At 38.7% G+C, this 72,089-nt stretch overlaps 6 protein-coding genes across 6 annotated transcripts in view; 2 read left to right on the top strand and 4 right to left on the bottom strand.

Moving 5' to 3' along the window:
- The window catches only part of LOC130721028 (uncharacterized), a 2,290-nt gene extending 858 nt beyond the window's left edge, over positions 1-1,432 (bottom strand). Inside the window, exons 1-2 of the mRNA XM_057571750.1 lie at positions 1,186-1,432; positions 717-828 (exon numbers count right to left, since the gene is read on the bottom strand). Coding sequence (XP_057427733.1) covers positions 717-828; positions 1,186-1,313 — 240 coding nt within the window. The 5' untranslated portion in view covers positions 1,314-1,432. The remainder of the gene's footprint in view (positions 1-716; positions 829-1,185) is intronic.
- A 16,196-nt stretch (positions 1,433-17,628) lies between these two features.
- Positions 17,629-18,612, bottom strand: LOC130719088 (uncharacterized mitochondrial protein AtMg00810-like). Its single transcript, XM_057569731.1, has one exon. The coding sequence runs from the start codon at positions 18,610-18,612 to the stop codon at positions 17,629-17,631; it is 984 nt and encodes a 327-aa protein (XP_057425714.1).
- A 6,681-nt stretch (positions 18,613-25,293) lies between these two features.
- LOC130719087 (uncharacterized) lies at positions 25,294-36,852 on the bottom strand. Its single transcript, XM_057569730.1, has 4 exons — positions 36,451-36,852; positions 34,488-34,583; positions 26,327-27,738; positions 25,294-26,002 (listed from the first exon to the last, which is right to left on the bottom strand). The coding sequence occupies exons 1-4, from the start codon at positions 36,850-36,852 to the stop codon at positions 25,294-25,296; spliced, it is 2,619 nt and encodes an 872-aa protein (XP_057425713.1).
- A 1,031-nt stretch (positions 36,853-37,883) lies between these two features.
- LOC130721176 (protein S40-4-like) lies at positions 37,884-38,862 on the bottom strand. Its single transcript, XM_057571922.1, has one exon. The coding sequence runs from the start codon at positions 38,762-38,764 to the stop codon at positions 38,261-38,263; it is 504 nt and encodes a 167-aa protein (XP_057427905.1). The 5' UTR covers positions 38,765-38,862; the 3' UTR covers positions 37,884-38,260.
- Positions 38,863-43,650: 4,788 nt separating this feature from the next.
- Positions 43,651-50,520, top strand: LOC130717071 (60S ribosomal protein L12). The gene has a single exon (XM_057567178.1). It carries the CDS (start codon positions 43,719-43,721, stop codon positions 44,217-44,219), a length of 501 nt encoding a protein of 166 aa, XP_057423161.1. The 5' UTR covers positions 43,651-43,718; the 3' UTR covers positions 44,220-50,520.
- Positions 50,521-54,697: 4,177 nt separating this feature from the next.
- On the top strand, positions 54,698-57,244 carry LOC130720434 (V-type proton ATPase subunit G-like). The gene is made up of 4 exons (XM_057571079.1): positions 54,698-54,857; positions 56,209-56,297; positions 56,647-56,747; positions 56,860-57,244. Exons 2-4 carry the CDS (start codon positions 56,210-56,212, stop codon positions 57,001-57,003), a joined length of 333 nt encoding a protein of 110 aa, XP_057427062.1. The 5' UTR covers positions 54,698-54,857; position 56,209; the 3' UTR covers positions 57,004-57,244.
- Positions 57,245-72,089: the final 14,845 nt, after the last annotated feature.

Here is a 72,089-nt window from a genome sequence, read left to right as displayed (position 1 = left end):
TCTGGACAAAACTATTGATGTTTGGTAGTTATTTTGGAGAATTTATTTCATATCCAAAATCAATTTTAGTAGAAGAGTAGCTTCTGAGTTGAACATAATCAATTGTGAAACATGACAACTGAATTTCACAACATCATCCAGCAAAAATAACTTTTTCATAAATGTCTCAGAACATAAGTCATTTCACTTTTAACTCAGTTTTACCATAATCAGTTTTACCAAAATCAATTGCGATAAGGGAAGTGTTGCCAAATAGCAGATATCGCGACGCTATAGCGTAGCTGAGTGCTCACCTTCACTATTTTCCGCTATAAGGGCTTGACATAGCGAATTTTTTGCTTTCTGTTATTTTCCATGATCCACGGTTAATAACACTGGATAAACACTAATCCAAACACACACTAATCCAAACACGCACTAAGTCACAACTTTATATATTGATGCATATGTATCATAACCCATTCCTACCAACCAAATTAACAGTGTTTAGATGTATGGTGAACACACTGCAAACACGCTACCTAAGCTGCATATTGTTACCTAAGCTACATCTCGTAACTTATGAATGAACCTAAATCTGAGGTCTAAATGCTGGTTGTGTAAGTGCAACCAAACACAGGCCAAGGTGTGAGTAATAGCACAAACTTCAAACTGAATCTTTCTTATCATTCAATTCGGAAGATAGAAAGTGAAAATTCAAAGAAAACAATACATACCGCTCGAAGTTCCTTTAAGCACTTGTTTGCCCTATTTACCTCCTCATCATACTTTAGCCTCCACTCAGCAGATTCATCCATTGCCTCCCTGTTGGCAAGATCAAACTGTCGCCTACAAACGATCAAGCAGACCAAACACCACTCAAATTTCAGATGGAACAAAATAAAGCTACAAGGCTTCCAATGCAATATGATGGTGAAATACAAATTTGAATGAGCACCCTAACAGTCACAGAACAGAACAAAAAAATCTTCTAACAGTGTCAATTCAAACCAGGAAATCATAAATGGAAAGTGAAAAACCCTAATTGTCACCAATGTAGGAGCTTTGCTTTCCTGAATTGGGTTTTATCAATATTCAGAGAAAAGTATAATCATTATGCAACTTATGACAGCTATAAATTGAAATCAGCAAAGCCAAATTGAAACATGGTGTAGAACAATAAGAAGAAGAAGAAGGAAAGATTACCTTATGAGCTCAGTGTCATCAGAAGACATGTTGTAGTCAATGGCCCAAAGCCTGAAATAGACGGCAATACCCATAAACATTAGGAAAGCGAGAGTGAGTAAGATTGAACTTCTCTTAACTCCCACCATTCCTTTCTTGATCTGATTCTTCTTTCTCCTGTTTTCCTTTCCTAATAACAACGTTGTTACTTGTTGGGTCCCAAGTTCCAACTACCAACGTTGTCTGTCTCTCACCTGGATTGAACCACGCTTCTGCATTCCACCCAACCTCTTTTTTTTTTTTTTTGCAATTTCATTTTGCGCATCACTATTTTGGAATTAAAAATAAATAAATTTATTGGTATTAATAATTATAAATTTTTTCTAAAAGATAATTGGTATTTAAAAATTATTATTTATTGATACCAATTGCCTTTTATACTTTCACAGTTTTACTTTTTCGTTTTAAGTTTCTTTTCTTTTTTTTTTTTGAAAAGAAGTTTCTTTTCTTTTGACAGCCTTTTTAAGTTTTTCTATTTTTTTTCCATAAAAAAAGTTTTGTTTTTTTTTGTGTGGAAGGAGTAAACTCATTCAAAAATCAAAACTTGCCTTTGTTTCTTTGTTTTTTTGCTCTTTGTACCAAAAAAGCCAAAAAACTCATTCAAACTGTAAACCAAAAAATATTAAGTAAACCAAAAACACTCATTCAAACCTTTCAAAAAACCTCATTCAAATTAAAACCTGGATGGGCCAGGATCTTAAAACAAACGGCTTTATGGTAGAGGAGGTTTTTAGGAACCCATCAACACAACTCATCCGATTTTTAAGACTCAGTACACATTTATGGTTTAGGATTTAAAACCAAATAGATTAGAAAGCATATTGCTTCCAGATTCTTAATCCCAAAAGTTATTTTTAAAAAAATGTTCCAAGAACATAAGTTTTCGAAATAGTAATACAATGTTTTTTGTCTCTTAAAAACCTGGTAGTTCATGTCTCCTTCTACGTGTAACTCGCATTTGTCTGTCCGGCATGAGTGGTGTGCATGTAACAGCCTGATAAGAATAGGAAATCACATGCATGTGCTCGAACTGGCTGAACACCCTCTCCGGCAGATGAGGTCATATGATGCGTGCGCAACATATGTACCTCGGGTACAATGAGAGGGGCTACAATGGTCAGTGTTGCCTATGTGCAACATATGGCTGCCAAGTGACAACGTATGGGCATCCATGTCGTTCAATTGTAGCCATCTATGATACATTGGAAGATAACTCCTCTTCATGCAACTCAACTGAGTCGCTTTGGACTTGTTGTTGGGAAATCTGCAGGTGTACGAATCTACCCAGTTTTAATTATCGAACCACAAGAATTGTGAGTGAATAAATCCAGCCTAAGTCTTGAGTATGAATGTTTGTTTTATAGAGATAAAGAAACGTCGAAGTAGCAAAGATAAATATAAGAAAACAGAGATTGAAATGCTTTGGATTCTTGTTCAACTAGTCAATTTAAGCACATCATTCTATGCACATGAACTCATGAATCTCTCCTTGATATTATAGCCTAAGCAACTACCTATTGATGCCTCGCATAGATAATTCTTTCAAACCAAAAGATAAGTCCAATTCCTTGTGTACTTAAACATCTGTTTGAAGCATAAAGATTATAAAGTTCAGGCCAGCAAACCCCAACCATTCCTCTATTCCTAGTAGTCAAGATAAAATGGGTAATCCCAAGTCGGTTCCCTAATCTATAACAAACTTCTGTTCTGATTATAGAAAAGCATAAAGCAAGCAAGCATACAAGCTTAGATTGAAATTCAGAAAATGGGATTCAAGGAAAGAAGAAGAACATGTGGGAAAGAACTTAAGATTATAACCCAAATATAAAAATTCTTACAAAGAAAACCAAAGCAAAATAAGAGAGATTGGCCAAGCATGACAAGAGCTAAGAACCTGGATTACAAGCTTGAAGCCCTCTCACACTCTCCTAGATGCTCCTCTACCTCTGAGTTTATGTAAAAATGAAATTGATATGAAAAGATACAAAATAAAACAACTAAACACATATTTATAGAGTATTCTAACGTTCCAGGGCGCTTGAGCGCTAGGAATTGGCGCTCAAGCGCCATTGCTCCAGAAAGCAATTTTCAGCATTAAAGTGCTGGGCGCTCAAGCTCTGGTGCTGAGCGCCCAGGCGCCAATTCCCTGTAGAAGCATCTGTGTAACACCCCGATTTCGGTGGTGTCACTTTAGTAACCAAAAAGAAATACTTAAGCGGAAAAACGTGAATTATTTTTTTTTCGATTATATAATTAAAGACAGAAACATTAAATTTCTCAACGAAAGATAAAAGAAACTAATATACAACTATATATGTATACATGCCCAGCTAATACCAACCACGTCGCGAGTAACCTCCATCGACGGGTGACAGAAAGAAAGTAACGCCCGAAGGCAATATGTACAAACCAAGGTAAAACCTGTGTCCGCAACACCCTACCTCAAAAACTGAGAACAAATTGGCCCAGCGGCCTAAGGAAAGATCTCCTAAGTCCAACCAGCTCTCTATGATCTCCATAAGAAAACCACACAAAAAGCTACCGGCAGGAAACTACCCTGTCCCAAAACTGAAAGCATGACGGTCAGAGCAACGACACTACTCCTACACTAATCCCAACTCGAGGAGCCCACACTAGCACTCGATCCTACACGCTAGCGCGGTCATCGTCCGAATCTACATCCAGGACGACTAAGTCGACATACACAACACTACTCTCTCTATCCACCCTGATGCGCTCCTGCACTGGTCTCTCGGGCTCGGGGCCCGGACCAGGATCCTCGATGACAGCAGCAGTAAACGAACTGGACTCCGTCGAAGTCCCACCCACTGGCACCTCCTCAGAGGGGTCCTCATCATCCGAAGATAATGGTGGTGGTGGTGGTCCTCCCAGGCCGGGTCCACAATGCACGTCGGGCGACAAGTTGAAGCTCACTATATGCCTCCTCATCACTCCCTCCGTCAAGCGTCCGAATCGGTCAACACGGTCCTCCATGATCCGACCGGTGTAGGTCGCACGATGGCCTATGGGGTCGACCACCCATGCACCTGGGTCGTCCTGGTCAAGCATCTCGAACCTGGTCCCCCCCGAGGGGCTGACCATCGTAAACCAATCCGCCATACTCATCTGACAATGGCGTAGTCCGCCCAAACACACACAGAAGACGCGAGGGTCAACTCCAAAGAATTTTATAAATAATAAAACCAGATATATATAGGATAATAATTATTAGCCTTTCAGGCCTAGAAGTTTAGGGATAACATCCTAGGGTTGCATGTATCACAATGAATATAAAAGATCATAATAACAATTAGCATGCCTCAAATAGGATAAACAAGTATCAATCACACTCAGCAACTAAGTCAGAATGTATGTTGCATGAAATGCAATGCTGGTTGACAAGATGCATTCCGGAAGAAAGGATGGACATCAACGAGACGGCCCTAACACCAGCCACGGTGGGTACCTTCCTGCCCGCGTGTCTCTTACACCACACAAAAGTAGTCAGATCAGCAGTGAACCCGTAGGTCTGCCATTCCGTCTGCTACTAAGGACCACCGCAGTGTCCTAAATATGGAAATCCGGGTCTTATGACCATTTTGGAATCCACCGAGGTCCGGCATCCCACCGTGTATTAACCTCAAAATGAGTGCATGAATGCAAGTGATTAGCCAAACAACGTCTCCGACCTCACTCGACACGTCGCCACGTGTTCTAAATAACTTAAAGTCTCTAAAAGAATAACCTAAGGTAAATGTCGATTCTGCGACAAAATGAATTAATCAAAAGAAGAAAGAATGTACTTTGGAACTCATAGTTCCCGGCTAAACTTTAGATAGCCAATCAATAAACTGCTCATCGAGCGAAAAGGTATCGAAGTACTTGGAAACTTATAGTCTCCGGCTAAACTTTAGATAGCCAAACATTAAACTGCTCATCGAGCGAAAGAGTACGATTGTACTTGGGCTAAACTTTAGATAGCCAAACAATAACCTGCTCATCGAGCAAAAGAGTATCAACGTACTCAGAAACTTGTAAGTTCCCTCGAAACTTGGACTCGACGACACTTCTCATATCTTCAAAACTAATATTCAAGCTCTAAGCTCTTATCTAAGGTTGTTATCATTGTTCAAGGGTTTTTAGAGATTAATTAACGTCTTATGAATTTTCCTTGAGAAAATAGATTTTCTTTTAGTCTTATAATACTTCCTATGAGTTTCAGAGATCCCATAATCCCAAATAATTCCCTGAGAAGGTCTCGATCCATTAAAACATAACAAGGTCCGAACTTCGTTCGTCCTTTCAAACTCTCTCAAAATCTCATAAAAAAAAATTCGGCTTGACTTGCCCGTAATCCTCACTTTCCAGAAACATAGGCACGAGTGGAATAGCATAAAATGAAACAGCTCAATCAATAAGCATAAAAAGCATATTCCAACACATCCTAAATTAACCATGTAGCACATAGCATGTGAATCATTTAGCACACAATATCATGGCATCAAGTACTCAACAAGTTCGGCCGAAGCCTCAGAAATCATTTCAGACATTTAGCAATTAGGTGCATAACACATAAATCAAGTCGAATTTCATCGACACCTAGAGCATTATCTAGTAATTCAGAGAGTAGCCCTCACCGGTGGGTCCTCCAGCTTCCTCCTCGCAAGTTCCTTCACGCTCCTCTCCTTGATTTCCAGGAAACTCCTCAAAAGAACCTTAAGCAAAAATCACAGAAATTAACACAATGAATCAGAACCTCAACAAACAATAAGTCCTAGGGTCACACGGAACACTACAAACTCCATTGTACGACAAACTAACGCGTTAAGACAAGTTTTCAAAAAAGTCGGATTTTCCTCCCCCCTTGACATAACTCTCGGCCACTTTCCTTAATTGGGAGGGTCGATTTTTCTTCGATCAAACTTGGTTCCTAGGTTAACATAAGCCGTAACTAAGACGGTTCTAAGCTCGGAAAAATTTTCGGATCGAAAACTGATATAGGGGTAGTTTGGTCATTATTTTCAGCTCAGAATTTCAAAACTGGATTTTTGAAAAACAAATTGGATGGGGACGTCAACAACGACGTTTATGACGACTAATCCTACTAGCACTAAGCCAAGTCGATAGTTTTCAGCTTAAAGGTTGCGACTTTGCCTAAAAATGGGTATTTGATGCAAAAATTGATCCCGGCGGCATTTCGTCGACATCTGACAAAATCTAATCCGCAGAACACGCTCAGGAGCATGCAGGGAATAAGTTTAGACACTGAAATCAGCTTATTTGAACAGTTTTACAAAAAGCTCAAAACTTTGAGCACAGAAAGACATAGAAAAAGTCGACAGAAACGACAATCAGAAGAGAGATATAGTTTACCTACCTCAAGGTCTTCGATTAGCAACGATCGGTGAAGCAAACGGGCAAGAAACGACGAAGATCCGGATCCTCTCTCTCTCTCTTGGGCTCGCGGGTTTGGGGAGGGAAATGGGTAGTTTTTTGCAAAAAAATTTAATTTTCGAGCTATTTATAGGTTTTGGAAAATGCGGAAAAATGATTTTTTCGCGATTCCGATTTTTCCTGCGCGTTCCTCTGCGAATTCTAAGATAGGTTCTGGCGACAGAATTCCAGAACTCAAAGCAGGATTCTTGGAATTAAACCAAATGATCCAAAGTCGGCATGAGTCGGTGTAAGTTGGTTTATCCCGAAAAACTACTTTTTGCAGTGATCGTCGGGTGAGAAAACTTCCTTCTGAAGAAAGATTAGAAATAACAATAGAAATAGGAAGACGCGGGCGGAATCTTCATTTGAAGCTCCGAATAGAAAAAGTCTTCATCGTCTGTCGATCTTAGGTTTCTCGAACTATCAAGAATTCCGTTTCGGCAATCTTCCGAGAATTGGAATTTGACGTTCGTACATTTCAGGGTTTCGCATCGAAATAATTGTTTATAGACGAAAAAGAGAAGTTCTAACATTTCTCTGAAGATTTTTGGAATTAGTTTCCACCGTGTCCCAATGTGTAAATTAACTATTAACTAAAACCTTTGACCTAGGATTAGGCGTATGTTAGTCGTGCTATAACTCTTATCGGTTTTTCGATAAACTTCTTGGACTTTTCCTGAACCTTATCCTTAACAAATTTATTTTAATCAAATAAACCCTTATATTTTATTCACTTATCCAAAGCCTGAAACTTGGGCCTTACATTACTACCCTCCAAAAAGAAAGTTTCGACCTCGAAACTTAAGGTTCAGTAAAAAGTTCTGGATACTGTTCCTTGATCTTTTCCTTCAGCTCCCACGTCGCATCACCGGTGTTTTTGTCCCAAATGACCTTCACTAACTCGATCTCTTTCCCCCTCAACTACTTTATCCTTGCGTCACCAATGCTGATTGGCGGTGTCTCGAAAGACAAGTTATCCTTCAACTCAATGTCATCCAGCTCGATAACATGTGTCGGATCAGCAACATACTTCCTCAGTTGTGACACATGGAATACATCGTGAATGTTTGATAGAAAAGGCGGTAGTGCGATCTGATAAGCTACCGGTCCTACACGACGAGTAATCTGATAAGGTCCAATGAACTTTGGCGTAAGTTTTCTTGACTTGATTGCTCGACCAACTCCTGTAGTCTGGGTAATTCGCAGAAACGCATGATCTCCTTCTTCGAATTCCTGGGTTCTGCGCCTTTGATCTGCATAGCTCTTCTGTCTACTCTGAGAAACCTTCATCTTCTCTCTGATCTGTTTGATCTTCTCAGTCGTCTGTTGGAGAAGTTCTGGTCCTACTAACAAATTTTCTCCATCTTGATACAAACACAAAGGTGTTCTACACTTGCGGCCATACAAAGCCTCATACGGTGCCATGCCTATGGTCGTATGAAAACTGTTGTTGTATGTGAACTCAATCAGTGGCAATAGGGTATCCCAACTGCCCTTGTTGTCTAACACGCAAGCTCGTAGCAAATCCTCCAATGATTGGATAGTTCTCTCAGTCTGTCCATCTGTCTGTGGATGATAAGCAGAACTTAATCTCAGCCTCGTTCCCAAAGCCTCATGAAGAGCTCCCCACAAATGTGAAGTAAACTTCGGGTCTCTATCGGAAACGATACTTGTTGGCACTCCATGAAGTCGCACAATCTCAGTTATATATATCTCTGATAGCTTCTCCACGTTGTACGTGGTTCTCACAGGTATGAAATGAGCCGACTTAGTCAATCGATCCACGATTACCCAAATCGAATCATATCCTTTCTGAGTCCTTGGCAACGCCACGACAAAATCCATCGATATGCTATCCCATTTCCATATTGGTACATCCAAGCTCTGTAGCATACCTGAAGATTTCTGATGTTCCACCTTCGCCTTCTGGCAGGTTAAACATGCAGCTACATACTCCGCTACTTGTCTCTTCATTCCTGGCCACCAAAAATTCACCTTCAAATCCTGATACAACTTCTTCATCCCAGGGTGAATGCTCAACTTGCTTTTGTGACCTTCGTCCATAATCAACCTCCTTAAGTCAGGGTTGTTAGGTACGCAAACTCTATCCTTACACCGTAGGATATTGTCACTTCCTACCTTGAATTCCGGGTCCTTACCCTGGATTACCAAATTCCTTTTCCCGAGTAAAAATTCATCTTGTAACTGTTGGTCTCGGATTTCTTCCATCAACCCATTGGTAATCCTGATCATTCCAAACTTCAGTTCTCCCTCGGATACTCTCACATCTAAACTCAAATCCCGAAATTGTTCCAGCAGTTGCAGCTCCTTAACCATCATTGACGAGATATGCATCTTCCTGCTCAATGCATCAGCAACAACATTAGCCTTTCCAGGATGGTATTGTAAGGTGAAATCGTAATCCTTGAGAAATTCCATCCAGCGTCGTTGTCTCATGTTCAACTCCTTCTGGTCGAACAAGTACTTTAAGCTCTTGTGGTCACTGAATATGGTGAAATTGCATCCATACAAGTGATGTCTCCAGATTTTTAAAGAAAATACAATGGCAGCGAGTTCTAAGTCATGAGTCGAGTAGTTCTTCTCATGAGTCTTCAGTTGCCGTGAAGCATAAGCCACCACCTTCGGATGTTGCATCAGCACACATCCCAAACCTTGATGCGAAGCATCACAGTACACTTCATACGGTTCCTCTGGTTGCGGTAAGACGAGTACAGGTGACGTCGTCAAACGTTCCTTCATCGTTTGAAAGCTAGTTTCGCACGCTTCAGTCCATGCAAAAGGTTGATCCTTCCTCGTAAGTTGAGTCAAAGGTCCAACAACCTTGGCGAAATTTTCGATGAAGCGACGATAATATCCCGCCAAACCGACAAAACTCCTGATCTCAGTCACAGTCCTTGGCCGTTCCCATGACAACACAGTCTCTACCTTTGCTGGGTCCACAGCTATACCTTCTTTAGAGATCACATGGCCCAAGAATTTTACCTCTTCGAGCCAGAATTCGCACTTAGAAGGGTTGACATACAACTTTGTCTCTCCCAACACTTGTAAAACCTGACGCAAGTGCCCTTCATGATCTTCAGCATTCTTTGAGTAGATCAGAATGTCGTCGATGAACACCATGACGAATCGATCTAAGAACGGATGGAAGGTCCTATTCATGTAATCCATGAAAATGGCAGATGCGTTTGTCACCCCAAATGGCATCACTAGATACTTATAGTGTCCATAACGAGTCCTGAATGCCGTCTTTTGGATATCCTCAGTCTTTACTCTGATCTGATGGTAACCCGACTTCACGTCTATCTTTGAGAATATCGCAGCTCCTCGTAGTTGATCCATCAAATCATCAATTCTAGGTAGCGGATACCTATTCTTGACGGTCACTTTGTTCAGTTGTCCGTAGTCGACACAAAGTCTAGATTTCCCATCCTTCTTCTTTACCAATAGGACAGGTGCTCCCCAAGGTGAAACGCTTGGTCGGATAAATCCCTTCGACAGAAGATCCTCTAGTTGAGACTTCAACTCCACTAATTCTGCAGGTGCCATCCGATATGGTGCAATCGAAATCAGTCCTGTTCCCGGTACGTTGTCGATAGCAAACTCAATATCGCGTACAGGCGACAATCCCGGTACATCTCCAGGAAAAACATCCGCGAAGTCACTCACAACTGGAATATTGCTCACTTCAGGATTCCCTTTACTCTCCAAGCTTAGCAATACGGAATACTCTTGAGATCCTTCATTCAAAGAGACGCTAATGTGATTGGCGGATAGACACTCGGAAAGATCCGAGTCAGGAAATACCACTCTCTTTCGGTTGCAGTCCAGAAGACAATGGTAGTGGGACAACTAGTCCATCCCTAGGATAACATCTAGGTTTTTGAGAGTTAGGCACACTAGGTTAGCATGGTAAACTCGATCTCTATAGGTTACTGGGCAATACATGCATGCAGTATTAGCAAGCAGGGTTTTGGCAGGTGTGGTAACTATAAGATTGAAGCTCAACGCAGTAATAGGAAGTTTTAATCTAGTAGCACAATCCCTAGAGATAAAAGAGTGCGTTGCTCCGGAATCAAAAAGTACAGTTAGGAGATTACCGTCAATCTCGCAGTCTCCCCTGATCAGACCATCAACTCCTTCAGCTTCTTCACCATCCATGGTGTAGACTCTTGCCTTGGCAGCAGGACGCTTCCCACGAGCAGTGTTGACAGCTGGTTCTGTTTTGGGTGCTCTGCATTGACCGGCAGTATGCCCCAACTTGTTACAGTTAAAGCATTTGAGCCTCATATCAGTACAGGCATTGACGTAGTGCCCAGGCTGCCCACATCTGTAACAGGTCATCTCCCTGTTCACAGTCTGACCTCCAGAACCACCAGCAGTACCCACCATGGGCCTATACGATCCTGAAGCAATCCCTCTACCAGCAGGACGTTGATACGACCTCCTGCTCTGAAATCTCCCTCTGCCTTGAAAATTTTGAGAGCCCGACCTCATCGGCCCTCCTGTTCCAACACGGTTCAGTCTCCTGTTCTTCATTATCTCCACTTCCGTGGCTTTCTCCACCAAAGTCTGGAAACGAGTGATTCCCAACGGTTTCACCGAGTCTTCAATATCGGGCCTCAGCCCATTCACAAAGCGCTTGCACATGTAGGGTTCATCAACCCCGTTGCGGAAGAATCGGAAGTGCTTGGCCAACGATTCCAGCTTCGCAGCATATTCTGGAATGGTCATGCTACCCTGACGAAGAGTCAAAAATTGTGACTCACGTTCGTCACGAGCACTATCTGGAAAATACTTTTCCAGAAAAGCAGCACGGAACGAAACCCAGTTCACTTCCAAATTGTTTGCTTCCATCATTCCTCTGGCGCCTCTCCACCAGTACTCAGCATCACCCAACAGTAGAAAGGTTGTCATTCCCACCTTGGCTCCCTCAGCAGTTTGTAATACACCGAAGATCTTCTCAATCTCCTGGATCCAGAGGTCCGCTTTGTCCGGGTCAGTACCCCCCGAGAACTTAGGTGGATCCTGTCTCCTGAAGTCATTTAGGCCTTTGTTCTGGTCCAGTGTCACTTCCCTCTGGCGTTGATGCTGATCACGTGCCTCCTCAGCAGCACGCCTCAAAGCATTATCGTTTGTCTGTGCAGTCACAGCTTGGGCCATAGTGGCCATCATCTCAGCTAATTGGTTAGCGTTCACCATGTTCTGCTAAGTCAAACAAACAGTTAGTACTCATCATAAGATAGCATCTAATATAACTATACAATATGATTAAGCAATAACTTCAAGCAATTCTAAGCGAACAATCGCTTGGCAGACAATCAATTTTCACTCTTTGCAGAGTCACACAACCTAGCACAGAAGACCTATTCCCCACAGACTCCCGAAAGACTCGACTAAGCTCTGATACCACAATGTAACACCCCGATTTCGGTGGTGTCACTTTAGTAACCAAAAAGAAATACTTAAGCGGAAAAACGTGAATTATTTTTTTTTCGATTATATAATTAAAGACAGAAACATTAAATTTCTCAACGAAAGATAAAAGAAACTAATATACAACTATATATGTATACATGCCCAGCTAATACCAACCACGTCGCGAGTAACCTCCAGCGACGGGTGACAGAAAGAAAGTAACGCCCGAAGGCAATATGTACAAACCAAGGTAAAACCTATGTCCGCAACACCCTACCTCAAAAACTGAGAACAAATTGGCCCAGCAGCCTAAGGAAAGATCTCCTAAGTCCAACTAGCTCTTTGTGATCTCCATAAGAAAACCACACAAAAAGCTACCGGCAGGAAACTACCCTTTCCCAAAACTGAAAGCATGACGGTCAGAGCAACGACACTACTCCTACACTAATCCCAACTCGAGGAGCCCACACTAGCACTCGATCCTACACGCTAGCGCGGTCGTCGTCCGAATCTACATCCAGGACGACTAAGTCGACATACACAACATTACCCTCTCTATCCACCCTGATGCGCTCCTGCACTGGTCTCTCGGGCTCGGGGCCCGGACCAGGATCCTCGATGACAGCAGCAGTAAACGAACTGGACTCCGTCGAAGTCCCACCCACTGGCACCTCCTCAGAGGGGTCCTCATCATCCGAAGATAATGGTGGTGGTGGTGGTCCTCCCAGGCCGGGTCCACAATGCACGTCGGGCGGCAAGTTGAAGCTCACTATATGCCTCCTCATCACTCCCTCCGTCAAGCATCCGAATCGGTCAACACAGTCCTCCATGATCCGACCGGTGTAGGTTGCACGGTGGCCTATGGGGTCGACCACCCATGCACCTGGGTCGTCCTGGTAAAGCATCTCGAACCTGGTCCCCCTCGAGGGGCTGACCATCGTAAACCAATCCGCCATACTCATCTGACAATGGCGTAGTCCGCCCAAACACACACAGAAGACGCGAGGGTCAACTCCAAAGAATTTTATAAATAATAAAACTAGATATATATAGGATAATAATTATTAGCCTTTCAGGCCTAGAAGTTTAGGGATAACATCCTAGGGTTGCATGTATCACAATGAATATAAAAGATCATAATAACAGTTAGCATGCCTCAAATAGGATAAACAAGTACCAATCACACTCAGCAACTAAGTCAGAATGTATGTTGCATGAAATGCAATGCTGGTTGACAAGATGCATTCCGGAAGAAAGGATGGACATCAACGAGACGGCCCTAACATCAGCCACGGTGGGTACCTTCCTGCCCGCGTGTCTCTTACACCACACAAAAGTAGTCAGATCAGCAGCGAACCCGTAGGTCTGCCATTCCGTCTGCTACTAAGGACCACCGCAGTGTCCTAAATATGGAAATCCGGGTCTTATGACCATTTTGGAATCCACCGAGGTCCGGCATCCCACCGTGTATTAACCTCAAAATGAGTGCATGAATGCAAGTGATTAGCCAAACAACGTCTTCGACCTCACTCGACACGTCGCCACGTGTTCTAAATAACTTAAAGTCTCTAAAAGAATACCCTAAGGTAAATGTCGATTCTGCGACAAAATGAATTAATCAAAAGAAGAAAGAATGTACTTTGGAACTCATAGTTCCCGGCTAAACTTTAGATAGCCAATCAATAAACTGCTCATCGAGCGAAAAGGTACCGAAGTACTTGGAAACTTATAGTCTCCGGCTAAACTTTAGATAGCCAAACATTAAACTGCTCATCGAGCGAAAGAGTACGATTGTACTTGGGCTAAACTTTAGATAGCCAAACAATAACCTGCTCATCGAGCAAAAGAGTATCAACGTACTCAGAAACTTGTAAGTTCCCTCGAAACTTGGACTCGACGACACTTCTCATATCTTCAAAACTAATATTCAAGCTCTAAGCTCTTATCTAAGGTTGTTATCATTGTTCAAGGGTTTTTAGAGATTAATTAACGTCTTATGAATTTTCCTTGAGAAAATAGATTTTCTTTTAGTCTTATAATACTTCCTATGAGTTTCAGAGATCCCATAATCCCAAATAATTCCCTAAGAAGGTCTCGATCCATTAAAACATAACAAGGTCCGAACTTCGTTCGTCCTTTCAAACTCTCTCAAAATCTCATAAAAAAAAATTCGGCTTGACTTGCCCGTAATCCTCACTTTCCAGAAACATAGGCACGAGTGGAATAGCATAAAATGAAACAGCTCAATCAATAAGCATAAACAGCATATTCCAACACATCCTAAATTAACCATGTAGCACATAGCATGTGAATCATTTGGCACACAATATCATGGCATCAAGTACTCAACAAGTTCGGCCGAAGCCTCAGAAATCATTTCAGACATTTAGCAATTAGGTGCATAACACATAAATCAAGTCGAATTTCATCGACACCTAGAGCATTATCTAGTAATTCAGAGAGTAGCCCTCACCGGTGGGTCCTCCAGCTTCCTCCTCGCAAGTTCCTTCACGCTCCTCTCCTTGATTTCCAGGAAACTCCTCAAAAGAACCTTAAGCAAAAATCACAGAAATTAACACAATGAATCAGAACCTCAACAAACAATAAGTCATAGGGTCACACGGAACACTACAAACTCCATTGTACGACAAACTAACGCGTTAAGACAAGTTTTTCGAAAAAGTCGGATTTTCCTCCCCCCTTGACATAGCTCTCGGCCACTTTCCTTAATTGGGAGGGTCGATTTTTCTTCGATCAAACTTGGTTCCTAGGTTAACATAAGCCGTAACTAAGACGGTTCTAAGCTCGGAAAAATTTTCGGATCGAAAACTGATATAGGGGTAGTTTGGTCATTATTTTCAGCTCAGAATTTCAAAACTGGATTTTTGAAAAAAAAATTGGATGGGGACGTCAACAACGACGTTTATGACGACTAATCCTACTAGCACTAAGCCAAGTCGATAGTTTTCAGCTTAAAGGTTGCGACTTTGCCTAAAAATGGGTATTTGATGCAAAAATTGATCCCGGCGGCATTTCGTCGACATCTGACAAAATCTAATCCGCAGAACACGCTCAGGAGCATGCAGGGAATAAGTTTAGACACTGAAATCAGCTTATTTGAACAGTTTTACAAAAAGCTCAAAACTTTGAGCACAGAAAGACATAGAAAAAGTCGACAGAAACGACAATCAGAAGAGAGATATAGTTTACCTACCTCAAGGTCTTCGATTAGCAACGATCGGTGAAGCAAACGGGCAAGAAACGACGAAGATCCGGATCCTCTCTCTCTCTCTTGGGCTCGCGGGTTTGGGGAGGGAAATGGGTAGTTTTTTGCAAAAAAAAATCTAATTTTCGAGCTATTTATAGGTTTTGGAAAATGCGGAAAAATGATTTTTTCGCGATTCCGATTTTTCCTGCGCGTTCCTCTGCGAATTCTAAGATAGGTTCTGGCGACAGAATTCCAGAACTCAAAGCAGGATTCTTGGAATTAAACCAAATGATCCAAAGTCGGCATGAGTCGGTGTCAGTCGGTTTATCCCGAAAAACTACTTTTTGCAGTGATCGTCGGATGAGAAAACTTCCTTCTGAAGAAAGATTAGAAATAACAATAGAAATAGGAGAACGCGGGCGGAATCTTCATTTGAAGCTCCGAATAGAAAAAGTCTTCATCGTCTGTCGATCTTAGGTTTCTCGAACTATTAGGGATTCCGTTTCGGCAATCTTCCGAGAATTGGAATTTGACGTTCGTACATTCCAGGGTTTCGCATCGAAATAATTGTTTATAGACGAAAAAGAGAAGTTCTAACATTTCTCTGAAGATTTTTGGAATTAGTTTCCACCGTGTCCCAATGTGTAAATTAACTATTAACTAAAACCTTTGACCTAGGATTAGGCGTATGTTAGTCGTGCTATAACTCTTATCGGTTTTTCGATAAACTTCTTGGACTTTTCCTGAACCTTATCCTTAACAAATTTATTTTAATCAAATAAACCCTTATATTTTATTCACTTATCCAAAGCCTGAAACTTGGGCCTTACAATCTGTGTGCTGAGCGCTCGAGCGCCAATTGCTCGCCCAAAAACCTTCAGAATTCCAACTTAACTCCCCTTCAATGCAAACTTCAAACCTCCAAACCTCTTAGCCTTTCTTCTTCTTCTTCTTCAGTTTCACCTGATTATTCTCATCAAGGCTCAAGGAAAATATCAAGAATAGCAAAAGTTTATTTGCACAAGGGACCCAAAACTAATGACAATTAACAAAAGACTCAAAACTATACTAAAATGCAACTAAAGTCCCTATCAACCACAAAATTACTAAACTAATGCAAATGCACAAATAAAAGTAAAAATGCATGAAAAAGTATGAAACACTACATGAGACAAAGAAAAAGACTAAAAAGAAGCAAGAAAAAACCCTAAAAACTATGACAAAAACCCGGTCATCACTTGTCCTCTGAGTAACCAGTTTTGGCTCGTATAATTAAAGAAATCTCCATGGGAAAACGCTCATAAATTCATGCTTATAATATGAACATGCAAATATATAAGACAAAATACACATGTGAAAAATAGTGTATAAGTTAAATTTTAGACTAGGAATCAAATCTAGAGGAAGGTCGTGTAACCGGCAATATGCCTAGCTCGTCACTCTCAAGTTGGAATCCCTAAGATGGTCATACAAATATGCAAGTGTTACTACGCCCCCCCATACATATGTCCTTACATGATCCAACTCCTTGAACATGAATAGTGAGAGCTACACAATATGCCTCGTCACTCTAAAATTTGGCTCTTGTTGGCAAAAAAGTGCAGTCAACAAGGTGTAGCAGGTAGTACCCAAAAGCGAGGTCCCTGCACTCATCTATAAGAATGTGACGTTGAAATGAGAATCAAACTTGCAATGGCTTTAAAGTACCATTGAAGGGGGCATGCATACCGCATGTGCATCCCCTAGGTGTCGCTCATGTCCTATAAGAACTGGATTCAAGTCATAAATATTGAAGAGATAAGGGCCCTATGAAAGAATGAGACTTGGATGATTGTTATGATACCATAAGACAAGAAAGTAGTGGGTTGGAGGTGGATATACACTGTGAAATAGATCTGATGACACACTAGATCAGTCTAAGGGAAGGTTAGTTGTAAAGGGATATTGACATGCCTATGAGATTGACTATAAGAAGATATTTACTCTGGTGGCAAAAAGGAATACTGTAAGAATTATTATTTGCCTAACTGCTCACTTTAGCTTGGATCTAGTTACACAATTTGATGTAAAAAAATTCGTTATTGCATGGAGACTTAGCGAAAAGAAATTATATGAAGATTCCACTAGCATGTGTCTTTCCTATATTATGATTTTTTTATAGGCAAATGTTAGTTGTTAGTGTGAGAAATTGATTGGGTACCTTTCTCATTGATTTGTGAATAATATATATACATGAGTTATAACGTATGGTCAACTAACTAATTATGACACAACGTAATTACAGGAGAATAATCAGAAATTATTACAACGAATATTTTATTCTATCACACCCCTGCAGTCGAAGCGGGAGGGTCACGGACGATTAGACTGGTCCGAAAATCATCGAAAAGAACACGGGGAAGACCTTTGGTGAAGATATCTGCAATCTGGTATCGGGAAGGAACATGAAGAACTCGTACCTGACCACGTGCTACCTTTTCCCGAACAAAATGAATATCCATCTCAATATGTTTTGTACGTTGATGCTGCACAGGATTACCAGAGAGATAGATGGCACTAACATTGTCACAATACAGCAAAGTGGCCCGTGGAAGCGGAAAGTGAAGCTCCAGGAGAAGATTACGAAGCCAACAAGATTCAGAAACAACATTAGCTACACCTCGGTACTCAGCCTCAGCATTGGAACGGGAGAGAGTAGGCTGCCGTTTAGAAGACCAGGAGATGAGGTTGTCACCAAGGAATACACAATAGCCAGACGTGGAACGTCGAGTGTCAGGACATCCACCCCAATCAGCATCAGTGTAAGAAATGAGCTTCTGAATGGGAGATGGGGTCAAAGACAAGCCAAAATGAATAGTACCCTGAACATAACGCAGGATGCATTTGAGAGCAAGCATGTGATCCGTGCAAGGAGCATGCATGTGAAGGAAAACCTGCTGAACATCATAAAAGATATCAGGGCGAGTAAAAGTGAGATACTGTAATGCACCTGCAAGACTCCGATATAGAGTGGGATTCTCATAAGGAGTGCCGGAGGAGGTGCTGAGCTTCTGTTTTGTGTCAACAGGAGCGGCAGACGGTTTGCAGGACGCCATGCCAGCACGCTCAATAATCTCTGAGGCATAAGTACTCTGACTCAGAAAGAGGCCATGAGGATGGCGATGAACGGCAATGCCCAGAAAATAGCTCAGAGGGCCTAGATCCTTCATCGCAAATTCAGAGGCCAAGAGAGACATGATCTGACGTCGAAGATCCTGAGTGGAAGTGATGAGGATGATGTCATCAACATAAAGTAGGATGTATGCCATGTCAGAACCCTGTTTGTAGATGAAGAGAGAGTGATTTGAAGTGCTATGGCGAAAACCAATGGTGGCTACATAATCAGAAAAACGTTGGTACCACGCCCTGGGAGCTTGCTTGAGGCCATAGAGGGACTTTTTCAAGCGACAGACATGATCAGGATGATGTGGGTCACGAAACGTCGAGTTGGTGAATGGGCCAAGACTTGGAGAGAGCTATGGTGAGAACAGTGCGAATTGTAGCATGCTTCACCACTGGGCTAAAAGTCTCATCACAATCAACACCTGCAACCTGTGACCTGCCATCACCTACAAGACGAGCTTTGTAACGCTCAAAAGAGCCATCAGATTTTTTCTTATGCCGAAAAATCCACATACAACGAATAATATTAGCATCACAAGGTCGAGGGACTAAATCCCACGTCTTATTTCTAATAAGAGCATCAAATTCAGATTGCATTGCAGATTGCCAATTCGGGTCAGAAAAAGCAAGTTTGGGGTTCGTTGGTAGAGGAGATATAGCAGGATCATATATAGAGGCCGAGAGGGTGAATAGCTTTCAGGGTTTAGCAATACCTGTCATGCTATGAGTGGTGACGGTCCTAGCAGGTGGATTAGGTCGAGTCGGTGGTTGCGGTGGTGTCGGTGCTGAGGTCGGGGGCTGGGGGTGTTGAAAGATTTTTACTTAACCACTTTCAAATCCTTCAAGATTCAATCGTAGTATAGCAAAGGGTTTGTATCGTCCTCAGGGAATTGGAAATACAACGTCGTTCTTTAGTAAAACCACTTAAGCAATGAGTTCAACAAAGTTTTTGATTGATTGTTTCGAAATACGTCGTAAATACAAAGGAAAGCGATGATAACAACGGGTTTAAACAGATTGAGAAAAGTGTTGGGATTGGGTTTCGCACCTTAACCGTTATGAATCCATTAATTCAACACATATGAATCATTCTATTCTTGATTCCATCACACCAGTTCTTATCTAACTCATTAATTCCTTACATGAGAAGATTAACGGTCTGCTATCCTAATTACTGATGTCTCGCATAACTAACAAAGTGAAGCGTGATTGATTCGGGTGTTTAACGACTAACAAACCTAACTCTATGTCTAGCAATTAGGATTATTAGATGATATAACCTAAATCCAATTCAAATATGTAGTTTTCACTAACACATCAAATCTCTAATCAAGTTCTAATTGATCAAGTTAAAACAAGCTCTAAGAACAAGATTATACCATTGAAATCAAGAGATAGATAGATTCATATGCATAAGAACTAAGTTAGATACATAGAGTCAAGGTACTACACCAAATCCCAACAAAGAAAAGCTTAGCTATCCATAGACATGGAAGCTAGACAAGCTTACAAGAGAAATAGGATGGAAGTGATGATCCGTGCCGACTTCGGCGTAGCTCCAGCTCGATGGAAGCTTACCCAAGCTCTAAGTTCCTTCCTTTTATGTTCTCTGTCGAATTCTCTCTCCAAAAACCCAGTTATCCCCTGTTTTGATCTGAAAAGAGCCTTTTATAATGTGCTGTCACGGGCCTGGCCGCTGAGCGCCCTTTTTTTGCCGCTGAGCGGCCAGTTACTTCAGAGGAGGGTAATTTCCACCGCCTTGGGCGCCGAGCGGCCTCTGCATACCGCTGGGTGCCCTGGGCATCTTCAAATTCCTATTTTCTTGCCAAAATTTGTCTTCTTCATTGAATCTTCATTCCTTAAACACAAATCAAGATCATAATCAAGTTTAAGCACATTCTATTCTAAAGTACATCTAACAACAAGTTCTAAACAAAAGAAATTAGATTTGGTCAAGGTTTCTCATGAATTTACAAGGATAAGTGTCTATATTTCTCATTGAAATTAGGTAAAATTGACACTTATCAACTCCTCCTGACTTGGAACTTTGTTTGCCCTCAAACAAAAGGTATTAGCTTTCAAACACATATATACACATGTTCTTGAAAAAGCATGAGTTCTGAATAACCATTTTCAAAAGCTCCTCAAAATGCATGAATTTCTTTTGTAAAACATTTCCTCTAGGAAGATCATGTGAAGCCCACAACAATTAACCAAAATCATGATAAAAGAGCATATCAACATGAGATTCTAAGCACCCTTTGAATTTCCTACTTTTCAATCAAGGATTAACTCAAAACCTTACATTAAATGCGCCACTCAAGAGATCAAGGGTAAGTGTTTCACTCAAATCTATCAATGAATCACACAAATCTAACTTGCTACTCGTCTCAGTCATCATCAAACTGCATGGCTAATTAAGAATCACATAGGTCTTTCTAAGGGTTGAGGCCTGGTTTCAAAAGAATATTGGTTTTTCTGGATACTCAAAGACTTTCAAGCTAAGAGAGCATAAAATGACATCTATCACGACTATAAACCTTTCACTCTCTCCTTACCCAAGAGTCTCTCTTTTGTCACCATTCCTTTATCATTTATACTACACCTCAACCCTTTCATTCCCTTACACTTCTCAATCTTTTTTTTTCCTTCTTCATTTTTTTTTATATATATATATATAACATTTCTTTCTTCATTTCTTTTTCATCAATTTTTTTTTTAAAGCAAAGATTGAGAAGTTTGGCATTGATCACTACACAAAACAAAATAAATGTTCAATGGTTTCCATTCCCCCTAACTTACACATTTATACAATCCCATTTTCCCATCATACATGCTCTCTTAACTAAGAAAGTGAGGGAGAGACATTGTTTTTCGTTTTAGGCTTTGGGGTCATATACAAAACAAGGAAATTTTCAAATTTTTTGGCTTAAGTGGGGTAACAAAGTGATTTCCTAAGTAAAGGTAGGCTATATGGCTAAGTAGTTATTTACACTAAAGAACAAAATGCCTTGATCATTTTCTTTCATTTCCATGCAATTCCACAAAATTAGAGACTCAAGCAAGTTCAACTATGTAAAACAATGATGATTCTCACATTCTCTCTAGTGTTTGGTCACACTCCCTCACCCGGCTTAGGTATGTATCCCTGATTTCAAGCATTTTCAAACAAAGTGAGCCTAAGACCTCATGTGAATGATGCATTAATATCATGTCATGGCATCAAGTGAGTGCAAAACACAATGATCATGAATTTAAAAACACAAAATCATGCTCTCAGTTTGCATTTCATAGTTCATGCTTGCTCTCAAACCAACCAATTCCAAAGTAATCAAAAATTTGAGCAAAACAAAGCTCCCATCCAAAAATAAACATAAGCATAGTACCAACATCAAGCAAAGAGCTAAAACCAAAGCACAAAATTAAAGTACCAACATACTAAAGTATTTAAAATACTAAAACTGAAATAAAATGCAGAAAACTAAAAAGTCATTGAATAGTGGAGAGTCCTCAATCCTCTGCATCATCATCCTCATCCATGTCCTCTGCATCATAGTCATCTCCATCATCATCACCAGGTTCCTTCTGAGCTCCTTGTCTGCTACTGCTCTCCCCAACTTTAGTAGTTGGCATGTCCTCAGGCCATTTATTGTTTTGGAGATACTCTGAATATGGCAGGCCCACATAGTCAGGGCGTGAGCCATAAATGCTCTGAAAACTCTGATAAAACCCAGTAATGGTTGTATAGCATGCCTTCTGCTGCTGATTTTGGCGATCCAGCTGAGCCTGCATCTGCAATAGCATTTCTCTATCTGATAGTGCTGGTGGTGACTCTGGTTCTAGTGCTGACTCCTTTGGTATACGGTGTTGGTCTCTAAGTTTCTTCAACACCTCAGTCAAAGGCTTTGGTGAGAAATGAGTGGTGATATATGGAGCAGTGATGGGACTCCTAAGCTTTGTCTCAATTGTGTCATCATCGGGGATATAATCTCTACGTTCCCTGCATAATGAAGTGATAAGGCAAGGAAAAATTAGAGAGTTTCCATTGTGAATACACTCAGCTAAGGCATTGGAGATGATTGCAGCAACATTCACAGACTCCTTTTTATTGATACTCCACATCAAGTAGCATTTGCTTAGTGGCAAATCAAATACATGGCAATTCGGATGGATGTTTGCAAGGATGAACGCATTCAAAATCATGGCTTCTTGCTTCAAACAGCACCTAAGAAGTGAGGAACCGCTACTCATTTGATCTGTAGGAACACCATCAACCCACAAATCTTTTCTTACCTCATACTCTGAATGAGAATTTTCATTCACCCAAGTTTGATACTTGCACAGCTTGCCAGTTGCTTTCCATGGTTTCCCTAGGAACTCATTAACTGTCTTCTTATCATAAGAAACTTTAATTGTGTTAACCCACGTGTACCTCTGTCTTATTGCATCCAGAGAATGGGAAGCATTAGCATAAAATTGATACACACTGTCTGGATGATAAGACGGATGCGGTTCAGCCACCTTCTTCCAGCCCCTCCTATTGATTTGATCCTGAAAGGCTTTGAACTCATGATCTTTGAGTTGGACTACCCTTTCGGATGTGAATCTCTTTTCAGAGATAGGGCCATAATCCAGTTGAGCAGAGAATGACATGAATTTTGATTTATCATAATCTTCCTCATCCTCAGACACATATGAGTCTGGACTTGGTGCTCGCTTGTTTGGTGATTTCTTACTTCTTGACCTTCATTGTTGCACCACTTTCATGCTCAACTCATATGTACATATCACACATGCATGACAAGGAACCAAAACATATTCACATGTCCGTTGCTTTCCATCATTAAGATCACTAAACAGTACGAGAATCACAACAATCTCATCATTTGTTCACTTTTACTCATTCAAGCATTTCATCATACACCTTTCATGCATAACCACCTCCCTTAAATCTAGGTCCAATCATGATGCTCCAAATTGCACAATCAAACACCCATAGTCCATGTTTTGCTTAAGTAAATCACAATTCTTAAACACATACAACCTTAGAGCATCATTTCTTTCCATTATCACAACTTGAGTTCAAGACAAAGTTTCAAATACTCCTAACTTAGAAACTCCAAAGCAAGAGCTTTCATGTAATTCATGCTTTTCAACTCAAAACTCGTACAATGACACCCAAAGCAAGAGCTTTCATGTATCTAGGAATCACAAAATTCAAAAACCCCCAATTTCTAATCCTATGGTTCAATTGAATTGGAGAAAATTCTAAAATCAAGAACCCTAACTTAAGAGGCATCATGAAATTCATCCCTAATCATGCAAATTAAATCATTCATAGTCCATTAACCAACCATTAAACATGAAATTTCGAAAACCATCTCTTTTGAACCTAAAATTCGTGCATAATGAGAATGGAAGAGAAGAAGAGAAAAATTGGAACTTACATGAGGAAGGAGAACGAAATTCACGTAACAAGATGGAATTTTGATATGATTATGGGTGAATTCTCGCAAGAAGGAGAAAAAATTGGGAAAGGGGAGAAGAAGAAGAAGTATGCGTGAGAGAGGAGGAGTGAAAAAGAACAAAAGAAAAAGTGTTGTGCTAGTGTAGTGTGTGCGTGTGTTTTTAAGAAAAAGAAACTAAATTAAAAATTTGATTTTTTTTTGGCCGCTGAGCGGCCTCTGGCTACCGCTGGGTGTCCAACCCAGTACTTGAGACCGCTGGGCGCCTTTGCATACCGCTGGGCGGTGAGCCCAGTACATATTTTTTAGTACAGGACGCTGGGCGGCTATCTGATAGCGTCGAGCGCCCTGTAATATGCAAAAATTGAAGAAAAACTTAACTTAAGCATTGTTTTTCTCCTTCCAAACAAGTCCAAGGCAAGCCATTTGATTCATTAATTTCAAAACATCATATGAAACATGTCTAAGTTTTAGACTTCAACATTCATTATAGATTCACAAATCACACTTTAAGACAAGTTTCATCTAAATCACAACTTAGCATGCCAAATTTTGTAATTCTGGTCCTCCTCTCAAGTTAGGATTCAAAAACCATTATAAGCATTATTCAGGACGTGTTGAAAGCCCCAAAGCATCCATTCACACACTACTTCTCCAAATCACCCTTGAAGCTCCAAAATTGCACTAAGTAAGAACTAAAGCATCAAACCATTTTGAAAACTCATCAAGTGAACATGGAATTATCCTAATTTACACATATTAATATATAACAACATAATTGAGCTTGTTTAAAGAATTAGACGTAATTTTTCATTGTTTATGCATAAAAAGGCTAGGTAGGACTGATTTATTTACTTGGAACTCACAACCTCAGGCATCAATTTTTGCTAGACACACAATTCATGCAAATCAATAATTCACATGCATATTAGTACACAAAATGGACTGTTACAACATTCAAACACAGGTTTTTCACAGCTTCAACACAGAATCCATGTTTCATCCCAGTTCTCAAGGAAATCACAAGTCACAGCCTTATATTTGCAAATCTATCAAATCATTGATCCCTAAGTCTTCAAACAAGCTCAATATGGTAATTAAAAGCTGTGAAGCACATGAAAGCACAGATTTAAGGAACACTTCACAAAATCACCATACTACTTACTGAAACTAGTTAAAAACTGTAAAATCTAACCAAACACTGGGTTGCCTCCCAGAAAGCACTTCTTTAACGTCACTAGCTTGACGCCTGCATTGTTTTCACTGATCATCCAAATAGGTCACTGCTGCAGTAGACCTATGCACATCCTCACCTAGGTAAGGTTTCAATCTCTGACCATTCACCACCCAAGTCTTCTTAGTTTATGGGTCCTCTAACTCAACCACACCATAAGGCTTGACATCTTTAACCACAAACGGACCTGACCATTTGGTTTTGAGCTTTCCAGGGAATAACCTCAACCTGGAATTGAATAAGAGTACACGTTGACTTCGCCTGAAGGTCTTCTTGATGATCTTGTTGTCATGGTATTTTTTCACCTTTTCCTTGTACAGTTTGGAAGATTCATAGGCTTGAAGCCTCATTTCTTCTAACTGATGCAATTGATTCTTCCTATGCTCAGCTGCAAGATTCAAATCAAAGTTTAGAAATTTAAGAGCCCAATAGGCTTTGTGCTCCAATTCAACTGGTAAATGACAAGCTTTGCCATAGACCAATTGAAAAGGGGTTAAGCCTATCGGGGATTTGTATGCAGTCCTATATGCCAATAGAGCATCATCAAGCTTTTGAGACCAATCCTTCCTGGAACTTGACACTGTTTTCTCCAAGATCTTCTTAATTTCTCTGTTAGATACCTCCGCTTGTCCATTGGTTTGTGGATGGTAAGGTGATGCTACATTGTGCTTGACTCCATAATGCTCCAATGCCTTGGCCAATTGAGAATTGACAAAATGAGAACCTCCATCACTAATAATCACTCTTGGTGCTCCGAAACGGTTGAAAATGTTCTTCGTTAGGAATTTAATTACAGTTTTGCCATCAGCTTTTGGTGTTGCCATTGCTTCCACCCATCTAGAAACATATTAAACAGCTACCAAGATATACTCATTAGGAAATGAGGACGGGAATGGTCCCATGAAATCCATACCCCAACAATCGAAAACCTCAACTTCTAGGATACTTTGCAAGGGCATTTCATTGGCTTTGGTAATGGAACCTGCTCTCTGACATTCGTCACACCTTTGTACATGAAAATGAGCATCTTTGAAGAGTGTAGGTCAATAGAAACCAAATTGGAGGACTTTCACAGCTGTCCTCTGCCCATTGTAGTGCCCTCCATAAGCAGAATTGTGGCAATGCCATAGAATTTCCTTAGCCTCATTTGAGGCCACACACCTTCTGAGTATCCCATCAGCTCCTGCTTTGAATAGATAAGGGTCATCCCACACGAATTGAGTAGCATCCTTGAGAAACTTCTTTTTCTGATGATAGTTATATTCATCAGGGATATTGCCTCCAGCTTTGAAGTTGGCCATATCAGCAAACCATGGTCTTTCCTGAACTAGAAAGAGCTTTTCATCAGGAAATGCATCTGCTATATCATTTTCTTTTGTGGTCACCTCATCATTCACCAGCCTTGATAAATGGTCAGCTACCGGATTTTCCTTTCCGCTTTTGTCTTTGATTTCTAAATCAAATTCCTGCAACAACAAAATCCATCTTATCAGTCTTGGTTTAGAATCCGGTTTGGTTAGAAGATACCTGATAGCTGCATGATCAGTATATATGACAACTTTTGAGCCTATCAAGTAACTTCTAAAGTTTTCCAATGCAAATACTATTGCCAACAATTCTTTTTCAGTTGTGGCATAATTTATTTCAACTTCATTTAAAACTTTTCTAGCATAGTGAATTGCATGGAAGATTTTCTCTTTTCTTTGTCCTAAAACTGCTCCGACTGCATAATCACTGGCATCACACATAAGTTCAAAGTTAAGTTTCCAATCCGGAGCAATAATAACAGGAGCAGAAATCAAACTTTGTTTTAATTGTTCAAAAGCTGCTAAACATGCACTATCAAAGAGAAAAGAAGAATCCTTATTCAAGAGATTGCTCAATGGCTTGGCAATCTTGGAGAAGTCTTTGATGAAGCGTCTGTAAAATCCAGCATGTCCAAGAAAGCTCCTAATGGCTTTGACATTTGTTGGTGCTGGTAGCTTTTCAATAACTTCCACTTTTGCTTTGTCCACTTCAATTCCTCTTGATGAGATTTTGTGCCCAAGAACAATTCCTTCCGTCACCATGAAGTGACACTTTTCCCAGTTTAGAACTAGATTTGTTTCCACACACCGCTTCAGTACGGTGTCCAAGTTTTCCAAGCATAAATCAAAGGAAGCACCAAATACTGAGAAATCATCCATGAAAACCTCAATGATCTTCTCCACCAAATCTGAAAATATTGCAAGCATGCATCTCTGAAAGGTTGCTGGAGCATTACACAATCCAAATGGCATTTTCCTATAAGCAAAAACACCAAAGGGACATGTGAAAGCTGTTTTCTCCTGGTCTTCTGGATTGACTGTAATTTGATTGTAGCGTGAGTATCCATCAAGAAAACAATAGAATGCCTGCCCAGATAATCTCTCCAACATCTGATCCATGAATGGTAATGGGAAATGGTCCTTTCTGGTGGCCTTGTTCAGCTTCCTGTAATCTATACACATTCTCCAACCTGTGACTGTTCTTGTCGGAATCAGCTCATTCTTGTCATTAGTGATCACAGTCATGCCTCCTTTCTTTGGAACTACCTGCACTGGACCGTAAGACCCAGGATTTTAGAATTAAATAAATAATTAATTTCCAACTCACGCATAGGATTTTGTGTAAGCGCGAGGGGAACTTGACTTGTGTTTAATGTTTGGATTAGCGTTATGAAGAAGAAAGTTCAGGAAATGGTTAAGAATAGTTCTATAGTCGCTATAGGTTATAGCACGAGCTTTATTCACTTCCGCCTTAGGGCGAAAGCGTTAGTAAAAGACTAATCCGCTCTTAAAGCACTGTAGAAGCGGAATTCAAAAATATTCAGAGGATTATAAGAATTTCTCTTATTCCTTTCCCTGACGAGTGTTTCAACACGAAACCCTGGAATGTACGAATGATCGATTTCGTTTCTCGGAAGTTTGCCGAAACTGAATCCCTGATAGCTCAAGAACCTTAAAGTAAACTGTTGATGAAGACTTTTTCTATTCGGAGCTTCAAACGAAGATTCCATACGCTTACACCCATTTCTTTCGATGTTTCCGGTCTTTCTTCAGAAGGAAGTTTTCTCTTCCGACATCGACTGCAAAAAGTAACTTTTCGGGTTAAATCGATTAACACCGTTAGCGAGTCATTTGCTTAAATTCCAGGAAACCTATTTCTAGTTCTGGAATTCTGTCGCCGAATTCTATCTTATAATTCACCGAGGAATGCACAGGAAAAATCGGAATCGCGAAATGTTCATTTTCCCGCGTTTTCCATCTCCTATAAATAGCTTGAAAAACAAAAAATCCTCACCATTTTCACCCATGGAGGCTGCGGCTTGGAGAGGAGAAGGAGGAGGAGAGATTTTTGCCGATTCTTGCCTGATCGTCGTTCTCTACGTCACTACGCGTAGACCTCGAAGTACTGATGCTTTTCCTTACCTCTGATCGTAAATTCTGTCGCTTTTCTCTATGTCTTTCTATGCTCAAAGTTTTGAGTTTTTTGTAAAACTGTCCAAATAACTTGATTTCTCTGTCTAAACTTATTCCCTGCATGCCCAAGAGCATGTTTAGCGGATTACATTTCGCCGATTCTCGTCGAATCGCCGCAGAACTTCAATTCTGCTCAAAATACCCATTTTATGTTGAGGTTCCGCTTTTTGAATCAAAAACTCTCGACTGAGCTTAGTGTCAGTAGGATTAGTTGTCATAAACGTCGTGGGTATCGACCTCATCCAATTTATTTTTCGAAATTCCGATTTTGAGTTTCCGAGCTAAAAATCTTGACCAAAATACCCCTGTTCTAGTTTTCGATCCGATAATTTTTCTGAGAGTTTTCCTGGCCTAGATATCGCCTAAGAATACCTAGGAATTGATTTAGATCGAAGAAAAAGTTCGGAAACCCTATTTTCTAAAGTGGCCGAAACCTGTTTGTTAGGGTACCGTGTCCAAAAATAATTTTTGGGTCTGTATGACCTAAGCCATTGCGTAGCTCTTTCAATTGTCGAAATTTTGGCGTTGGTTTCGTGTCATTCCGAGTTCTGCAGCTCGAGTTATGCGCATTTTAGCGAAAACATGTCTTATTGTCCATTCGTGCCTAAATGTCGAACTCTAGAGCTTCGAAAGCTTCTTTTCGGGTTTTGATAGTGTTATTAGTTGTTTTGTTTCTTAGCGACTAAGCAATGATACTTTGCTTAAGGTTTGGAACGAGTTGAGCTGAGGAAAGAGACTTTGGAGCAATTGGCGAGGTTTCACAACTGAGAAGGACGCCCGGGGAACTTGATGAGTTCGGGAACTTTATTTTGGATTGGACTGGGATGTTGAGCTTGGATGGAGAAATCGACTAAGGTAAGGGTAACTCAGTTTTAGCGTGTCTTTGAGTCTTGCCTGCTTTTATCGCACTGCCTGCGTTTGAGATGAAGATGTTTATATTGATTGGCATTGGATTATGATTATTATGCTTGCAATGTTGTATGCTTGCTTATATTGACTGTTTCTGAGACTTGTGTCAAATGTTTTCTGAAGGCTTCGACCGAGTGAACTTATTGAGACGTGTGTCTCCGTTTTCTGAGAGGCTTCGGTCGTTTACTGGTTTCTGTCATTGAACTGAGTTGGTATGTGATTGAATTGATTTATGTTGGTTGATAATATGAATAACATGTGGTTATCCTGATTTGATTATTGAATTTGAGATTGTTGTTTGAGTGACTACTGAGTTGGATGAGATGTTTTGATTTGCTTGAAGTGGCAGTGGAGTGGATATTTTCACATGACTGTCCCGTCTTTCAGGGCGTTATTGTGAGACCCAAGTTTTTAGCTTAGAATAAATTAGTGAAATTTCTTATTCACGAATAATTTCGATGTAACTTGAAGTAAGGTAACTAGATAAACGTTTATTAAATGAAATAAATGTATGGAGAAGATATTTCACGAGAAGGTTAAGGACAAGATTCGAATCGACGGAACTTATGACGCAAGTATTATTCGTTTACGCCTAGGACAAAAACCTTAGAAAAAGATTAATTTAACCCTTGGAACACTATAGGAATAAATTCCAAAAATCTTCAAGAGGAATATAAGAATTTCTCTTATTCCTTTCCATAACAAGCGTTTCGATACGAAACCCTGGAATGTACGAAGGTCAAATTCCAATACTCTGAAGTTTGCCGAAACTAAATCACTGATAGTTCAAGAAACCTAAAATCAACGGACGATGAAGAATTTTTCTATTCGGAGCTTCAAACGAAGATTCCACACGTGTACGCCTAATTCTCTTGATATTTCCAATCTTTCTTCAGAACGAAGTTTTCTCATCCGACATCAACTGCAAAAAGTAGTTTTTCGGGTAAAATCGATTTACACCGAATTTGGATCGTTTGCCTTAATTCCAAGAAACCTGTTTTGAGTTCTGGAATTCTGTCGCCAGAACCTATCTTAGAATTCACGGAGGAATGCGCAGGAAAAATCGGAATCGCGAAATTTTCATTTTTCCGCATTTTCCAAAACCTATAAATAGCAAGAAAATGAAAATTTTTCACAAAACCTTCCCCATTTTAAACCCAGACCCGCGAGCACCATAGGAGGAGCAGGAACAAGAGTTTTTCGCCGATTCTTGCCTGATCGTCCCACAGTTCGTTGCTACGCGTAGGCCTCAAGGTACTGATGCTTTTCCTTACCTCTGATCGTAAATTCTGTCGCTTTTCTCTATGTTTTTCTGTGCTCAAAGTTTTGAGCTTTTTGTAAAACTGTCCAAATAACTTGATTTCTCTGTCTAAACTCATTCCCTGCGTGCCCCTGAGCATGTTTAGCGGATTACATTTTGCCGAATCTCGCCGAAATGCCGCCGAACTTCAATTCTGCTCAAAATACCCATTTTTGGCCAAAGTTCCGTCTGTTGGGCTTAAAACTCTCGACTGAGCTTAGCGTTAGTAGGATTAGTCGTCATAATCGTCGTTGGTGTCGACCCCATCTAATTTGTTTTTCGAAATTCTGATTTTTAGTTTCCGAGCTAAAAATATTGACCAAAATACCCCTGCGACAGTTTTCGACCCGATAATTTTTCTGAGAGTTTCCCTGGCCTAGATATCGCCTAAGAATACCTAGGAATTGATTTAGATCGAAGAAAAAGTTCGGAAACCCTATTTTTGAGAGTGGCCGAAACCTATTTGTTAGGGTACCGTGTCCAAAAATAATTTTTGGGTCTCTATGACCTGAGCCATTACGTAGCTCTTTCGATTGTCGAAATTTTGGCTCCGGTTTCGTGTCATTCCGAGTTCTGTAGCTCGAGTTATGCTCGTTTTAGCGAACGAAGTCTCCGTTGTCAATTTGTGCTTAAATAGGAACTCTGAAGCTTTAAAAGCTTTCTTTACGATTTCGATTAGTGTTATTAGATAGTGTTGTTTCTAGTGAGGCTGTATTGATGATTGTGTTTCCTTGTTCTAGGTTCACAACTTCCATGCACAATTTCTACTCACGAAGGTAAGGGTAACTCAGTTTTAGAGTGTCTTTGAGTCTTGCCTGCTTTTATTGCACTGCATGCGTTTGAGATGAAGATGTTTATATTGATTGGCATTGGATTATGATTATTATGCTTGCAATGTTGTATGCTTGCTTATATTGACTGTTTCTGAGGCTTGTGCCAAATGTTTTCTGAAGGCTTCGGCCGAGTAAACCTATTGAGACGTGTGTCTCCGTTTTCTGAGAGGCTTCGGTCGTTTACTGGTTTCTGTAATTGAACTGAGTTGGTATGCATTGAATTGATTTATGTTCGTTGAGGTTATGAATAACATGTGGTTACCTTGATTTGATTGTTGGATTTGAGACTGTTGTTCGAGTGATTACTGAGGTTGAGGATTGTTGTTGACTAACTCGACATTTAGGGCTTGAACTTGAAGTGGCAATGTGGTGGTGATTGTCCCACGTGATTGTCCCGTCTTTTAAGGCGTTATAAAGTGGCGGTGTGGTGGTGATTGTCCCACGTGATCGTCCCATCTTTCGAGATGTCCTAAAGTGGCAGTGTGGTGGTGATTGTCCCATGTGATTGTCCCGTCCGTAGTGGCGTTAAGTGGCGGTGTGGTGGTGATTGTCCCACGTGATCGTCCCGTCTTGAGAGACGTTGCTGATCGATCCATTTTGGTAGCAGCATATAGTTGCATTATAGGGAACTAACACCTGACCCTATGTTGTTGGATTTTAGTTATTGGTTTATTGATATCTGATTTGATGTTACATTGTTGAGATTATTATTATCTGAGTTAATCTATGTTAAGTTGTTGATATATGAGTTTAGTGATGTTGCCAGTTCATTTACCATGCTAGGTAATTAAATTTGAATAGCATGATTTTCTCTTTTATACATGGTAATTGCATGGAGTTAACCCTTTCTGTTTGTTATTTGTTGTTTGGGCGCTTAACGCTATTAGGCGATGGAGAGCCTTCCGCTGAAGCTTAGCTGTTCGAGTTGGAGATCGTGACCGTGGCGGTCGAGTAGAGGTGTGAGAAGCAGCTTTACTTCTCCTTTATGGATTATGTTTGAGTCTCCTTTCATATATGAGAACTCTGTTATTAAAGCCTTGATTCCGCCACTATTAAAGTGCGCATACTTATTCTGACCCTTACTTATGGTGTTGTAAACTATTATTAGAGTATATCGGGAAACAGGTTATTTAAATAAAGTTATGATATGTTTCCAACCTTTTAGCCGAAGTGTTTAGTTGTTTTTCAGAAAAAAAAATTCCCTTGGATTTTAGGGATTGCAGATTAGTCCTTAGACTTTGTTAGGTTACTAATGTGACTCCTCAGTTGAGAAATTGGGGCGTTACAGTTATCAAGTGGTAGTGGAGTGGATATTTTCACATGACTATCCCGTCCTTCGATGCGTTACTTAGTGACAGTGGAGTGAATATTTTCACAGCACTGTCCCGTTTTGCGAGACGTTATCAAGTGGCAGTGGAGTGGATGTTTTCACATGACTGTCCCGTCCTTCGAGGCGTTATCAAGTGGTAGTGGAGTGGATATTTTCACATGACTATCTCGTCCTTCGAGGCGTTACTTAGTGACAGTGGAGTGGATATTTTCACAGTACTGTCCCGTCTTGCGAGACGTTATTGTTTGATTGATATTGTTGAGTATTGTCGATACCTGATTTGATGTTATATTGTTGAGGATTATTGATATCTGATTTGATGTTATATTGTTGAGGATTATTGATATCTGATTTGATGTTATATGGTTGAGGATTATTGATATCTGAATTGTTGTTATATTTTTTAGGATTATTGACATCTGATTTGTTGTTATATTGTTGAGGATTATTGATATCTGATTTGACGTTATATTGTCAAGGTTGTTGACATCTGATTAGATGTTATAGATTGAGGTTGCTGTTATTTGATTTGATGTTATATTGTTGAGATTATTGTCATATGATTTGATTCTATACTGTGGAGGTTGTGGATATCTGAGTTGTTATATGCTGTTAAGTTGATGTCTGAATAAATGTTACATGTTCTTAAGTTGTTGATTATCTGAGTTAATATATAGGTTGTTAAGTTGCTGATATCTGAGTTGAAATATTGTTGAGGTTGTTGATAGTTGATTTAAATCTATATTGTTGAATATATGTCGTCATCTATCTTGAATTAGGTTGCTAGCGTATGTGCCATGTTATGCACTTATATCTGAATAGCATGTTTTTCTCTTTCACACGTGGTAATGGCATGGAGTTAACCCTTTCTATTTGCTACTTGTTGTTTGGGCGCTTAACGCTATTAGGCGATGAAGAATCTTCGATGGAGCTTGACCTTCGTACAAGTCGGAGAGGAGAACTTGAAGAACTGTGGAAGACTTGAAGAATATAGTTGGGTGTAGAGTTAGAGCCTTGAGTTAGAGAGCTAACCATTATTGGTTTAAGCTTGCATAACGATTTTAGAAATTTATATTTGGGGTTTCGGGTACTCGCCTTGTTCAAGGCTTGATGTAAATCCCTTTGTAGTTGGGAGTATGCATGACATGTTTTGGAAATACATTTGAAAAGAAAAAAAAAATATACTCGTGTTTATAAATCATTTGGAAAATATTGCATATTTAATTTAATAGGTTACTAAAGTGACACCCGAAAATCGGGGCGTTACACTACGCGATTGGAAGAAAGAAGGGCGCACGGTGCAGGGGCACGGGTCGCGCGGGTCAGAGGAGCACGACGGCGTTGCTGGAGGCGCGCGAGGGAGAGAAACCGGAGCACGAGTATGGGTCGCGCGGGTCAGAGGAGCACGGGTTTGGGTCGCGGGTTTCTGGGTCGCGTGAGGCAGAGAGACCTGTGTGAGGTAGAGGGACGCATAGCGCGGCGCGGCGCTTGGGCGCGGCGAGAGGGCTGCTGGCGCGGCGGCGCAGGAAGAAGGTGTGTCTGGCGGCTGGTCAAAACAGAGGGAGACCAGTCAAACCAGAGAAGAACAGGCGCAGGAGAGAGAAAAAAAAATTAGGTTAATTTTGGATCAAAATTGAACTGCTGATACCATGTGAGAAATTGATTAGGTACCTTTCTCATTGATTTGTGAATAATATATATACATGAGTTATAACGTATGGTCAACTAACTAATTATGACACAACGTAATTACAGGAGAATAATCAGAAATTATTACAACGAATATTCTATTATATCAGTTAGTAATATTAGTAAATTAATCTCTCCCCATAATTCAAACTCTTATGTCTCATAACTCTTATCGCTTAAACTAACCCTTTGAGACCCCTTACTACATGAATGAATAATGTTTGCAGGTTAAAGAAGGTCAATATAGTCTCAAACAATCTCCCTTGAGTAGTTCAGAAGGTTCACACTGGCCTGGATCTAAATAAAGTCAAAGTGATCATACTTTCTTTATAGAAGATGATCGAAATGGCAAGCTCGCTCTTCTATTGGTGTAAGTATATGACATGATTATTGAATAGAAATCTTTATTGAAATTAAATCAGGTTTTTGATACAAAACATTAAAATATATAGACAATGTATTGTTGTGTGGCAATGGGATATGCATGTTGACAATGAAATTTGCTACTATTTTTCTCAAAATTAACAACTTAAGTTTCCCGTACAAGACATCTTATAATTTAATTTGGAAACATTTATATCACGTAAGGAAAGTCAAGTATCGATATCACATTAACAAGACATCTTACAAATAATGCCTTTGTTATTACTAATGCAGATTGTGTTTAAAAATAAAAACCAGACTATTCACGTCTTAATTAATTTTATTATTGGCTTATATATTGTTAAGTTGTGACGTAATAGTTAGTTCTACCTCCACACATAGAAATGAAGTGTATATTATATTCAGTCGCTTATTGCTAATTAATGCGAACATTTACATTAAAGAATTTTTTTTGGTGAATTCTGTGGTACCTACAATTTTTTTTGGGTGTGATACCGACATTAGGTGATTCAGTAGACTAATGATATGTTGTAATTGAATTTATAATTCTCAATGTTATAATTCTAGTCCCAATAGTACTCTAATTCATTGGGCAACTCAACTGTCCCCCGACGACCTTTGTTGATGTCCACCACGACCTTGCAGAGGTTGCAGTGAATCTCGACCTTAACATTGAGTCTGAGCGACATGATTTTGATCAAGTGAGAGGCTTAACACCCATCTAATCGACGTCATTAATCTTAAGGTACATTATTAAAAAAATACAATTGCTAACTCATGTGATACATAAGTCTTTATTACTGTGCTAACTCATTTAGGGTATCATACCTTGACCTGAAGTAAGGTACCACAGCAAGCACCATTTTTTTTTCAATATGGAAAGTTAATAAGGAACGGAAAAAGTTTATACTTCCAACAATATATATATATATATATATTGAATTAATGCATAATGATTGGAAAAATAATTATAAACCAAATATTACAAATAACCAACGTACATCGCATTTTTTTCTTTATCTCTCACTTATTTTTTTGGTTACAGGAGGAAGAGTAACAGTAAAATAGAACTAACTAGAAGCATCTAAAAACATAGGAGCAGCAACAACAAAGGATGGTGGCCTGCTCCATGTCTGAGCTGGTGAACCATTTCGAGCTGCTTCCCGTGCAAGGGTATCCGTCGTATTGTTCCTCTCTCGCGCGATGTGAATCACTGAGCAGCTCTGAAATTGAGACATTAAGTTCAGTACCCTCCGTATGCTATCTCAGTCCCAAAATGTGCTAATATAACTACCAGTGTTCAAAACCGTGACCAACCTATCTCAATCAGAGGCACAAACAATGTTCGTAAAGCCAAGGTCAAGCGAGTGCAGTATACCAAGTTCAACAACTTTGATTTCCGCCAGAAAAGCCATGCCATGGTCGAAGCTCACGGAGGTTGCAGACTTCCAATTGCTTGAGCAGTCCCTTAACACCACCGCACAACCCATCCGACGAACATGAGGATTCCAACTCCCATCCACAGTCAGGCGAACGATCGGTGTTGCAGTAAAATCAAGAGCAGGTCCAGCTGCTATATGTTGTTGTCCCTGCTTTTGGAATAGAGTTGAGCGCCAGAGAGCTTCATCAGGCAACACACAAGGAAGGACTTGGTTGATGGTAGCAGCCTGATCCTCAAAGATACGCTGGCACCGCCACTTCCAGGACCACCATATGACTGAGATTCCAAGAGTACAATTCATGTGAGAAAGAAGGTCACCAAGCCACTGGGAAAAATTTACCTGCAACGCGAGAGGAGGCAGGACTGATCTGAAGTAGAAGACTCCTCGAATCAGGACATCCCCGAAAGAGATGATCAACGTCCTCCTTGTCTACATCACATTGAGAACAGCCGGCAGAAACCGCAAGATGGGATTGAAATCTTCTTGAGTTTGTGGGAAGAGCCTCGTGGGACACAAGCCAGAGGAAGAAGCGAACTCTTTCTAACACTTTAGCTTTCCACACTTTCCTTCAATTAGCGAAACCATCATCCGCCTAGCTGTACAAGTTGTGATATGCTGAGCTTGGCGTATAACGTCCTTCTAGGTCATGGCTCCAACGTAAAGCATCAGGATGGGACCTGATATGTGGAACTGGGATTTCATATCATATCAATTATTTATATTTTTTCTCTTCTTCTTTTTAATTCCATGTGTTCAGTTGGATGTCTACGTACGTCTACAAATGATTTTATTTGACACTGATTCGTGGATAAGGGATAGTGCTAAAAGGAATAATAATATTTTCACAAACCAATTCCACCTCCACCTCATCAAATTATGAAGAAAAGATAGGTAAATAAGTGATATGATAGGTGATGTGACAGAAAATGCAGAGAGAGAAAGGAAGAAAACATATATAGTGAAAATGATATGTAAGAGAAAGAGAGGTGTGAATATATCACAACTCTCCTGCTTTACCAAAGGAAAATTTATGTCCTTTCTAAATCTGGGGAAAAGTAGAGTCAGAATATGGTTAAAGTTGTATTCATCCATCCATACATGAATGTTACTCCAAGCCATCTTATAGCTAACCACCACCTTCCTTACCAATTGTGCTGCTACGTCACCCACCAACCTCTTTCTATCCCATGAAATTCAAACCCACCGACGTTTCCCTTTTCTCACATACATCCTCTTCTAACTTTTCCTCCCTTTTAATTCAATTAATTCAACCAAACCATTAAAATAGCAAAAAGAACCACAAAAAAGGAAAGTCCATGAAACCTCAAAGATTAATCATAAATAGAAATCATCATATAATTAAAAAGTTCATGATCATCAGTTCAATACAAAGCATACATGAGTGGTCCTTCTTTAAAATTGACAGCCACCCAAAATAAGGATCATACATGCATCTCCTTAATTATAACTTAAGGATATATTAGTCAACATTGAAATAAAAAGCCAAAAAAGAGAAAAGTCCAAGAACAACATAGCATATACATATTCAGAGGATATACCTCTAGCTAGAAGTCATCAAATTACTACTTAATCATCGCCTAAATCACCCAAAATTTTCCCCAAATAAGAAATTCTGGATCCAATCCACATACTGTTATTATCTCTATACCCTGATTAGATGAAACCTCAATTAATTAATTAACACTAATTAATCTTCAAACCCCACTTTCTTCCAAATGGCATTCCTAACACTGCGCAAATCCCTACCTTTGAGGGTCCTTCCAATCCCTTCATGAACTGAAAGAGAAGCTCCTCTGGTTCTTGCCAAATACTCATGAGGAGGCAAATGTTCTTCATCACCATCTTCATCATCATCATCTTCATCATCACTGTTCCACTTTCTGTGCTCCTTGTAGTCCTGCTTCAAGATCTTGGACCAGTCAGGTATGCTCACCGGCAATGAGCCCGGACCTGGTCTCCCTCCGGTATTCCCAGCATCCACAACCTTCCTTGCCCCTGATCTCTTCAACCCAGATCGCGGCGACCCCTTCTTCAAGGCCTCTGTTGCAGGGCTCTGGCTCCATGAAATCCACAAATCAGCTTCATCCAACTCCAACACACCACCCTCTTGAGGAGGAGATTTCTGGTTGTTGAAATGGGTCTCTGCAAAAATGTAACTTGGCTTTGAAAGATAGCTCTTCCTTGACGCCATTGATGATCAATCAAACGATTCTTCAAAGTTACAAAACCCTCTTTCTCTCTTTCTCTTTTGGCTGTTTATAGTTTTCAAATTCAGAAGTAGTCTTCAATCAATACTATGTGCATTTATTTATATTGCTTTGGCTGCACTAATGGATAAAGCCAACCAGGGTACTGCTATTCAATGTGAACGTCCTCACCTAACTTAAAGTGAAGCCCACACCTGATTCCTGATTTGCTTTAAGAAACCAATAAAGCTTCACTCATAGAGCTTGTAACTCTACCAAAAGCTAGCTCAAAATGTGAGATTTGTCTTCTCATATATAACACCCTTTTGTGCCTAGAGCTGAATATTTGGAGCATGAGATGATATGCATGAACGAACATATACAAGTGGCTCATATACGGGTGGTGGTCTTCAATTAATATATCTAAGATAAACTCTGATACAGTATAAAAATTTGAGTTCTAACTTATTCTACATGAAAACTAGTTGAAGTTGCGGTGATGATTTATTTTTTATTATTCTACTCATATACTCCCTCCGGTCTTATTTATAAGCCACAAAAAAAAAATTTACATAGTTTAAGAAATGTAGTTAAACTAGATAAAATGCATTAAATTTGTCTTAAATTAAAATGAACTTCTAAAATTACCCTTTGTTATTAGTGTTGAAAAGTGGAAAAGAGAGAGAATAATTAATGAGACACATTTTACAAGTTAGAATTAATAAGGGCGTCATTGGAAAAAATTAATTAATATAGCTCAAACTTTCATTTGGTTCTTATAAAAAGGACCAAGATTTTTCTTCTCTTTCATGCTTATAAATAGGACCGGAGGGAGTATCTAAATACCCCTAAAAGTGTAAAACTAGCAGAGAGAAAAGAGATAGCAAGTAATGTAAGAGTTTGAAGAGTTTTGATAGATAATATAATTGAAAAAGAAAATAGATGGATAAAAAGTGAATGTGAAAATGAAGTCATAATTTTTAAGAAACAATAGAAACAAACTTGAATTATTTGCAAACACTTTGAAGATGTGGTCATGATAGTCACTCAATATAAACCATTGGTTAAGATGAAACGATTCATATTTAATCTATTTAAATAAGATGTAATACATATTAAAAATTTGACCCACTTAATCTTTAATCAAACCACATGCATTTGAGATTGTAGTGCAGTCAACAAAAGAAATCAAATTTCTACTAGCAACACACACTCTTTAAAAGACATATTTCGACACACTCATAATCAATTTAATTTTTGAAAATCAATACATTATTTAAGAAAAAGTAAATCATTCACAATGAGGAGTATGTTGGAGTTATAACTATTACACTCCACACATTTTACATTGATGGTAATGTTTTCAACCGTTTGAGTTGAAGGTGTACAACAAGAGAGTAGAACAGCGTCCCACAGGATTGAAAAACTAGACATGTCGGATAACAATGTGTGGTGGGTGAATAAATGGGTTTTGTTTGCAAAGGCAATGGCGCAATCAACGATATGACACGTGGGCGTGTTAGTGGACCATGCTTCAATCAATCATCATTGTTGAAACGATTTCAGTCACGTCTGTGTGTGTGTGGGGTTGAGGAAAAAAAGACAGATAAGGGGCAAAGTTATCCAATTCCGAGAACACACACGTGGACCAACCCAAATGCTTCTCTGTTCGATCACAGCAAAAACAATACGGAAGCCCTTATTACATGGTCCAATAAGACAAAACTTTTGAATTTTTAGACGTATAATTGGTGTCATTAATTATTATGTCCAATCACTTGTTATTTGAATCATTATTGGCTTCTAGGCATTGTTTGGAATGGGAGAAAATGAAGAGAAGAGAAAATGAATTTAAGAAAACACACATTTCAATGCTCTTTTTTCTCCTTTGGTTGATAAGAAAATATGAAGAGAAAGGTACAAAACAAGGTGAGATCCATGTAAACTATTTCTCTCATGGTTATTAAAACCGGACCGGACCGGCCGGTTTGACCAGTAGAATTGGGAACCGAACACTAGGCCGGTCCGAACTCACCACAAAACCGTATGGAGATAAAACCGGTGCTGAACCGGATCAAAACCGGTAAAACCGGCCGGTTGGCGGTTTCAAACGGTTCAGAGACAAAGAGGCTTTTTAAAGTATTTTTGGCAAACTGGGCTCGGAGAAACAAGAAAAAAGCCTCAGTAAGGTTGGGCTCAGCCCATGAGACATCTGAAAGGGGCAAGAAACCCTAATTTCTTGTTTCCAAAATATCAAAATTATAAAAATGAAAGATACAAACATTCACCGTTCTCACTTCTCACTCTTTCTTCCTCTTTGAATCAGAATAGTAAGAGCATCAGCAACAAAGAAACTCACAAAGTTTCTTTATGACATGTCATCTGAAGTAAAGTTTCTTAACTGTTGCAGAAAATTAAGTTTCTCCACGTGGCAAGCAACTTTGCTCCAAAGTTTCTCTTCTAAATTTAATGATTAAAAAATAAATAAAAAGCAAATAAAAAAGCAAACAAATAGGTAACTGAATTTACAAGAAAGTAGTGGGGTATATTGTGGGATCCATTTAAGAAACTTTTTAGAATTTCTGGATTGGAGTAAAAAGTGAGTAGAGTTTATTAAAGTGGTTTAAATGACGTGGCATTACCAAAATTTAGATTAGAAACTCTAATGAGTTTCTTGGATAATGATGCTCTAACCACACCAAACCCAGTCTTCCAACTTTCACCTCCGATCTGTCGCATACGCCAAGTCCGCCGCGCGCCGCCGTCGCTGCAACTGCCGTCCAGACCCTTCCTTTCACTGCAGCCTCTGTTATGGACTTGTGTTGTGTTTCTCTTCTTCTTCAGAAGGCCATGAAAAATGAAGGTCAAAGCCAACAACCCAAATTACATCTCCAATTGCCAGTCCCAACACCCACGCACAATAAAGAAACAGGAAAAGAAAACCCACATCCCAGAAATATATTGAAATGCCTTTCCTTTTTTTTCTTCATCGATCTTCCCTAAAAATACAATATTCCTTTACTCTTCACTGTTTTTAACCACACGAGATATTTTTCCTTCCCACTGGTTTCTTTGTAACAGATCTAGCAACTTTATGATATGATAATGGATATAAATTAGCTCATATATTATATGTTTATATAAATATGATATTAAATTAATTTATAGCGGTAAAACCGGTTGGACCGCAGTTCAACAACGGTTGAACCAACAAACTGTGAACCAATGCCTTCACCGGTTTTATCACCGGTCCGGTTTTAATAACCTTTATTTTATCTTCTAACATGAGTATAGAACTTTGGGAGAATAGGTATTTTGTGTGATTTGACAAAATACCCCTCACTCTCTATTTAATAATTAAAAAATATTAATAATAGGCATATCAATTTATTTTAATAACATTTGACCAAAATACCTCTCACTCTCTATTTAATAATTATAAAAAATAATAAAATATCAATAATAGGCATATTATTTTATTTTAATAATATTTCAAAAATTATAGTATCTTTTTAAAAAAGTTAAGCATCATATTTAATTTTTAGATGAGGGTACTTGTGTCATTTTAGAAACACTAAGCTTTCTTTTCTCTCACTTTTCTTTTCACTTTCTCTTCAACTAAAACAACCTAAAAATCATCTGGTTTTCTACTCTCTTTTCATTCTTTTCTCTTTCTTTCTTTTCTCCTATATACCAAACATTTTCTTACATTTATTACTATTATAATTATTATGTCCCCATGGGTTAGTTCAAGAGGTAAGAGATAGGGGATATAAGAGTTTTAATTTGGGGAATGCATGATGAATAGACAAGATTCAAACCCTAATGAAGGAACTAATAGACAAAGTTCAATTAAATAGAGTATTCTTGTAAGAAAATAATTAATGCATCACAAACCTCAAGTTAATTAGTTCTAAGTGTAAAAAATATCAAAATGTCCTTGAATTTGTTTCTTATAGTAAGAAACGAAGGTAGTAATTGTTTAGATCAATGCTACATATTATTTGTCTAATAGTAAGCAAGTTAGACCCAGTGTAAGAATGACAACTTATGTTTGAACTGTTAAAAAGAAATGTAGTGCAAGAGATATGTAAGTGTTTCCTAAATTAGTGATGGTGACATTCATCAATGACTAAAAGAAAAAAGCAACGCTACATCTTCTAATTTTAAATACTCCTACAACTTCCCAAATTGAGATTTTCTATTGGTAAGTTGAACTTTTAAATTAAATATTTTTTTTGACAGCTAAATTAAATAAAATTTAGATGAATTTATTATCTTAAAAAATATTTAGCATTTTCTCTATTTAAGAAATGACCGTCCAAGGCTTCCAACCTCATTTTATAATAGAAGATAAACTAGATTCATCAACAACATTACTCTTAGCTTTTCTAAGCCTACCCTGTAGTTTGAGAGTTACAACAGACTAACAACAACATCACAGGAAACTACTTGTACCTCTTCGTCCTGATTCAAGCCACTACAACAAACCCTTATAACATGGACTCATGGACTCCATCACTTCAATGACAGAGAGAACACAATGGTGAAAGAGGAAGAAAGAACCTCAAACCTTCCAACCTCCAGCCACGACTCTCCACAACACCAATAACGTGATAGCACCCTACTCCAATGGCCGGTTCCACTTACTTACCACTAAATCAACACCTAGTTAGTAATAAAAGTATGCTTAAATCGAAAACAAAAATGAGATTGCTTTTTATAAATTATTTTTACTATTCATATACTTTAATCTCTTTTTTTCAGCCCAAAATTGTATGTAAAAACCAAAAGCAATCCTGCTGATAAATTATATGGGCCTCCAAGCCCATGATCACATCACTAACAAACCCAAGCACCAAAACCCTAGTTTATATCTCCCCTTCATTTCCATTCCTTCATCTTGCAAAACCCTAATCCACCACAACCCCGAGAGAGAAAACCCGCCGCCGAGCAACAATGCCACCGAAGTTCGATCCCTCTCAGGTGGTGGACGTCTACGTACGTGTCACCGGCGGCGAGGTCGGCGCAGCAAGTTCCCTCGCACCCAAGATCGGTCCACTCGGTCTGTCCCCAAAGAAGATCGGAGAAGACATCGCGAAGGAGACCGCGAAGGATTGGAAGGGTCTGAGGGTGACAGTGAAGCTCACCGTGCAGAATCGTCAGGCGAAGGTGTCGGTGGTGCCATCCGCAGCGGCGCTGGTGATCAAGGCGTTGAAGGAGCCGGAGAGGGACAGGAAGAAGACGAAGAACATCAAGCACAATGGGAACATCTCGCTTGATGATGTTGTGGAGATTGCTAGGGTGATGAAGCCGAGGTCCATGGCGAAGGATCTGAGTGGGACTATCAAGGAGATTCTTGGGACTTGTGTGTCTGTTGGGTGTACGGTTGATGGGAAGGACCCTAAGGATCTGCAGCAGGAGGTTACTGATGGTGATGTTGAGGTTCCTCTAGAATAATGGTAATCTAATTTTCAGTGATTTTGCTTTGGGTTATGGTTTATCTGCTTTTCTATTAGGAAACTTTTGTTGGATGAATGAGATCATTTTTGTGTTTTGAGATTGGAATTTATGGGAAATGGAAAATTGCTGTTTTGAATATGTGGGTTTTTCGTTGTTGTTTTGCCATGGGGTGATGGTAGTTAACACCCTATTAACTCATCGTTAGAAATTTTGTGATGAAGTAATGATCTTGATCATTTCTCATTTGTCTGGTTTTCAGCTTGGTTTCGGGTCTTAATTTTCTTATATGAGCTGTTTTTACTGCTGAATTGATATGATGCCATAAGTTAATTGAACAAATGATTACGATCCCCAGTAGTTTCAGTATGGGGAAATTTAAGAAGAATATTAGAGTAAATGGTTAAATTGGCCCCCGAAAGTGTGTTAAGTGCTCGCAAGTTCGTTGCTGGACTTAGAAAATACCCTGTGGGCGGCCTTGACGTGTGAAATGTGGGTCAAGTTAGTTTGAGTCTTGTTAAATGTCGGTCGAGTTAGACTAGATTGATCTGGGATTCTACAGACAGAACGGAACTCACTCATATAGCTTCTTTAATGAGTTTATAAGTGTGTTTATATGTAATGAGACAATTTAACTAGCTCAGGGAAGAATACCATTTTGCACCGCGTAACTGATTCCAAGTTGCAAGTTGCAAGTTTGTGTCTGGACTTACAAAATACCCTGTGCGCCCTTGAATGTGTAAATTGTTGGTCAAGTTAGTCCCTATTGTCAGATTAATCGTTGGTCAGAGTTAGATTAGATTGTATGAAATGAAACTGTTTCACTCGTAACTACATTCTTTATTTTTTTGACGTTTCACTTGTAACTACGTTCATATGAAATGAGACAATTTAACTAGCTCATGGAAGAATACCATTTTGCACCATATTGCTGATGCTGCTATTGCAGCAGGATTAATAACAAGTTGTTAAACTTTTCAGTCGTAGTTTTGTTCAATTGCTGGATTCCAAATGGTTGCTAACTCCCCCTTTGTAAGATTTGGTTTAATTCGTTAATTTTCAACTTCTCAAACACCATGTCCTTATTCATATGTTTTTATTTCTTTGCATTTCGCTAATGAATCTTAACCAAGATCACTATAATTATTGTTTGTCTTTTACTGATTAGTATGAGTGGTTAGCAATGAAATGTTGTAAAATCACTTCCTAAAAATATTGATTTAGATGGAAAAGACTAGTGAGAACAGGGTTGTAGATGAGACTTCGCTGTGTTCTCTATTTTCATCAAAGCACTGAATCAAATCATTGTTGTTGTGTTGGGTAGAGCCTCTTTGGTTTACTGTTAGAGTATGAAAATTGGTAAATAACACATGTAGAGATTTTCTAAAAAGTTGTAGTTAAGCTATTTCTTCTAAACTGGATTTTTCTCTCTCGTTTAGTTTTGAACAGAAAATAATTTGCAAATCTAAATTTACATTTAAATAAAATGATATAACCAAATAATTAACCTAGACACATCGTTGGCAAGCTACACCAAAAGGGACACATCGTTGACCTACACCTCTTAATGTAATGAGTGACGAAATATTGTCTGATGGAAAACTTCACTCTTCATACTACCACTAATTCCTTTTATATTATTCATTAGGATTTTTTAAGGACTAGTTTTTGTTGAAAAAAAATAAAAAATAAAGTGGTATCAATTTTATGAGTAACGATATACACTAGTTAGGTAATTACAAATAGTACACTACATTGGTAAATATAATTAAAAATCACACTAAATGTAAAGAAGTTACCCGTAACTAGAGAGAGTAACACAAGCTTGGGGGAGTGGTTTGAGGGTTTCTACGGTTTCTTGTAGACTCTGTGATTCTCCCCTTGGAGCTTCTAGCTATCTTCCATGGCATGTATGTCTGCAGCTTGGGGGCGTGGGTTTCATGTTGTGAATGGCCAAACATATTCTTTGGATGCCTTCAGACTTGTTAGGAGTAATTCGTCGCTCAGCATTGCTACGCCTCGCTTGTCTAGGATATCAAAGGTTTGTTGAGTCGCCAATTTGAGTTGAAGCATTCATTGCGGGAGGGGAATGCTTGCACCTTACCCAATTTGTAGCTCGCCAAGATGAGTCGTTGGTCTTCGTAGATTCCCCCCTTCAGGGTATGAGTCTGCTGCTTGCGGACGCGACCAATGTCTCCTTTGTGAGACCATAGTTCCGAGGCCTACCCATTTTTTTCTTTTTTTTGTTGTTGTTTTGTTTCTTTAAGCTAATTAAAAAAACAAGAGTAACAAAAACTACTACAAAAACTAATTATGTAACTAACTTTACGGACTACTCTAACTACATCTCATATAAGCTAATCCTATTTAATTATGCTCTCTCCAATTTAATTAAGTCCAATGCATATTCTACCACCAATAGATTAACTGACACGAGATTATTATAGTTTAAGCAGAGATCTTGCGTTCGAGTCTCTGTAAATGCAGCTGCGTTAAATACTTGATAGATAGTGTTTTACCGTTCATAGTAGTCATATTCAACTCAAAATTGTGAGAGCAATTCAACGAACCAAAAAGATTCAATGCATATTCTCTAATAAAAAAAATAGAACATGAACAAAGTTATAAGGCTAAATTATCTAAATTTGCCTCATTTCAAAATGTTTCTTTTGTCAATTGTGAAGGATTTAAAATATATTTATGTAGCCCTTATGATTAAAAAAATGTAAAATGGTTCTGATGAATTTGTTTGTTCCATAAACTATATAATCTGTTTTACTATGTCTAAAACTATGAGCACAATGACTTCCGATCCATAAATAGTAAAATTACATGAATCAGAATAAGTACTGCAACATAAATGTAAACAGTTTATGGTGAAGAGAAAAAAGTGGAATTTCTGACCATTTCTTTTTGCTCTCAAACTAGAACATGATTCATTTTGGTAGTGGAGTGCTATTTGGATGGATCACATTCAATTACGCGTTGCGCACATTCGTGGAACCAGCTATCACCACAAGTTCTGGAACTCTCGTTTCCTAATTTTCGTGGAAACTTCCTAAGAATATGTCAAGAATCTCCTTTTGATTTTGTTCTCAACGTGTATATAAATTTGTCCACCAATGTGTATACTTCACTACATTTCCTCCATTTAACTCGGGATTCATGCTTCTTATTTTTAGCTTCCACTAACCATTTATATACACAAGGCCCCTTTGTACATTTCAATCACCAAAAGCAAAACGATCCTGATTCTCAATTCATTCTCCATTGTAACACAAAAACCCTTTTCCAAAGACTCTTGACCCAACACATCTCTGTCTCTCTTCTTTTCCAGACATAGGAGGAGGAGGAGAGAAATTCAAGCCTTTCCACCTCACTATTGTTGTTAAGTTCATCAATGGCAAAGGGAATCATCAGAAACCAAATGTCCTGGATGGAGGTTGCTCCAGCACCCATTATTTTCCCAAAGAAGCCTTCCAATTCGCCTACTTTGGAGACCATATTAGAAGAAGGAGCGGAGGAACGTGATGGTATAAATCAACCATAAATATGTAGCAGGAGTTTCAAATTGTGGTTCGCAACTGCGATTGTGACCGCAATTTAAAACCCTGCTATTTAGCTTAGCATCCTCAAGTATGAAGTGTTGCAGATAATTGAATTGAATCAACATGTGGGTAGCCAATGAAGTTCGTTTCGAATGTTCCGGCTCATGAAGAGGATCAAGTTGTGAAAGTAATGAGTGCTTCTCAGCTACTCTGTTCAGTGAATTTTGTAAAATTTGTAGTTTCTCTCTTTTCTTCCTTCAGAATGTGTAAGTTAACCAATATGCATTGATTCTTTTAGGAAGAAGGGGATTAGGAAATGGTAAACTACAGTTTTTAGTTTCTCCCTTTGCTTATGACAAATTTGAATCAGGTTATAGTTGATATTTGTTCTTAATTTCTTTTATTGTTAGAATAAAATTATACACGTATCTCAGTAAAATTAATTTTGACCAACAAGATAGTGATCTAGTGACAAGCAACGTTAGACCCTGGATGAAAGTATAAGTTCTTATTCGGGAGAAACATTTGTTAGGCCAGACGTGCAACTAACAGGTGGCGGGAATGAATTTCAATTCAAACATATTAAATGAGGTCTCAATAAGAGACCAGAACGCCCTCACCCATAAATTCCCTCTCTCACTTAAAAGCCTCCATCACCATTTTCTTAACAAGGTAAACACCACAATATCTTTTATCCCCAAACCCCACTCTCTTTAGGTTTGCATACATTTTCCCATCTAACGTACCCAATGTAATGTATTTTCTCTCTTCCTCACTCCCTCGACCCGACAAGAAATTTCTCTGCATCTTTTTGAAATTTGTTATCAATTGAAATATGTATTTTAAAGAAAGATAAAAACTAGGGAGGAAGAGATGTTAAAACTGAATTTACCAGAAAAATATGGTCGCTATAGGATAAGCACTTCCGCTTCCAAGGGGTTAACCTCTTTTAAAATTTACTTATCACACAAACACAATCACATGTAGCTGCTTTTTTCAGATTTGCACCCACCTGAATTCTAAGATATCCGAATTGAACACTCACGGTTCTACAATTAAGCATCATGACATGCCTTCCCAGCTCCACTTCACATGATGTTATCTCACTGCTAGCTACTTGCTAATTTGCCTTTGAAAAAATTCACTTTAAACCACAAAAATTAGCTCGAACCACCTTAATTAGAATCCCTTCACTGTACCTAATAAAGGAACACCAAATATATTCTTAAAGACTGTTATAATTAAAAACATAATCAGTAAATTATGCACTAGTACTTTGGTGATCATATGTTGCACTATTGTATATGTGTATTAGTTTACTGTGGTACTCGACAAATCTTGGATTATATGAAACCACGAGCCTGACCTATTTCTCTCATGTAGTTTTGTTTTTCATGATAGAGGCTCTTAATTTGATTCTTTGAATACTCCATTAATACCAATTTAATAATCAAATGTCTTTTTCAGGTCAGGTACACTACTAGTGCTTAATTGTTTAATTAGATTAGATTAACGGCGGAAAAAGAAACACCCACATAACATAAGGTATATACTACATTAATGCTCGAATCTTTAGCAGCCTTAAATTGGCGTATTATGTATTTCCACTCTTACTTTCCATTTCATTTTCACCATAAATTTCCATCTTCTTTCCTCCGCTCACGACAAACACGTTTGACACCAGGTAATTAAGGTTGTGACAATGACTTTATATCTGCGAAATAATAATGTTTAGTGTACACTATTTTCATAATATTTAAAATGAAATAAGAAGAAAAGAGAGGTAAGCGATTTATATAACAGAAAAATATAGATAAAGAAAAAAAATGATGTAGTATTATTTGATGTTCTCTCTAAGACATTGAAAGACAAAAATTACGAACCCAGAACAAAAAGAATAGGTATGATAATAGAAACAATATATGATTGACATTAGAATAAAATCAAACCTAAAAATGACTAATAAGTTGCACGTATCGATGTCATATGAAATATATGAAATATGAAATCTTATGATGAAAGAAACCCCAAAAATAATATTTATTTTGTAGATATTATTTTGAGGTCTAGCTAGGAACAAGTGGTTGTAATCGCCTTGAGTAGCCATCGTTACCACTTTCCATGAAGCTCCCGTGGCACATACAAAACAAAAACAATGTTTGGTTTTAGCTCAATTGAGAACAAGTCCGACCAAATTCAAGTAATATAGTTGTTAGCATATTAAATAGCAAAACAATGATTTTCCTCGTGTGTTAATTCCCATTGGGCGCTCAATGTTAGGTAATGGTCATAAACCAACAGCGTTGTCACTTCAACCCTTACAAAAATGCCATCCCACTCATCACACCACTTAACTAGATCTCTTTTCTCTTCTTCATCAAGTTCATCTTTACTTGTTGGAGCTAGCTAGCAGCCATGGGGAAGGTGATCAAGTTCTTGGCATCCTCTTTTGAGTTTGCACCCCCTCCGGTGATTACCCTTAGAAAGGTTTCACATGCTCCTGTATTAGAAACCATTGTTGAAGAAGAGGCTGAAGAATATGAGGAAGCGTTTGGTTCCCTCTAGTTATAGATATTGCTTGTGATGTATTAGAATTGTACTCTTTTATGTGCAGCATGCGATTCCACAATCGACTGAAAGTTTGTTTTGTCAATTTGTGGTGGTATTACAGTTTTTGTATCCTCTGGTTTGTGTATCTCCACGACTATTATTAAGTGTGTAATCCAATTTTGGTAACCTACCCCGTTATTCCATTTCCATATGTCAAATTAAACTCCACTCCTATCTAAAATTCAAAAGCTTCAAAATGCAGAGATAGACTGCTACAATGTATGTGAAATAAAATAAAACAAAATACTTGAATTATTGCAAAAATAGTGTCTCATCAGCACCGTGCTTTGGGATGATGATGTTTATTGTCTTGAGTATAGTTTTCAAGAAGCTACTGTGACACAATGTTTGGTTGATAAACCAATTTCACCTCCATCTCATGAGATAAGATATAAGAGAGATAAAAAAAAGTGTGAAAATATGATGAAAGAAAAATATGAATGTGAATGAATCAATACTGTTTCACTGTATTTTCGAATTTGGCTTAATTGAAATTGAGTCCACTTATTTAGTGTTCAAGTGATTTTAGCACTTTTGATTTTTTCTTAAAATTAGTCTTGGAGTTTCAAAATTAAGCAAACATAGTCATAAAGTTAACTTGAAATTCAATATTTAATAGAAATTACTGACGTGGCGCAATTTCACGGTTCGACCATTAATTGATTCTGTCATTAGCATGATTTGGTAACGTAAATTTTGAGGAGGAGAAAGAGAATGCTGAGAGGATGGGTCATGTCACTAACAAGCTCAAAGATGTTCATGGTTTCGTCGGCGAAGGAAGCTTTGCCCTAGTGAGATAAGGAGAACACGAGCAGGAAAAAGCCAAGAGGTTGCAGGTGAAGAAGATGAAGAACTAGTGAGAGGGAGGGAGAAGCTGAAGCAGAACATGCCTTTGATCTTTAGGGTTTTCTAGCTAATTTTAAATTAAGTTTTTATCGTAAACATATTAGGAGGTAGGGCTAAGCAAAAAAAAGACCCGACCAAAAACCGACCTACCCAACAATAAAAAAACGTTCACGAGCGGGGAGGGTCGGTTCAGCGGTTTGGGCGGAATGCGTTGGTGGGTCGGGCTCGGGTGGGGGAAATTAAATCCATCGGCACCCGACCCGAACTGATACATGGAAGTCTTAAGTGTTTTTTTTTTAATAAAATTCAGGGCCTTAAACATCAAAAAAATCATTTCAGGGATTAGTAGCATAGCCCATATAAAATTGGAAACCCTACACATTCTTCCAACTCAGCGCCGCAACACTCTCATTCTCTCAAGTGTGTATCTCACTAGTCTCCACAACATTTCTCTCAATCTCATAATCTTTGCTCTTTGTCTGTGTGCCATATATAGAGGCATAGATTTATGAAGTGTTGTCTCAATAGGTGGTGGTATTTTGTCGACGAACCAGGGGCGGGGCTGAAGGTCATGTCCATCACTCAGATCTTTGTTGGCGTGGCTTTGATCGTCTGCGTCGTCGCCTCCATCATCTAATAACCCCTTTTTCTTCTTGTTTCTCCTCCGCTCTCTTTGTTGCCGACGAACCAGCGGGGGTCTTTGTAACACCCTCTAAACCCCGCACAAATATTATAGCATAAATCAGAGTAAAATGCATAACACAGAGGGTGTCACACTTAATCCTCCAGAAACATAAATCAAAACACCTGTCATGCTCATAATAAAAATATAAATTTTTCAACTTTAATGTCACAACTCCATATGCATAGCACAACGGATTTATTTTCAACTCCAAAATTAAACATAATCCAAGAATGAATAAAGAGAGTTCATAAAATAACTCTTAACATCAAGGTACAAAGCTAAACGTTTTCCCCATGTTACATAACAGAGCATGACTCCCCTAACTAAACCATAAATGAAAGACTAGCTCCTCCAACTAACCCTTGCGAAAAACTTCACTGTCCTCGGTACCTGAGCGATGTCGCATAGAACATCATTCCAACAGAAGGGTGAGAACTCATATCATATGGATAAGCATAGTAATAAATAATGTAAAAGCTTATCTATGTTCCACATAAATTCTTCACACTTCACTAACAAATAATAAATTATGTAATTTAACATAACTAACCAATTTCACAGTTATGACAAATACTTCGTAAATTATAGCATCAATTAAGCAAATATAATTGTCTCAATTACCACAACATCAAATCTCGAAAATATCACAATTATCATTAATTAGCATCAACAACTCCCTAACACATATGACTCAAGTGAGACCCGTGCAAATGCCTTTGGTACCAAAGTTGTTATCCTTAGCGGTATCACCATGTACACTCCAGACAGATAACCACCAATAAAGCCCTTGCTCTAGGCTTTCAAAACCACTCCAGTTTTGGGACAAGTCACTAGCCTCCACGAGAACTATAGCAAACATTGCCTCTTGACAACTATGCAGTGTATTGTGCAAAACTCAACTAACATATGCATATTCAGACCATCTCAAAGTCCTAATTATTTTAGCATATTCATCACCTCATCACCAATTGCACAAAACACATATTACATGTTATCAATTATACAATTTGCAATCACAACAACTTAGCATCTCAAACATAACATCAATTCAAAAATAACATCATATAATGAACTATTAAACAGATGTAAATTAAATATAATTCATATATAACAGGTTCTGTAACTATTATACAAAAACTGGATTCTTCCTAATTTTTCCCAAAACCTCGTCATCTCTCTGCATCATCCCCCTCATGCGCGCACTACCGCGCGCACCATTACCTACATGCGCCATCCCTCGCGCGCAATTCTCTCCATGGACGCGCGCCACCGCGCCTTGCGCATCACCATGCGCGCGCACCGCATCTTTTTTCGAAAACAACATTTGCACCTAAAATGACTCATTTTATTCAAAACAGTTATAAACTGTACAGCAACCTAGGCGAATTTTTAAATACCTCAAATACACTCAGAAAAATCCAATATTTTTATCATGGTTCCCTATACACGTTTTGTAAATCCCTGTAAATTTTCAAGTCGATATTCAAAGTACAAAATTCAGGAAAAATCTAACATTAACAGCAGTTCGTGAGAAATGAGACAGCTTAACCTATCCTCACTAAAACGCATATAACTCGAGCTACAGACGTCGGAATGACGTGAAACCAGCGGCAAAAGTTTTATAACAGAAAGGGATACAACTGTTATGAAGACTACCTATTAAAATTCGGTCACTAACACAGCTCGAAAAAGGGTTCAAGATTTCGTAAATTTTCCGCGCACAACCCGCGTGTCATGCGCGCCTAACTTCTACCCCCAAAATTCATCTTAAAATCAAACCCTAACTATTTCAATTTGGGAATTTATGCATCCTAAGGTTTCTAAATCATGCTTCCTATCATTACCCACTATCATACTAATCCATAGAACATGAATCCAAACCCTTACCTCTTGAAGATTAAATTCAAGGTTTTCTTCTCTTTTCTCCCTTCTCTCTTTGACGCTTCTTTTCTTCTGCTCTGCTAACTTCTCAAATTCTCAAATTCTGATTTCTCCCTTTCTAATTCACTCCTAACCTTAAATAGTCTTACAATGGGCCCCACTCCCAACTACTCATTATAAAACCTAAAGTCCTTATTTATCTATATCACGTAATCACTTAATTATCTAATAAAATCATTTAATTATCATATATCATGATAATAATTAAAATAAAATAATAAATAACCTAGTAACGAAAAATGGGGTGTTACAGTCTTGGCCCTCGCTGTTGCGATCTGTGACAGTTCTCTATGTCTTTCTCAGAGAAAACCCCTCTTTTCGTTTCTAGCTTGAGCTAACGCAGATTTGAGTCCAACCCGCCCGCTGCTCAGCCTTATTAGGAGCTTTTTCAGTGCAATCTCTCCAGCACTTAAAGTTAAAAATAAGTCTGACCTACACATTAGTGTATAGATGATTGACAACTTGCAAACCAAGTAAAGATGAAATCGATGTCATCTGAAACTCAATAGCATGGATGCTATTTAGGGGTTTTATTTGTTTATTTGTTAATTTACATAACATCCAAGTGTATTATATTGTCGGATCTAGATCTACGTTATTAATAAGTATCATGTCAGCAAATTCCATTAACATTTAAACGTTCTTCTAATAGAAGAATCCAATTTTCACAAATTACAAATTCAAGGGCGAGAGTCGCTCGTTTTAAACATTAAGAAATTAAATTGCATAATCACAATTAAAAGTGTAATTAAACCTGTTTTTATTTTTATTTTTTAATTACTGAGTTACTGCTTAAAGTGAAGTGAAAAACAATCTCCCTTTCCATTCCATCATTGTGGGTAAAATAATACCTGGCCTGTCTCTATTGGGTTAAAAGATTTAAGAACCAAACCAAAACATCTGATCAAGTCTCCGGTTCAGTCTTTGGTTTGACAAGAGTAGCAGCGAAGAAGTGTTATTGATCTCTCTGTCTCTCCTATTTCCTCTCAATCTATCAATTCCCGACAGGTACGCTTCATATTCAGATCTACCACCCTTGTTCCATTCTACGCTGTTTCCTTTGACTCCTTTCTCTGTTAAATTCCGATCAAAATTCTCAATAATTTTCTGAATCACTTTTTCTCTCTACCACTTTGCTTTCTGTTTGGTTTCAACGGGAATTCCATTGAAAACGGTCAACTGAATCTAATCTAGATGCAGATCTCTCTCGATCTTTGGTTATGACACTGTAGATGAATTTAGCATTCTCTATTATTTGATTTATATTCTTTCATCAGGGAAACTATACTTTGCCTTTTCATGCTTGAATTTGAGTAACTGTTAATTATTGTTGAATGTTGATTAGTAGGAGTAAATCCCCAATTTGGTACTCATTATTTGCAAGGTTCATCAAATTAGCCCTCAATTCATTGTTTTAGGTCATAGATAGTCTAGTCCTCCCTTTTGATGGACAAATTACAAAAAATTGAGTACTAATATGATTTGCAGAAAATAGATTGAGGATCCTATTATGCTAAGTCCAAGAATTTATTTGACAATTGGGAACAAATTTGGGGATTCACTCTCATTAAGAGTGTTGTGCTTCTGTATAATTTGTGATTCTGACACTTGATACCGGTTTACTACTAATTTCACTTTCGGAGCTTACCTTTCTCTCTTATCGGGATAAGCTTCGTACTTGTATGTTTTGAAATCCTTTATAATTGATTCTTGTGAGAAGTTTCTGTGAATAGCTTCTGAGTATTAGAACTGAGAAAAAACAAACTTATCCAGAATTGTATCTGTTTCGTTTTTGCAAATCATGATAAGTTATTTGTGTTATCTATGAGTCGGAAAGGTTTATGGTTTTGGTACACCGTTCTGTTTATCTGAATGATTAAGTATTGAGTTTCTAAAGCTTCCTTGTATTTAAGTGTTGCGAGCATTTCTTTTCCATAATAGATTTCCTTCAAGTAACTGTTTCCTATATGGAGCAGAAGGAAATGAGACAGATACAGTGGTGTAAATAGTTGAACTTTTTGATGAAGGATGCTGTGACTCTATAACCTATATAGTTGCATAATTATTCAGTTACACATTCTACTTCATGTTGCTCTATGTATTTCATGTACTGATTTTTCGTACCCTTCAATTGGAAGATGAAGAGTATCTGGTTCTTCTTTTTTATGTTTTAGATGATAAAAATAGTTCTCTTGTTACTTTCATATTCCCCTTTCCTTTTTCCAAATGAAAATCGTGGCGGTTTGCTTGCTTAGTTACTCATTTATATTGCTGAAGGGATTCCTTTATGGTTACTTTTGTGTCGTTTTGTTTAACCAATTCTCCATTTGTTCATAATTACGAATTGTATCCATAACAGAATGGCATCCAATAGAGGTCAAGGTGGAATTCAACAGTTGTTGGCTGCTGAACAAGAAGCACAACGGATTGTGAATGCTGCAAAAAATGGTATTTTTTTTTGTCTTCATAACATTTCATATCTGATATGTGTTTGCCAAAAATTCATTCAATTTTTGGTCAAATAGTCCATCTTCATTAAATTTTGTCATACTAAGCCACTTATGTTGAAAGAGTTATGTTCTCCTCTTTATTATTTTTATCGATTGATCTTCTCATTCAAATCTGGAAAAGGATTTATTGTTTGCATGAGTTTGTTTGTCTCCTCCTAATAGAACAAATTCTCCGATTGAAAATCACCTTTATTTTTCGTTTTGATTGTTAATCACTTAGTTGTATATTTTATGACAACTCTTTCCTGTAAACTTACCAATGGCATCCTTTGTATCTCCACCGTTAGAAAAATTGGCTAGGTTGAAACAGGCTAAGGAAGAGGCTGACAAGGAGATTGCTGAATACCGAGCTAAGCTAGAGCTTGAGTTTCAAAAGAAAGTTTCAGATGTAAGTCTATTCTATTTGATTATGATAACTACAGCTGTTAAGCCATCCTTATTATCTTACTTTGACATGTGATGGGTTTCCAACTTCTATGCATGCTTTACCATGAATGCAGAGTAGCGGAGATTCCGGAGCTAATGTGAAGCGGCTTGAGCAAGAGACTCAAGCGAAAATCCAGCACCTGCAAACCGAGGCTGCAAGAATATCGGATGATGTTGTCGCTATGCTCCTTAAGTATGTAACAACTGTGAAAAATTAGGACCCTTTGATGATTGTTGGTGATGTGAACGACTCCTAAGTGACATGGAATATTATTATCCTGAGTTTATTTTTTACTCGAGATATTATGGTGGGGATAAGATTATTGTGTTTGTACCTTGCTGCTATGTATTCAAATAAGTAATTTTAAGTTTGTTAAAATAAGCAGTTAATTATTCAAAGACATTTGTATTTGTGTTACCTTTTAACAAATATGAGGATTCGTTTTGGTTGTTCGTGTATATTAAGTAAAGCCAAATTGCTTGGTTTATTGCTTCCTAAACACCCTGCTCTCAGATTATGCTCCTGAGAACAGAGTATAACACTGAGTGTAGCAGTTTCAATAATAACATTTCAAAAACCTAGTGCACTTGCGGTGCTATCACCTTCTCAGCCTCTCCACAATCACCACCTTTACACCCATCAACCCCAACCCACATAGAGGAGAAAGAAAGAGACCCATTATCAAAGAGGGAGGGAGAGAGGTGTGGGCAAGCAGAAAATGGAGAAAGACGAAACAACTTTCTCAAGCTCCGTAAGTGCTCCAACAGCCGCAAATAGAGAAGATTGATACTAAGCTTCAAGGGCAACGCACAATATTCCAAATCGCCTATCCTCCTTTCATTGAGGTACAAACCCAGAATGAATTTCAAAAGCAAAAGGTCCCTCACCCAGAATGAGAACGGTGACCTTCGTGATGGGGAGATGAGTGTGGTTACACTGGAAGAGCGGTTGTAGCTAAGGCAAGAGAGACGTTCCTGCAGTTCTATTTATACAAAAAAGGGGACCGGCAGCCCTGCACCGCCGTGTGTGGTTGAAGTAATTGAAGGTTGTTGTTGCGGGCTTGGTTTCCGTTGAGGGTGCAACACCATGAGAGGCTTCTAGTCCCGAGTTAGAGAAGATGAAATTTAGGATTAGAAAATTTGGGTAACAAGAGGTGAGGGTTCGGGAGGTGGAGGGAAAAGTTATTGAGTGTGGTGGTTTACGGTGAAGGTGGTGACCGGAAGGAGGTGTGGTGGTTATGGGATTCTGGTGTGGTAGCTAACTAGCTATGGAGGAAGATGAAGAGAAGACAAGAATGGGGAAGAGAAGGAGGACTGAAAGTGATAAAAAAATTTAGAGCGATCAAAACTAATGCCTGATGGGAAAACTCTGGGGGCGTTTGTTACAAGTTATCAAAAATCATGCCCGGGTAAGTAGATTCCCAGGGATATTATGATGTGAATATTATTCCCAGACATCTTTTAAAAAAGTGTTTGGTTGATAATTCAATTCCCAGGTATGTTTTTAAAATTTATTTAATTAAAATATTTAAAAATATAAAATTTGAAGTAAAAATAAAAGTTAGTGGGAAATAACTTTCATTCCCATGGGAATGCAAGATACCCATCCTTGAACATGGGAATGAAGTTTGGAGAAAATCAATGTAAATTGCATGCCTGGGAATCCACAATACCTAGGAATATTTTTTCTAAAACTTGTACCAAACATGGGAATGTTACATTCCCAATCTAACTTACCCGGGAATCTTTAAAGATCCCTTCTACCCTATATGATCACGCCTCAACAGACTATGCATGCTCACCACGTGAAGCGATGATTGAGTAAAATTGATAGCACGTAGGCAATGAGAGACTAATTAGGGATACATTGCAAGTAATTTTGTTTTAGAGATTTATTTTGTCTTCAAAAGTCGGAAAATGGAAACATATTTAAACCTAAAAATTATTACTATGGACTTTAATGCAAACTATATAAAATTTTAGACCATTAACTGAAAATGTAATATTGATTTTAATTTAGAAAACATTCGAAAAATTCAGATCTTAATTAAAAGAAACATACAACAACATATTCCTTCAAATTGTTGGATACATAGTATAATAGTTAAATTTGCATATATAGATGCCTGAATTCCTATGACCAACTATTCAAGTCTGGATTACTTATAGTATACAAATTTTTCGCCTTTGTTCCCAGTTGGATACTTATATAATAAAATAGAAAAGTAGCTAGGGATTCCTCTTATTTTTTAGCAAGGGAAAAACATGTCTTTTTAGAAACGACTGAAAATTGCATTGTAAGAAAAAGTAAAGGATTGATGCATGAATTTTTCAAAGACTCATCAGTACTACGGATGATCCGTGTCCGCAGCAGTGATCGTTGATGTTGAATGAAAACTGTTTTCATTGTGTGCAAATGGAGTTTTCTTAATTTGTAACATGCACACTCATTTGCTGTTCACTTTTGCCCTACATGCCCCCAACACAGCTGCTTACTTATTGCCACAATTTTGTACTCATTCCTTTATAAAACAATAGAATAACATATGTTGGGGAAGAGAAGAAAAGAATAATGGAGAGGGAAATCTAAGCTAAATCAAGTCCACTGCATACCCCAGAAACAAGACATGTGCAATATGACCCTACATCATTAATAAACAAATCGTAACCAACTCAACTCTCATCAGCCTTCATCAAACAATTATCCCACCCAAAAGGATGTTGAGAGTAAAGGTGTAAACTCTAACAGAAAGCTCTCAATGCTATGGATTCTGTTTAACAAAACAACAACTAACTTTCATTCATGACTTAACGGTATTTATACAATCAACAATTGACCAACTCTAGTTAACCCAACTCTGGTTAGCTAAACTAAAGATAACTAGCTCAAGTTTACACAATGCACTCGACTAACTCTAACACCCTCCCTTAAACTGAACCTGCAGTATGCAGTTCTAGTTTATCTACCAAGTTTGCATAACAAGACACAAACCAAAAAACAATACAATTCAAAGACTATCCACTAAGTCTGCACATTCCCAATTCTCTTCTCAACCTCTCAAAGGTCTCCACCTTCAAAGGCTTAGTCATTATATCTGAGAGTTGCTCCATAGTACTGCAGTAGACCAATTCAATTCTGCCATTTTGAACAAGATCTCTTAGAAAATGATATCTGACATCGATATGCTTGCTCCTACCATGCAAGACAGGATTTTTTGAAAGCTTGATGGCTGAGCTATTATCACAGTGAATCTGTGAGCACTTGTCTAGGAAATGGCCAAGTGAGAAAAGAATCCTTCTTAACCAAATACACTGACAAGCACAAGAAGCTGCTGCAATAAACTCAGCCTCAGTTGTTGAGAGACTAACAACTGCTTGCTTCTTAGAAGACCAAGCAACAGCACCTGCTCCCAGTAGAAAAACATATCCAGAAGTGCTTCTCCTATCATCAACATCTCCTGCATAATCACTATCTGTGTAGGAAACTAGACTCCTACTTCCCCTCCTCTTATACAGAATTCCAAGATCAGTAGTTCCATTCAGGTATCTCATAACTCTTTTGACCACCTGCAGATGTTGCTCAGTAGGTCTTTCCATATATCTATGTGAGACCCAAGTTTTTAAGCTTAGAATAAATTGGTAAAATTCCTACTCACGATTAAGTTCGATGTAACGTGAAGGAAGAAAACTGAACAAGAGTTCATCAAATGGAATAAATTTATGAAGGTGATAGTTCAGGAAAAGGTTAAGGATAATATTAGAATCGATGTAACTTGTGACGCAAGAATCATTCGCTTATACCTAAGTACAAGAGCATTAGTAAACGACTAATCTACCCTTAAAAGCGCGATAGAAACTAATTCCAAAAATCTTCAGAGGAATGTTAGAATTTCTCTTAATCCTTTCCATGACAAGCGTTTCGATACGAAACCTTGGGATATACGAATGTCCGATTCCAATTCTCGGAGGTTTGCCGAAACTAAATCCCTGATAGCTCAAGAACCTTAAAATAAACCGACGATGAAGACTTTTTTTATTCGGAGCTTCAAATAAAGATTTCACACGCGTACACATATTTCTTTCGATGTTTCTAATCTTTCTTCAGAAGGAAGATTTCTCATCTGACATCAACTGCAAAAAGTAGTTTTTCGGGTTAAATAGATTTACACCGACTATGGATCGTTTGCCTTAATTCCAAGAAACCTGTTTCGAGTTCTGGAATTCTGTCGCCATAACCTATCTTAGAATTCACAGGAAAAATCAGAATCGCGAAATTTTCATTTTTCCGCGTTTTCCATCTCCTATAAATAGCTTGAAAAATAAAAAATTCAAACCCCATTCACCATTAGAGGCCGCGAGCTTGGAGGAGAGAAAGGGAGGAGAGCTTTTCGCCGATTCTTGCCTGATCGTTGCACCGTTTGTTGCTACGCGTAGACCTCGAGGTACTGATGCTTTTCCTTACCTCTGATCGTAAATTCTGTCGCTTTTCTCTAAGTCTTTCTGTGCTCAAAGTTTTGAGCTTTTTGTAAAACTGTTCAAATAACTTGATTTCAGTGTCTAAACTTATTGCCTACATGCCCAAGAGCATGAATATCCGGTTGTTTTCTGCTGAACCTCGCCGAATCGTCGCGGAGCTTCAATTATGTGAAAATACCCATTTTCTAACCAAAGCTTCGTCCTTTGGACTTAAAACTCTCGACTGAGCTTAGCACCAGTAGGATTAGTTGTCATAAACGTCGTTGGTGACGTCCTCATATAATTTGTTTTTCGAAATTCCGACTTTGTGTTTTCGGGCTAAAAACACTGACCAAAATACCCCTGTGTTAGTTTTCGACCCGATAATTTTTCTGAGAGTTTCCCTGGCCTAGATATCGCCTAAGAAAACCTAGGAATTAAATTAGATCGAAGAAAAAGTTCTGGAAACCCTATTTTGATAGTGGCCGAAACTTATTTGCTATAGTACCGTGTCCAAAAATAATTTTTGGGTCTGTATGACTTGAGTTATAGCGTAGCTCTCTCCGTTGTCGAAATTTTGGCTTTGGTTTCGTGTCATTCTGAGTTCTGTAGCTCGAGTTATGGACGTTTTAGCGAATAAAGTGTTTTTGTACAAAACTTGAATCGAGTCAAAACTCATCCATTCGGGGAAAGCCCTTCCATTCGTGCCTAAATGTTGTACTCTGAAGCTTCTTGAGCTTTGTCTAAACGTTAGTTAGTATTGTTTCGATTGTACCGACTTATTTTGATTGATTTTTGCTTTGTTTGCTCTAAGGTTCGTTTGTGGAAACCTTGGGCTTCACTGAGCAAGCTTGTGAGCGTGACTTATACCGTGATTCTGGAGGAACTAGAGGTTAGGGCAACTTACTTACTAGCTATTTGTATTGTAGGCGTCGATAACTTCGACTTGAATATTGCTTGATATCGAAGATTGTACTGAATGTTGTTTATCGTTTTGAACTGGAAAATATTTTCTGGAGGCTTCGGCCGAGTGAACTTATATGAGACGTGCGTCTCCGTTTTCTGAGAGGCTTCGGTCGTTTACTGGTTTCCGTCTTATGATTTCCGCACTGAGTTATTGTTATATTGATATTGGTATTGAACTGAGCTATATGCCATTATTTCTGCTGAGTTTATGATGTTTTGCATATGCTCTATTGAATTGTACTGATTTGAGATAGTACTTGATTATATGATTTCGGAGTGTGGGGAAAACGTGATGTTATGCCATGCTAATGACGAGGTTTGGGAAATGTTAGGCAGGCTTTGACCGGAGGTCTAAGCCATAGTCATTTTAGGATCGAGACCTTCCCGGGGAATTACTTGGGTTTATTGGGATCTTTTCACTTATAGAGTTTTGGAACAAAAGAGAAACGAAACTTGACTTCATAAATGAAATTCATAATGCATTAACCAAAGATAGAACATCTTCAAATAGTAATAACAATTTCTTGGAAAAGACTTAGGATCTGAAATAAGTTTAAAAACGGGAAGTGTCGGCGATACTAGCGTTGTGACTGGGACAGTCACTGAGTGTGGATGACACTCCTTGCTCCTTGAGCATTTGGTTCAGTCTTCAAGAGGATGAGCTGTTGTGACGAGAAGTCACAGAATGCGAGTAGCATTCTCTCTAATCGTTGATGAGTTGTTTGGCCATCGAGATGATGAGCCAGGGTAACTTGAAAAGTCACTGAGTGCGAGATGCATTCTTTTGCTCGTTGAGCAGTTTGGTTGGCCATCGAGACGGTGAGCCAAAGTGACTAGGAAAGTTACCAAGTGTGACTAGCACTTCCTTGTTTACCTTAGGGTATTGTAGAGACAATGTACTCTAGCTAGACACGCGTACCTTGGAGAGGACGTTTCGTTGTTTGGCTAACCATATGGCATTCATGCATACATTTCTTGGAAAGTGTGCTGCTTTCCGAAGGACAATCTCAGATCGGACTTCATTGAAGAGAGATGCTTCACAGAAGCATGCTGCTTCACAGGAGCGAGATGCTTCATAAAAGCGAGATGCTTTAGCGGAGCGAGATGCTTGGCTCGTCCCATCCATCGAGATGGTGACATTTTATCCGGATCATCTTTTGAGCATGACATTGCATTGGCACGCCATGCACCTAACTATATTTGTTGATGTGTTGAAGATCCAATTGTCATTTGTGATTTGATGTTGATAAACATCGTTATATATCTTGATGATTTGATGTTGATAAATATGCTAAGTATATACCTTAGGGTAGGCAATACATAAGTTATACGTATATATACAATATATATATATATATATATATATATATATATATATATAAGTTATTTCTCTGTTCTGATCTTATATAATTAAGCACTATGGTCGGGATCTGGACTGGTAGTACACTTTGAACTAAACTAAAATGAAAGCTCTTCTGAAAACCTTCTAGGATTATTACTATTCAGACTTATGATCATCTCTGCAGCGGAGGCGTTGAAGGCAGTAAGTCCCTGTGTGGCAGTAAGTCTATATTGGCCATACTACAGACATGTTATTAAGTTCTGAATATTTGTAATGTCCTTGTTTAGTTTCTTTTTGTGGTGGCTTAAGTCTGATCCAGATCTATACTGCTGATAGTGATACCAAGAGGGGGTCGGAAGCAGAAGGAGGGGGATGAGATGAGGATTAAGAAGAGAAGTAGGACGCCACCACGGAGGGGCTTCTAGCAGGAATATAAATTGCAGAAATTAAAAGACAGGAATTAAAACAGGAGGCTCAGCCTTCCATAAACAGAATAATAAAACTGGAGGAAATATATTATATAAACATAGGTTACAAAAACTGAAATTTAAAAACTGAAAAAAAACTGAAAAGATTGAAGAAAGGAAAACTGAAAGAGAACTTACAGGAGGACTCTCAGTGTTTTCTCTCTCTATAACTCTCTATCTAGGCTATGCCAAACTCTGATTAACAAAGCTCAGAAGATGCCTATTTAAAGAAAAATTTGGTCACTGTTTGAATAGTTCCGGTTGAATAGTTCCGGTAGACGGTACTATTTGACGGGCACTATTTGCTACAGTAAAAAGTTCTGCTGTTGCTACAGTGGAATACAATAATTGAGATTGAATTATTACAGAATAAAATGATTACAAGACGACAAACTTAGCAGAAGTCATCATCATCTGATTCTGTGGTTTGGACAAAATCTGACGACCCAAGAGTTTGAAGATGAGGCCTGCTCAATTGGCTCCTTCAATAATTGAAGAGCAGATTGAAGATTCCTTAGCAAGTCTTCTTCTGTTGAAGCTCCTGCAAGGGCCGCTGTGATGTGGGCCTTTTGATTTAGCAAGAGGCTGGTTTGCGGACTTGCATGCTTGAGATATTTCTGATTGGTTTTGAACCATTGGCTCACATTTTCTTTGTGGGCTTTTGTCGCATCAAAGATTTTCCACCATTTGATGAGAGCCTGTTTGTAAAGGATTGGTTGGGTTTTGGTCTTAAGACCATAACGCCAAGAGAACACCCAAGAGAGGGAAAAGATTAAACAATCTGGATAATTGTTCAACTCTTTGTTCCAGTGTTTAATGAAGTGATTGTATCCCTCAAGAACTTCAGAGGGGAAAATTTCAGCTGTAGGTCCAAAGAAGCTCCACCATGAATGAAACCAATTTGGAAAAGAATATTTGTTGGTCCATTTAAAATAAATGAGCCAAGAATGTTTGAAACTTTTATTTTGCAGACCAAGGATTATATTATCCCAAGCCCTGATATAGTCCCAATAATTAAAACCAACTGGGTCGAAATTCTGGGAGAACTTTTTGTAACTGTTTGGATTTGGTCCAAAGTCCTTGGGACGAAGGACACAGAGGATTTGTAGTGTAGAATGGGTAATCAGGGAATTATCATTTTTATCCCTGAAATGTTTGATTTCCACACTGTTTGTGTCAACCAAAATAAACTCATAGAATCTTTGGTTTTTGATTGGGTGAGTGGGATCAAGATGACTTGGGAAGAGCTTGGTACCAATTTTATTGGCCAGGTTAACTCCTCCAGAATTGTCCCACCATTCTGGTTCGATGAAGGTTTGGAATTTCATATCTGCTTTAGCCAAGTAACCTGAATTTGGGCTAGGTCGGGCAACTAGGCTAGGTTGGGCAACAACAACAGGTTTTTTCCCATCATAAGTTGCTAAGCTTCTGGTTCTATCAATAAAAGCTTGGAGGGATTGAATTTCTTGGTCATCATCTTTGTCTGCGATGCTGGCCCAAGATTTATTTGGAAGTTTGGTGAGACCTTGAGGTATTTCATCTAAGCCTGCTTGTTTGAAGGCAAGGAGTGTTGGGATGGATAAAGCATAATCTGCTTTAGTTTGTTTTGGTTGGGAAGATTGGGCCTGAGCAGTGGGCTCAATTTTTTGGACAGTGGGTCCAGATTGGTGAGCAGTGGGCTCAGATAAAATTAAAGGATCAGAGATTACAATACCTTTATTCCTGCTTTTGCCTCTTCCTCGTGAGGAGGAGGAGGAGGGGCCTCTGGAGGCCATGTTAGGTTCTTCCCTGCAAATATTCACGAGTAAGAAAATCAGGGAGAGAATTGTTAGATCCTTTTATATATTCAATATCGAAGTCAAAAACGCTTAAAATAGCTTGCCATCTGGCAAAGATATGTTTTGAAGCTAAGTTTTTGACATCTTTTTGTAAGATTTCTTTCGCAGATTTGCAGTCCACACGGACTAAGAATTTTTGATTAATCAAATCAGATTGAAATTTTGAAATAGACAAAACGATTGCTAAAACTTCTTTTTTGACAGTAGAATAATTCTGCTGAGCAGGATTCCAATGTTTTGAAGTAAAAGCAATAATTTGTTCCTTGTCAAAAACCTTTTGTTTCAAAATACCACCAAAGCCAATATCAGAGGCATCAGTTTCAATAATTTTGAAAGCTTGAGGATTAGGGAGATAAAGACAAGGGAGATTCTTGACACGAAGTTTGATTTGTTTGACCACATTGGTATGAATATCGGACCAAGGTGGAGGATCCTTCTTGAGTCTATCATGAAGGGGTTTGATTATGGTACTGAGTTGAGGACAGAAGTCCGCAACATAATTGAGACAACCCAGGAATCTTTGTAGTTGGGTTTTGTCAATGATTTGATCAGGGAATTTATCCGTGAACTCGATGGCTCTATTGATAGGAATGATGGTTCCTTGGTGGATGTTGTGACCAAGGAATCTGATTTTGGTTTGGAACAAACTGACCTTTGTCTTGGATACAGCCAAGCCATTCATTTTGATTACAGAGATGAACGTATTGAGATGTTTGAAATGTTGATCTAAAGTTTGGGAAAAGATTAGAACATCGTCAATGTAGACAATAGTGAATTTGGAATAAGGATTGAAGATTTCGTTCATAATCCTTTGGAATTCAGATGGGGCGTTCTTTAGCCCAAAAGGCATAACGTTCCACTCATACTGCCCAAAAGGAACAGTAAAAGCAGTTTTATACCTATCCTTCTCTTGCAATTGGATTTGCCAGAATCCAGATTTCATGTCGAATTTTGAAAAGACCTTAGCATCATGCAGTCTGGCTAAGAGATCTTTCTTGTTGGGGATAGGATATCTAATCCAACAAAGAGCTTGATTGAGAGGTTTGTAGTTAATAACCAGCCTAGGGGTTCCCCGTTCTATCTCAGCTTGTTTGTTGACATAGAAGGCTGCACAGGACCAAGGGCTCTTACTCCTGCGAATAAGTTTCTTTTCAAGGAGATCATTGATTTCCTTTTGGCAGAAATGAAGAAGTTCTTCATTCATTTGAATAGGCCTAGCCTTAGTTGGAATCTGTTTGTCTGAAAAATCTTTTTCATAAGGAAGTTCCACCATATGGCTCTTCCTTTCCCAAAAAGCGTTGGGTAGATCAGAACAGATACTGGATTGAATATTTTCCAAAATATTCTCAATCCTTGATTTAACAGAAGGTTGTTGCAATTGATCCTCAATGGTTCTGTAAGAGATTTCTTCCCTGAGGAAGTTGATCTGCTTCTCCTTGTAGGATATGACGTTCAAAGTCTTATCTATGGGAGGTTCAGAGAATTTGAACAAGATAGGCTGTCCAAGATGCTGAACAGTGATGCCGTTTTCGTCAGTATTATAGGGGAAGAGCTTCTTAATGAAAGGGGTCCCTATAATGATTTTTTGACTCAAATTTCTGACTAACAGAAATGGAGTTTCGATTTCAAGACTACCATTTTTGATGATAGCTGAGGGGATTTTATACTTGATCTTTAGTCTAGATCCTTCAGCAGCGCTGAGCTTCTCAGTAGTTTTCTCAAAATATCTGGTGGGAATGAGTCCCTCCGAGATACAACTGGAATCTGCTCCTGTGTCAAAGAGGGCAGGGATTTCGAGAATAAAATCTCCTATGAGGATTTTGACATGGATGAAGAATTTCTGAATGGTGACCTGGTTAATATTTTCCAGAAAGTCTTCGCAATTGTTGTTAGGAGCGAGATTGGAATCAGGTACAGAAGAATCATCTTCCTCATAATTTCTAGTCAGTTTTTCCAAGATAAGCTGCTGACTATTTTGGATTTGTTTGAGACTTTTAACCTCAGTCTTGAGGGAATTAACTTCAGATTGAAGGTCTTGAATAGTGACGGGTTTGACAGTAGATTTCTCAAGACGCTTGAAAGTATCTCTAAGATTGAATTTATTGGTGGTTATAGGACTTTTGGGAGGCCTATCTTCAAGAGTAGATCTGAGGCGTTCCAAATAGATTTTCTTTTCCTCAGGATCAGGGATAGAATTAATGGCCCTGAAGAGAAGATCTTGTTCATTGGTCAAAGTGTTGATGGACAAGGTATTGACGGAAGATGATGATTGAGAATCATCATTCTGAATTTGATTTAGGTCTTCAGAGACCTCAGAATCCGAAGGATTAGATTCTTCTTCATCAGAAGTTTGAATGAGGAGATTGTTGATCTTGTCCTCGATCTCAGGTTCAAGATGAAGCTCAGAGATTCTCCTTTTGAGTCTGCAATACCTGCTAATATGGCCCGGCTTGCCGCAGTTGTAGCAGGTAACATCTTTTCCTTGAGAGGGTCTAGTCTCAGAAGGGTTCTTTGGAATTTGCGAAAATTGGGGTTTTGATCTAGGCTTGGGTTTCCTATGATCATTCCTGCTAGATCTCTTTCTCCATTATTGTTTGGGAGGAGGATCTTGCTTTCTGGGTTTAGGTTTCTTGGGACAACCTTGAATTCCGAATTGTTCGCAGAAAGTACCCAAATCCCTGCGATTCTGAGACTTCTCCTTAGTGAGTTGCTGTTGGATTTTGTCATCCTGACAGATTTTGAGAGCAACTCTTTGAATGATAGCTATGAGCTGTCCATAACTAAGGGTGTGATATGGGATTTCTCCCCCCGGATTTTGGCTTCTAAGTTTCTCACGAACTTTGTCGCCAAAAGATTTAGGAAGACCGGCCAGGAATTTCTCTTTCCAGAAGGCTTGTTGGCTGTCTTCACGGGTGTAAACCCTGGTTAGGAAGGTATCCTTATACCATCTGAAATCACCCAAAGATTTGCACTTAAGATTGGACAAAAGATCACCAGATCTGTCCTTGATGAGGGAAGGATCTCCAACAAAATGTTGGGCTATGGTAAAGATTAAGGAGTTGACAGCATCAGAGATGAATTTGCCATCTTCCATGATAGAATTACCTTCTTCATCAGTCTTGACAGCGGTCAAGATCTGATCCTTCTCGTCTTGAGTGAGATAATTATCCCACCAACCTTTGAGCTGGCCACAGAAACCAGCAACCAAGATTTCAACGATAAGAGATTCAGGACAATTGTTGGCGGTAACATAGGCAGTGGCTACCATAGTCATATTTTGGAGGATTTTGGTGATGCCATACTCGTTTTCACCATCAATATTCCATTCATAGACATTGTTGGCACTGAAGCTTTTGAAGTTTGAAGATTCTTCTAAAAGAAGATCAGGAGCAGTAGCTCTAGGATAGTAGAGCTTGGTTTCTTTTCTCCACTGATTCTTAGAATTGTGAATGACAGTATTGACCGGAATACTTTTGATAGATTGAACGTCAGACTTCATAGATTGAATATCAGAATCAGACTCAACCTTACCATCTTCAATATTATTTAAAGAAGTAGAGGTATTACGAGTAGAAGTACGAGTTTTTGGAGGAGGAGGAGCAGTAATAGTGGGATTAGAAACTGCTTCCGGAGTAGGTTCCGGAGTCTCAGGAGGTTCCGGAGTCTCAGGAATAACTTGTTTGAGAAGCTGAAGTTGCTCTACCACCTTTTGGAGGAGCTCATTGTCAGATTCCTTTTTTGCTCGAAGAGTTTGAGCCGAGTGTCTGGAACGGCTACTGATTTGAAAAGGTTTGAAAAGAGGTTTTTCAAGTTGACATCCTTTAGGGATATCAAGATTAGAAGAGGAAGGTTCAATCTTGACCTTTTCTTTTCCTTTCCTGGAAGAGGAATCCTGCACTTGGGATTCTCCAAGAATTTGAAGATACTTATTGGTATAATTGGATTGTCCCATGAGGTCTTTGATGTCTTTACCAGTGACATCACCTTCTTCTTTCCTAGTCTTGAAGGGAGAAGCTAGGACAGGTGTAGATTGAGCTCCTTTAAGAAGGAAAGGAGTTTTAGGTGGCAGGTTAGAAAGGGTTTCTTTTCCATCCTTATGCTGCCATTTAACCATGTCAATTTGGAAGGGGTAAGATTTCCAATTCTTGTTGGCATAATCTTGAAACCATTCAAAAAAGAAGATGTTTTGCTGGGTTTTCTCAAGGAACCCATAGAATTTTTGTTGGATCTTCTTTCTCTTTTCACCCTGATACTTTGCAAAGAACCATTTTCTTTGCTGAGTCCATTGGTCAGAGTAAAAGTCTGCTCGGCTACCTTCTTTGTCAATGACAAATTCGGAAGTAATTGCTCCAATGAAATCAGAAGTCTCTCCAGGGGTTTCTAGAGAAGAATACGTTGGAGATAAGGTGGATTGATGATCTTCATTACTCTTGTCATAGGTAGTTTTGACAGGAGTAGTATTGACATATCCAGCTAAATGGATAGTAGATCCGTCATGAGAGAGGGAAGGTCGAGCACTAGACTCAGGCTGGTTCCTTCTAGTCATAGAAAAAGATCTTCTAGACATGGCGGATTGGAAATCATTTGAGGATGTCCTAATAGATCTAGGGATAGAGAAGGAATTTCTCCTATCAAAGATGAGATCTACTTGGCCAGATTGGTGTTGGATGAGGACATCAAGGATGTTTTTATCTTCCAGACTAACAGTTAGATCTGGGAAGCAATTGAAAAAGATTGGTCCATTACTCAGGCTGGTTTCAACCGTTCCTAAGAGGGAGTCATGGAATTGATTATGTCTAACATCCCTAAGACAAAGGAGTACAACGATGTCAAGAGATTTCCTGGTTAGGGGTTTAAGACCAACTTGAACACTACCTATATGAAGATAGTTGAAGTTCTTGCTGATATGTTCTTTGATGCTTTTCTCGGAAAGCAGATGGATTTCTTCATCATCAGATCTGAGCTTGTAGGTTTGCTCAACGGTTTTGATAATGAAATCTGATCGTTTGAAAAAGGATCCGTTTGGTTTGTAGATCTCAGCATGAGAAATTTTTGGAATTTCCCAGTTGTCAAGATCTTGATTGATATCTTCAAAATGAATTTCTTCTTTGAAGACAGATTTGGATAATTGATTGGATTGATGAGGATGATCGATAGAAGAAGAAGAGGGTTGGGAAGATCTGAAAGAAAGCTTAGAAGAGAAAGAGCGAAGCATCATGAAAGATAGATCTTCCTTACCCGTAAGTATCATCACCATCACCTGGTTCTATAGAAACAGATAAATAAATTAGAAATATAAGTTATGTTCTGTATTGTTTTTAATAGTTGAGCAGTATAGATCTGGATCAGACTTAAGCCACCACAAAAAGAAACTAAACAAGGACATTAAAAATATTCAGAACTTAATAACATGTCTGTAGTATGGCCAATATAGACTTACTGCCACACAGGGACTTACTGCCTTCAACGCCTCCGCTGCAGAGATGATCATAAGTCTGAATAGTAATAATCCTAGAAGGTTTTTAGAAGAGCTTTCATTTTAGTTTAGTTCAAAGTGTACTACCAGTCCAGATCCCGACCATAGTGCTTAATTATATAAGAACAGAACAGAGAAAAAACTTATATCTAACATATTTAGCATGTTCCTACTTCCCCATCAGGCTCTGATACCAAGAGGGGGTCGGAAGCAGAAGGAGGGGGATGAGATGAGGATTAAGAAGAGAAGTAGGACGCCACCACGGAGGGGCTTCTAGCAGGAATATAAATTGCAGAAATTAAAAGACAAGAATTAAAACAGGAGGCTCAGCCTTCCATAAACAGAATAATAAAACTGGAGGAAATATATTATATAAACATAGGTTACAAAAACTGAAATTTAAAAACTGAAAAAAAACTGAAAAGATTGAAGAAAGGAAAACTGAAAGAGAACTTTACAGGAGGACTCTCAGTGTTTTCTCTCTCTATAACTCTCTATCTAGGCTATGCCAAACTCTGCCTAACAAAGCTCAGAAGATGCCTATTTAAAGAAAAATTTGGTCACTGTTTGAATAGTTCCGGTTGAATAGTTCCGGTAGACGGTACTATTTGACGGGCACTATTTGCTACAGTAAAAAGTTCTACTGTTGCTACAGTGGAATACAATAATTGAGATTGAATTATTACAAAACATAATGATAAAAGACGACAAAGCTTTAGCAGAGGTCATCTTCACTTGATTCCAGTGTTTCCGGGACAAG

Source organism: Lotus japonicus, chromosome 5 (genome assembly GCF_012489685.1).
Source record: "Lotus japonicus ecotype B-129 chromosome 5, LjGifu_v1.2".
Classification (NCBI taxonomy): domain Eukaryota; kingdom Viridiplantae; phylum Streptophyta; class Magnoliopsida; order Fabales; family Fabaceae; genus Lotus; species Lotus japonicus.
This window is presented reverse-complemented; position numbering and strand designations above follow the sequence as displayed.

Bases quoted from the DNA above. Each gene is read 5' to 3' on its own strand.
- LOC130719088 (XM_057569731.1), bottom strand. From the start codon at position 18,612: ATGGCATACATCCTACTTTATGTTGATGACATCATCCTCATCACTTCC.
- LOC130719087 (XM_057569730.1), bottom strand. From the start codon at position 36,852: ATGAATTGTACTCTTGGAATCTCAGTCATATGGTGGTCCTGGAAGTGG. The intron at 27,739-34,487 runs GTCTCTCTGCCT...GGTCCAGTGCAG, and splicing joins CGTCCCTCTACCTCACACAG to GTAGTTCCAAAGAAAGGAGG. The intron at 26,003-26,326 runs GTGTGTGGCCTC...ATATGTTTCTAG, and splicing joins GCTGATGGGATACTCAGAAG to ATGGGTGGAAGCAATGGCAA.
- LOC130721176 (XM_057571922.1), bottom strand. From the start codon at position 38,764: ATGGCGTCAAGGAAGAGCTATCTTTCAAAGCCAAGTTACATTTTTGCA.
- LOC130717071 (XM_057567178.1), top strand. From the start codon at position 43,719: ATGCCACCGAAGTTCGATCCCTCTCAGGTGGTGGACGTCTACGTACGT.
- LOC130720434 (XM_057571079.1), top strand. From the start codon at position 56,210: ATGGCATCCAATAGAGGTCAAGGTGGAATTCAACAGTTGTTGGCTGCT. The intron at 56,298-56,646 runs GTATTTTTTTTT...CTCCACCGTTAG, and splicing joins TGTGAATGCTGCAAAAAATG to AAAAATTGGCTAGGTTGAAA. The intron at 56,748-56,859 runs GTAAGTCTATTC...CCATGAATGCAG, and splicing joins TTCAAAAGAAAGTTTCAGAT to AGTAGCGGAGATTCCGGAGC.